The 69,973-nt window shown below is 40.1% G+C and overlaps 6 protein-coding genes and 1 long non-coding RNA gene across 11 annotated transcripts in view; 4 read left to right on the top strand and 3 right to left on the bottom strand.

Annotated features, from left to right (window-relative positions):
- Positions 1-367, top strand: part of LOC121971034 (NADH dehydrogenase [ubiquinone] 1 alpha subcomplex assembly factor 3-like) — a 2,121-nt gene extending 1,754 nt beyond the window's left edge. Inside the window, exon 6 of the mRNA XM_042522105.1 lies at positions 62-367. Coding sequence (XP_042378039.1) covers positions 62-145 — 84 coding nt within the window. The 3' untranslated portion in view covers positions 146-367. The remainder of the gene's footprint in view (positions 1-61) is intronic.
- Positions 368-538: 171 nt separating this feature from the next.
- LOC121971033 (scarecrow-like protein 8) lies at positions 539-2,542 on the bottom strand. The gene has a single exon (XM_042522104.1). The coding sequence runs from the start codon at positions 2,395-2,397 to the stop codon at positions 658-660; it is 1,740 nt and encodes a 579-aa protein (XP_042378038.1). The 5' UTR covers positions 2,398-2,542; the 3' UTR covers positions 539-657.
- A 30,779-nt stretch (positions 2,543-33,321) lies between these two features.
- On the top strand, positions 33,322-37,137 carry LOC121971032 (1-acyl-sn-glycerol-3-phosphate acyltransferase LPAT1, chloroplastic-like). 2 transcript variants are annotated; one of them, XM_042522102.1, is made up of 6 exons: positions 33,322-33,506; positions 33,615-33,776; positions 34,831-35,237; positions 35,626-35,727; positions 35,823-36,112; positions 36,896-37,137. In XM_042522102.1, exons 1-5 carry the CDS (start codon positions 33,404-33,406, stop codon positions 36,048-36,050), a joined length of 1,002 nt encoding a protein of 333 aa, XP_042378036.1. In that variant the 5' UTR covers positions 33,322-33,403; the 3' UTR covers positions 36,051-36,112; positions 36,896-37,137. The 2 variants fall into 2 exon arrangements, with proteins under 2 accessions (XP_042378036.1, XP_042378035.1); XM_042522101.1 differs by having other exon boundaries at positions 33,325-33,506; positions 33,606-33,776.
- Positions 37,138-37,610: 473 nt separating this feature from the next.
- On the bottom strand, positions 37,611-41,156 carry LOC121971031 (probable cinnamyl alcohol dehydrogenase 1). Of its 2 annotated transcripts, none has more exons than XM_042522100.1 (7): positions 41,037-41,156; positions 40,102-40,210; positions 39,613-39,726; positions 39,047-39,274; positions 38,553-38,838; positions 38,087-38,237; positions 37,611-37,986 (listed from the first exon to the last, which is right to left on the bottom strand). In XM_042522100.1, exons 2-7 carry the CDS (start codon positions 40,188-40,190, stop codon positions 37,790-37,792), a joined length of 1,065 nt encoding a protein of 354 aa, XP_042378034.1. In that variant the 5' UTR covers positions 40,191-40,210; positions 41,037-41,156; the 3' UTR covers positions 37,611-37,789. The 2 variants fall into 2 exon arrangements, with proteins under 2 accessions (XP_042378034.1, XP_042378033.1); XM_042522099.1 differs by lacking the exon at positions 41,037-41,156 and adding an exon at positions 40,780-40,951.
- Positions 41,157-45,519: 4,363 nt separating this feature from the next.
- LOC121971029 (cyclin-dependent kinase inhibitor 5-like) lies at positions 45,520-48,078 on the top strand. Its single transcript, XM_042522098.1, has 3 exons — positions 45,520-45,958; positions 47,300-47,476; positions 47,615-48,078. Exons 1-3 carry the CDS (start codon positions 45,579-45,581, stop codon positions 47,682-47,684), a joined length of 627 nt encoding a protein of 208 aa, XP_042378032.1. The 5' UTR covers positions 45,520-45,578; the 3' UTR covers positions 47,685-48,078.
- Positions 48,079-49,966: 1,888 nt separating this feature from the next.
- LOC121971030 lies at positions 49,967-54,999 on the bottom strand. Of its 2 annotated transcripts, XR_006109059.1 has the most exons (5): positions 54,836-54,999; positions 52,214-52,799; positions 51,510-51,637; positions 51,004-51,140; positions 49,967-50,251 (listed from the first exon to the last, which is right to left on the bottom strand). It is a non-coding gene; the product is annotated as an uncharacterized LOC121971030 (long non-coding RNA). The 2 variants fall into 2 exon arrangements; XR_006109060.1 differs by lacking the exon at positions 54,836-54,999 and having other exon boundaries at positions 51,004-51,230; positions 52,214-52,353.
- LOC121971028 (actin-related protein 2/3 complex subunit 2B-like) lies at positions 50,508-54,595 on the top strand. 2 transcript variants are annotated; one of them, XM_042522097.1, is made up of 11 exons: positions 50,508-50,585; positions 50,708-50,774; positions 51,063-51,267; positions 51,526-51,695; positions 52,050-52,127; positions 52,220-52,352; positions 52,569-52,663; positions 52,725-52,781; positions 53,623-53,674; positions 54,004-54,235; positions 54,333-54,595. In XM_042522097.1, the coding sequence occupies exons 1-10, from the start codon at positions 50,527-50,529 to the stop codon at positions 54,210-54,212; spliced, it is 1,125 nt and encodes a 374-aa protein (XP_042378031.1). In that variant the 5' UTR covers positions 50,508-50,526; the 3' UTR covers positions 54,213-54,235; positions 54,333-54,595. The 2 variants fall into 2 exon arrangements, with proteins under 2 accessions (XP_042378031.1, XP_042378029.1); XM_042522095.1 differs by having other exon boundaries at positions 54,004-54,595.
- Positions 55,000-69,973: the final 14,974 nt, after the last annotated feature.

Here is a 69,973-nt window from a genome sequence, read left to right as displayed (position 1 = left end):
GTTTAAGTAGTTCATGTTCTAAAGATCAAAAGGAATTTGAACCTTTGCTTTTGTCTGACAGAGGAACGCCACTTCAACTTACAATATATTGGTCGAAGAAGGAAGGGCGACGGCTGCTGCTCTTCTACCCTACGGAGTTGAATAATCGTCCCGACTTCTCTACAAGAATCCATGTAGGAGAACGGCGATATGGACAGAAAAAGTTTGGGACTCCCCTTGTTTCCCTTGCTAGATTACATAGATGCATTTTTAAGCTCCGAATGATCATCAAACTAGACTGGATGAGACACCATTTGTCATCGTCGATCTGTATCTTTGATGCACACTTTGTCAGTTTGATGAGAAGAGTGATAGCCATTCTCCTCCAGCCTGACAATTATCTTAACTAGAAGCCAATCGATTTTAAAACAAAAAAGCACACAAGCACTAGCACTGCCATTACACACCATCCCCATCACCCTTTTTTATTGCCCCAACGAAAAGAAACGTCCACAAGTCATTCAATTTATTTAATTATAAATAAATAAATAAGATAATGTAGAGCAATAAATAGCTTACTTCCATTAATATCCATTACATTCCATAGCCAACAATTAGGGTCTGTTGGGTCCATTTCCAACTCGCATAATTGATTCGGTTAATTCTCTCCGTCCTGGCCTACCGCCACGTGGAGGTCACCGTCAGCACGCGTCCCTTCCAACCGAATCCGAGCCGGCCCGGCGCTTCCTCGACCGTGAAACCGGGGTTCGGTCGGATAGCGTCGAGCCGGGTTTTGACGGCGTCGACCGCTGCCGGGCCGAGTTGGGCCGACTCGAATCCGGCCATCCCCATCCGCGCCCTCCACTTGCCGAACACCTCGCACCGCTCCAACCGGTCGCCGCCCTCCCTCGCCACGGCGTTCACCGCGCGCCGCACGAGGCCGGCCTCGACGCGCGCTCGGTCGCCGCTGTCGAGGCTGGCGGTGGCGGCCAGCGACTCCAGGAAGGCGCCGTAGTGGGCGCATGCGGCGGCGAAGCGGCCGGCGAAGGCGGCGGTGTTGGTGTTGATCTCCTGCTCGACCAGCGTGACCACGCGCGGGCGGAGGGCGCGGACGCGGCGGAGAAGCTCGTCGCGGGGGTTGGCGGGGGAGACGCTCTCGTCAGGGACTCGCGCGAGGGCGAAGGCCAGATTGACGGCTAGGGTTTCGTCGGGTTCGCAGCCCAGCGAAGCGGCGTCCAGCTCGGCCGCGCGGAGGTGGACGACGTCGAAGCGGACGTGGAGGCAGTGGCGCTGGGCGAGCTTCTCGATGCGGTCACCGACGGCCCTAATGGTTCCGCCAGTCTCGTTGTTGGTGATTGGAGAGGCGGGGTCGGCGACGGCGGTGATCCGGAGTGCAGGGGTACGCACAGCGGGGCGGAGGCGGTGGCGATCGGCGAGGGCGTGGAGAAGGGCGACGTACTGGCCGCCGTGACCGATCTCGAAATCGAGGATGTGAATTTTGGGGCGGTCCTTGGTGGCCTCCAAGATCGCCAAATTGGCGGCCGTGAGGCCGAGCTTGAAGCAAGGGGAGACCTCGTAGAGCATCTGCGAGGCTGCGAAGTGTTCTGCTCCACTGATTTCAGCGAGTGGGGGAGAAGACCCCGCCGGCGGCGCCGGATTCAACCGGGCGAAGAGCACGGTGACCATCACGGCCGTAAGCCTTTGCTCCGCGTCGCCTCTGTAATTCGCAGCGCGCTTCAGGACGGAAAGGTTCCCGGTGGCCGTCTCGAGTTTCCCATCGGCAATAGCGGCTGCGGTATCGAGAAGCATCTGCCGCAAGGCAGCTCCTGCAGGAACAGCAAAGGACGAGGGAGGCGAGCTCGAGGCGGAGGACGACACAGTGGAGGAGGATGAGTCGGTAGGCGACGGCGAGAGATGGTTAGGTCCTTGCACAGCCGGCAGAGACACCGGCGCAGCGACGATCTGCCGCATCGCCTCGCTCCACTCCTCTGTTGTAACGGCGGACGCGGAAGCGCTGACCGATTCCTCCTCCTCGTCGTCGTCCAACAAAAGCCGCCGCTCGAGTTCCTGAAGCCCGTCACGGAGCGCGGCGGAGGGCCTCGTCTCCATCGACGACATCTCCGGTCGGCCAAGGAACCTGGAATCCATCAAATTCGACGAAGCCAAAGACGCCAACGATCCCAAAATGTGATCTTGAGGCGCAGGCGCGGAGAGATGCGAAGAAACCGAGGAACCGAGAAGCCTCCTCTGCTTCACCGACCGAAGGAACAGCGCATGCTGCAACTGCTGCTGCTGCTGCTGCAGCAGCAGCCTCTCCATCTCCGAGATCGGCCGCTTTAGCAGGCGCCCGCTCCCGGCCTCCGGCAGCGGCCCATGCAGGCCAAATCCAAGTTCACGGCCAGGAAAACCAGTCGCCATGCTCCTCTAGAGAAAAGACATACAGAAGAAGCAGAAGAGGAATGGAAATCCAGAGAGAGAGAAAGAGAGGGGCTCATATCAACATGACAGAGCTCGTTGCAAGCAAGCAAGCAACAGAGAATTCGCCGTCTGGCCCTGTAAATAATAATAAAAGCAAGGAGAGAAAGCGAAGACAAGTACGTTGTTTTTTTGCCCGATTCATATTACAATTAGTAATTAATTAATTAATTGGTAGGGCAGAGAGAGATGACGGCGACGGCGACGGCGATGGCGATGATGAGGCATCAGCATCACTTATTCTCCAATCACGAAATCTAACCGCTTTAGTAATTATGCGGGCGCCGCAGCAGCCGGATATCTCGCCGGCGTCGGCGACGGGGTTCGCCTGAGCGAGCCGATGCGCGGGCGGAGGAACCGAGCCAGCCGCTGGCTAAGGCACCTGCCAACCGGCTAATTTTAAAATAAGAAATTTGTTATTTATATATTTTATTATTATTATTCATCTTCCATTATAAAATAATTTTGTAGGGTCTTGATTTAGGTCTCGATTGGTTGATGTCGCATGGTAAGTCAAATAAAATCAATTAAAAAAAGACACAAAGCCCGATAAAATTTAGAAAAAGGAAAAGAGTGGCCGAAGTCTTTTTGATTCATTTATGTCGTGTCCTTCTCGGCTCCTACCAATTTAATTACTTTTATTCCACTAAGTTTCATCCACCTATTACTTTTATTAGTGCACACTTACACACTTTTAACATACTCATCTTCATCTTCTTATTTATTCTCCTAAATATTTTATCATCCCACTACATATTTGATAAGCTAAAAGTTTCTTTTAATTATTAAAAATACTCAATGTATTATTAGTAATAATCAATTCATATGTAGAATTTTATCACAATTTAATTTTGAGTAACTTTAGAGTTTGTTTACCATAAAATTAGAACTATAAAGATACCTCTTCTTCTTCTTCAGCTTCCAGCGATCACTTCAGTCAACTGATCTAGTGACACGAAGAATCTTTCAGCGTGGTCTAAGCAGTTGGATATTCAAATGTAATTCTCGTGCCAAAAGGCCAATTCGAATACAGGAGAGGGATGCCGTAAATTGATTGATTCGTGGATGAAAATAATGTTTGTGAAAGCCACCTTTATGACAAGTCTTGGCAAAGTAAAAAATGATTTGTATGATAAGAGTCTCGATCATAGACATTTGAAGGTTGCAAGCATCATGAACTCAATTGATCAACAACACTAAATCTTCCAACACCAAAATTTTGTTCCAATCAATAATTAGGAAAACAATTATAGTTTCAAACAATTTAGAGTATAGAATGCAGTCAAAATAAAATTTTAAAAAAAATAGAGATTAGTTTGTTTGCCTTTCAAGGCTAACTAGTTTTAGCAAAAAATTTAAGTCTATACTATTCGATAAAAAAAATTAAATGAAAAATTAATTATATTTCCAGATCTTGCTCCTTCTCGAAGTAACTTGGATGGGATCTTATTTAGGGTTGTCCACTTGTCCTAGGCTCTAGTCTAGCTTAAAATTTTTTTATTACATATTTAAATATTTTACTTGGCCCAGTAAACCCTTTCTCCACCCAAAACCCCAACCCTACTTCATTAAATTTAAGTCTTACTCTAATTCTTGAATTCATCCCTAATCTCGGTTAAAACTTACTAAGATCAACGAAGATTTGAATCAAACTTCCAAATTCAATTTTATTTTCTAACTTAAATGATTCAGGTAATTGGATTAGAAATTTTCACTAAAAAAACTTGTCACGGACAGTTTGAGAGATTGCACGAAACCCTAGCTCCCATGTTCTTTGGAAGGCTATTCCTGCCCTACACAATGAGACCATTGTTCCTGTATGAAAGAATGATATGGTGAGTCAGCGAAGATCAATTGTTGCGGAGAAGATTACAAGTGACATGATGGTGAGGGAGCCGTGCGAAGAGCCTACCGACATTGAGCAAAAGGTTAGAATGAGTGTCGAGGTTGGACTTGGCGTGACCACTGTGATACTCAAGTTAGCATAGGGAAAGGAGAAGATGAGCATGGCGGAGTAGTAGAGGAGACCATATAGTTGTGTGTGTGTGTACCTGCACTCACGGGAACAAACGACCTTTTATAGAGTTGTAGTTATACCTTCGTGTTCTCCAATTGTTCCAAGATGGACGCTTATGTTGCCTGCGTCGTTTAAGATAAACGGCTACGTTACCCAAATCTTTCAGGATAAACATCTACGTTGTCCACGCCCTTCGGGAGGCAATGGCTACTGTAGGCCCGTATAGAATGGCAAAAGGGGGATGAATTCCCTAACAAAAATAAATTCTTTCTCAATCTTTGGATTTGATTAGTTAAGAACATTAATTAAAATAAACAATAATATAAAAAGAAAAGAGACAATAGTATTTACTTGTTAGGGTCTAAATGTAGCTAGAGGGGGGTGGGGGTGAATAGCTCTTCACGGTCTTGTGCTTGTCGTCAATTGCTTCTTGTGATGATGTGCAGCGGAAAATACAAGAAACAACACATTACAACGCTAACACGTAGATTTACTTGGTATCCACCTCAAGAAGAGGTGACTAGTCCAATGATCCACACACTCACGCACCCTCTACTATAAAAACACTCCTTTACGGTAACTACCGAAGGTGGAGAAGCCTTACAAACTCACAATACAGCAATAAGAAAGAAGGATGCCAAATATAAATGAATCTTACAAGATTTTATACAATGAAACCCTAGCTTCTTATTCTTCTTGTCGTAACTCGCCTCTTGACTTGGACGTGCCTCCAAGAACCTTCAAGAACTGGCGGTGCAAGCTTGGGAGAAGTTGCCGTGGAGTCGCTGGATCGCTCGTGGAGAAGAATGGAAGATAGGCGCAGAAAAACACTCGCCAACGGCTTTATCCGCGCTAACGGTCGAATCCCAATCAATTGGGGAGGCTTTGGATCGATCGGTTGATTGATCCAGAGCACCTCTGTGCTCTTGGAAAACACTTGAATTGATTGCCCAATAGATTCAACGTGTCTCGCGTGATTTCCAGAGTTATCGCGTGATTTTCCAGCCTCCCAATCGATTGCCCGATAGATTGGAGGTTTCAATCGATCAACGGATCGATTCAGAAGCTCACTGTTCGCTCAAAAACTCTCCCAATCGATTGGGAAAGTTTCAATCGATTACTCAATCGATTCAGCCCATTTCTGCACGAATTTACGTCAACCAATCGATTAAACCCCCCAATCGATTGGCTAATCGATTGGAAAGCAGAAAAATAGATAGAGCTTGAAATTAGCTTCGTTTCGCATTCGAGATCACCTCATTCCGATATCCGAGTCAAAAGTTATGACTTTCGGAAGTTTATTACGTCCGAACTTCCTAGTTCCATGCCAAACCCCTATTGGACTTACGACCGCTAAGAATTCGGTCAACTTTTGACCCATCTGGACTTTCTCTTTGCTAGCTTCTCGTTGGACTTCTGATCACCAAGTATGGTCCTCCTTGACCCACTTAGATTTACCGTCTCATGCCAAGTGTCCAGTCCTCCTTAACCCACTTAGATTTAATGTCTCATGCCAAGTGTCCAGTCCTCCATGACCCACTTGGACTTTCACCAGATGTCCGATCACCCTTGACCCATCTGGATTTCTTCTTGCCTGACTTCACTCACCAGGTCTTCCCATCTGCCTGGCTTCATTCACCAGGACTTTCACTTCTGCCTAGATTCACTCACTAGGTCTTTCTCCTAGCTTCACTCACTAGGATTTTCCTTCTGCCTAACTTCACTTACTAGGTCTTTCACCTGACTTCACTCACCAGGATTTTTCAACTGCCTGGCTTCACTTACCAGGACTTCTCAGTCAAATATCCAATCAATCTTAATCTACTTGACTCTTCTTCACATCTACCTGATCAACCTTGACCAGAGGGAAATTGTATCAATAATCTCTCCAAATGAACGATTGCACCTGCAATCTCCATTTACTATCAGTTTCCATGTATTGTCAAATATTGAAACACAAACATCAAGACTTGAGCTTGAGCCAACTCAAGCTTAGTCAACCTGGTCAACCTTGACCCTAGGGAATATTGCACCAACAATCTCCCCCTTTTTGATGTTTGAAAATACCTTTAAGTTAGGCTAATCCCATAGCCTCAACTCTCCTTCATGCCAATGTAAGGATGATGGTTTCCTTCATTCTTCCCCTTTACTAGAGGGCAAACTCCCTCTTTAGGTAATGAAAGCCTAATTTAACCACACATTCTCCCCCTATTGGCATACATCAAAAACTCTCCCCCTGAAGAGTTACTCAACGTTGTTCACAACTCCATTATGAAGGTCTCATACTCTTCATTATCTTTAATGCTCATCCTTGAGCAATAACCAATCCAAACCGTGAAGGTCTCATACCCTTCATTATCCTTTAATGCTCGCCCTTGAGCATGAACAAACAAACAGTGAGGATATCCACTCCCCATTGTATTTAAAATGCTCAACCTTGAGCATTTACGCTAAAGAAGGTTAACCACCTTCCAAGATGTCTGAAAAAAAAAAAGATTTTCATGTCCTTAATGAGTAACTCCCCCTAAAGACATGCACGTTACTTCTGTCATTGTACTAACAATGACTTGGAATTCCTAAATCTTCAGGAAACCTAAATTTAGAAGTTTTGAGGTTCAAAAATTCAATATTGAAACCAAACCTAAACCTAAACTTCTACTTAGTCTTCCTTAACCAATCCATCCTTGTTTTCATCATGAAAACTCCTCCTAAATGTATACAAATGTGTTTTGAGACGTAAGGAATGGTTACATAGACTAAAAATGCTGAAATCTAGCTTACCCAGCCAAAATCAGCATTTCAATCAATTGGAGTTGGGTCCAATTGATTGAACCTATCTGAATCGATCCATTGATCGATTCAGGCTGCGTGGATCGATCGGTGGAGCGATCCAGCGAGCTTCTGCTTGCGAGAAATGCATTCTCAATCAATCATCCGATCAATTGAGGCACTCCAATCGATGGGGTGATCGATTGAAACTCTGAAAATGCTGAAATTCACTTTCAGTCAATTTCAGAGACTCCCCAAAAATTCTACAAAATTCAAAAAATCATGAAAATTCATGTAGACATTCCTTAGGGCATATACTATTAAGGAAAAATAGTTTTCTAGGAAAATACTTTCTGTTTTCAAAGATTGACACAAACTTGAAAACTTATAAAAACTTTAAAGTTTTCTTCCAAGTTTGTGCCTAACTATTCAATGATGATTACTATCAAAAGATAACTTTCATCAAGGTTTTCCAAAGTATATTTAAAACTATTTTCAAAACTAATATCCAACCATATTCTTTGGGCTCAATGCACATGACTTGTACATTAGCTTTCCCAATGATTGGAAAACACATAACTATGTGTTTTGATGAACTTAAAACTCAAAAGAATGCACTAAATCAACATCTTGAGTTTTGTTCATCATCCTAACATCTCACTTGTATTTAATGTGTATGAAACCACATACAAGTCACCTTATAGTCCTTAGTGAAATGTAAACTTTGGTTTTGCCCTAATCTAGGGATCATGCATCTATCTAGGCATTTTGAGGTTATGAACATCCACCAAGGATGTTGCTTGTTGATGAATATCATTTGTCCTTAGTTTGCAAGGAATTAAAATAATGCATGATGCGTTATGACATACATCAAAGATAAATAATTTTCAAAAGAAAATTTCCTATGACTACATGATGTATGTATGTCATGACATGATATTTTTGTATTTTTCATAATAAGGCATGAGTGCAAGAGTAAATATGATGTCATGACATATGATGAGCAAACAAAGCATGGTAAATTAGCATAAATAAAGTACTTAAACTATCAATCTAAGTATCCTTAAACCTTAGCTAACTTAAATTTAAAGCCTAGATTGCACATTACTTCCCAAGAAAATGCCAAAATCCAATTTTCTTTTGCTTTTATAAATTTTGTGCCAATTTAAAATTATATCCAATTTTTCAAATTATGACACATCTTACTCTTTCCAAAAGTAACTCATTTATCCTTTTCATTTTCAAAGGTTAACAATAACCTTGAAAATGCTCTCCGAGTGTCAACTTCATCAAAGTTGGGTTAACTACCTTTCTAATCAGATTTGACACTCTCTAACCCATCTAAGGGGTAGAAAAAATGTTCCTAGGAATCTAAAATCTATTCGTGCTCCTTGGATGCTCTAGGTATTCACTACGGATAACTTCCCTAGATACCTTCCTAGTGACCTTGTTAGACTTCTTAGAGTCCTTGATCATCTTTTCTAGGTCAACTCTAGGGATTGCTTCCCTTGTGACCTTCTTAGCGACTTTCTTAAACTTCTTAGAAGCCTTAGTCACGTTTGTTGTTGTAAAAATACTTCTAGGGATAACATCCCTTGTATTTTTGACTTGACCACTAGGCCTAGGGTTAGTTCCATAACTATATGGAACTCTATGGTAAGAAGACACATCCTTTTTGATTTTAGGTTTTTATCCCAAACCTCTATGACCCTTGGATGACCTTTTTTGTCCTAAACCTAGATTTTACTCATTTTTCCCTTTTAGGATATTTTCCATCCTTTTTAGGGTCTTTTCTAATTCATCAAGTCTTGACCTCAAGACTTGATTTTCTCTCATTAAATCCTTAGTTTTTGGTTTTTCATTTAATCCTTGAGCAATTTTATTTTTAGGCTTGTAACTAAAATCCTTAGAATTCTTGCCTAAATTTTTATCTACCTTGCTAGACCTGGTGTGGTCGTTTTAACATGAAGAGCTACATGTTTTTCCTTAATGCTATCATGCTTCCTATTTTTATGGTAAATAACATTAAAATGATATAAATTAGAACTAACATGCTTTTTATCATTATTTAAAGGGGTAGGCTCAACAAATGATACCTTACGTTTTACCTTGGAGGCTCCCCTTGAGTTATGCTTCCTCCTTGAGCCTTGACCGCTTTCTTCCCCTTGGGACATTGATTCCGATAGTGCCCCCTTTGATTGCAAGAAAAGCACACAATGTGCTCCTTGCTCTTCTTGTTCCGAGAGCGGTTTCTTTGGGCTTCTCCTTGCCCTTTGGTGCCACTTGACTCTTCTTCTTGACCAATTTAGGGCACTTACTCTTGTAATGCCCTTTTTCCCTACACTCAAAACAAATAATATGATCTTTATTATTAACAATTGAAATTGGTATACCTTTGCTTGTAGGGATGACTTCTTCTCCTTTTAATCCGGATGTAGAGGCTTCTTCTTGATCCGACAATGATGATCCACGCTCCCTCTCAATCTTAGAGGTGGAGGCTTCTACCTCTTCATCCTCGGACGTTGAGTATCTCTCAACTTCTGAATCCTCATGCTCATGAAATAAGGAGTATACTCCTTTGCTTGTATCTTCGTGCTCCATAGAGGATGTATCTTCTTCTTCTTCCTCCGGTGTTGAGCATCTCTTAACCTCGGAATTCTCCTCCTATTGGTCTTGATCCACTGAGTCGTCCTCTTTAGATTCTTCATTATTTTGTACAGTGGAGGGGATCTCATGAATCTTGGCCAACTTTCTCCATAATTCTTTCGCATTTTCAAATTCTCCAATTTTGCAAAGAATTGTGCTTGACAATAAGTTAAGGAATAATATGGTTACCTTGGCTGCCAGGATTCATAAACTCTAGTACTTATCCTGGAGGTCTAGAGTTCGAATCCTGGGGAAGGCAAAAATCCACTGGCCAGGGGTGGAAAGACCTTGTAAGTAATGACACACGCCCGAGGGTCGTCCATCGACGACATAAGGGGTCGTCAGTTGGGCCGCCCAAGGGACCGCCAAATGGGCCGCCCAAGGGACCGAGGGGTCGGGTCGTTACAATAAAAAGGCGCCTTTTATTGTAACGATCCGACCCATTTGGCCTCTTGGGCGGCCCTTGTGGCGGCCCAACTAACGACCCTTATGTCGTCGGCCCATTTGGCGACCTCTCATGTCGTCGACCGACGACCCTTTGGTCGTGCCGTTACTCACTAGGACTTTCCACCCCTGGCAGTGGATCTCACTTGGTTACCAGGATTTATAAACTATAATACTTAAGCTTGGAGGTTTAGAGTTCGAATCCTGGGGGAGGCAAAAATCCACTGCCAGGGGTGGAAAGTCCTAGTGAGTAACGGCACGACCAAAGGGTCGTCGGTCAACCACATGAGAGGTCGCCAAATGGGCCGACGACATAAGGGTCGTTAGTTGGGCCGCCACAAGGGTCGCCCAAGAGGCCAAATGGGTCGGGTCGTTACAATAATTCTTTCGCATCTTCAAATTCTCCAATTTTGCAAAGAATTGTGCTTGACAATAAGTTAAGCAATAATATGGTTACCTTGTAATTCGCTGAGCACCTTTGAATTTGTTCTTGACTCCATTTGCTTTTCTTGAGGATCTTTCCTTTTGAATTTTTTGGAGCTTCGAAGCTTTCCATGAGAGCAAACCATTGCTCTATCTCCATCATAAGAAAGTTTTCGATTCTAGATTTCTAAGAATCGAAACTCGTGGATACATATGGTGGAGGCACCCTCGTGTCGAATCTGAATCTATCTCCGAATTCCATTTGAAGTTGAGCTTGATGATGAAGTCTTTGACTTGATAGAATTTGCTCCAACTTCTACACCCTCTAGCCTTGTTGCCCCTTCCGGCGATGATTCCGGTGAAGAGCAACCTCGCTCTGATATCACTTGTTAGGGTCGAAATGTATCTAGAGGAGGGGTGAATAGCTCTTCACGATCTTGTGCTTGTTGTCACTTGCTTCTTGTGATGATGTGCAGCGGAAAATACAAGAAACAACACACTACAACGCTAACACGTAGATTTACTTGGTATCCACCTCAAGAAGAGGTGATTAGTCCAAGGATCCACACACTTACACACACTCCACTATAAAAACACTCATTTACGGTAACTACCGAAGGCGGAGAAGCATTATAAGCTCACAATACAACAATAAGAAAGAAGGAAGCCAAATATAAATGAATCTTACAAAATTTTATACAATGTAACCCTAGCTTCTTATTCTTCTTGTCGTAACTCGCCTCTTGACTTGGACGTGCCTCCAAGAACCTTAAAAAACTGGCGGTGCAAGCTTGGGAGAAGTTGCTATGGAGTCGCTGGATCGCTCGTGGAGAAGAATGGAAGTTATGCGCAGAAAATCGCTCGCCAACGGCTTTATCCGCGCTAACGGTCGAATCCCAATCGATTGGATTGCTCCAAATCGATTGGGGAGGCTTTGGATCGATCGGTTGATCGATCCAGAGCGCCGCTGTGCTCTTGGAAAACACTTGAATCGATTGCCCAATCGATTCAATGTGTCTTGCACGATTTCCAGAGCTATCGCGTGATTTTCCAGACCAATCGATTGGCGAAGTTTCAAATGATTACCCAATCGATTCAGCCCATTTCTGCACGAATTCGCGTCAACCAATCGATTGACCAATCAATTGAACCCCCCAATCGATTGGCCAATTGATTGGAAAGCAGAAAACTGGATAGAGCTTAAAATTAGCTTCGTTTCGCATCCGAGATCACCTCATTCCGATATCCGAGTCAAAAGTTATGGCTTTCGGAAGTTTACTACGTCCGAACTTCCTAGTTCCATGCCAAACCCCTATTGGACTTACGACCGCTAAAAATTCGATCAACTTTTGACCCATCTGGACTTTCTCTTTGCCAGCTTCTTGTTGGACTTCTGATCATCAAGTATGGTCATCCTTGACTCACTTAGATTAACCGTCTCATGCCAAGTGTCCGGTCCTCCATGACCCACTTGGACTTTCACCAGATGTCCGGTCACCCTTGACCCATCTGGATTTCTTCTTGCCTGGCTTCAGTCACCAGGTCTTCCCATCTGCTTGACTTCACTTACCAAGACTTTCACTTCTATCTAGCTTCACTCACTAGGTCTTTCACCTGACTTCACTCACCAAGATTTTTCTTCTGCCTAGCTTCACTCACTATGTCTTTCACCTGACTTCACTCACCAGGATTTTCCAACTGTCCGGCTTCATTTACCAGGACTTCTCAGTTAAATATCCAATCAATCTTGATCTACTTGACTCTTCTTCACATCTACCTGGTCAACCTTGACCAGAGGGAAATTGTACCAACAATCTTCCCAAATGAACGATTGCACCTGCAATCTCCATTTACTATCAGTTTCCATGTATTGTCAAACATTGAAACACAAACATCAAGACTTGAGCTTGAGCCAACTCAAGCTTAGTCAAACTGGTCAACCTTGACCCTAGGAAATATTGCACCAACAACTTGGTTACAACCTAAGTGGTTGTAAGTTCAAGGTGCTGAAAAAACTTCACTAGAAATCTTTTTGTTGAAGGTGGAGAAGCCTCTTATACTCTTTGAAAGCTCAGAAAAAGATTACAATGAGTTACAGAAGTTGTTGTTTAGTTGTTATTTAATTCCTAATTCCAGGGGACTTTTTATAGCCTCCTGAGATGAAGTTATCGTTGGCTGACTGGCTTGGAGGCACCTCTAAGGTCATCCGAGACGCCCTTAATTGGATAAACTTTTATTCACGTAATAACGATCACTTAACGACTCTGTCGAGTTAGAGGCACCTTCGGCACTGTTCACTGCGGCACCCTCAAGCACACTAGAGGCGCCTCTGGTCCCGTATATAGTAGCTTCGTTGCTGAAGCTTGAGGCGCCTTCAAAGCCATTGGAGTGCATAGAACACTGTTCATTCGAATAGACTTTTCTCCATGCTCGCTTGGGTGATACTCCGGTTGTCTAGAATTGAACTCATTCGAATCCAACTCCAGTCTTCTTCTCAAGCAGGCTTCCTCTTCAGCTTTTTGTCCCTCGAACGTCGCGTACGTCCTTCTGTCCACCGATGTACTCTTTCACAGCTTCTCATCCCTTAAATGTATCAAGCCCGTTGACTCGCTTCCTGTGTCATCCTTCTCGCTAGTTATGTTTTCCGCTCGACTTCTTATGTTCCTAAGCTCCAGCACACTTAGACAAAAGGATTAAACATAACATGACCTAACTTTACCTGGTTGACCATATCAACACTAACCCAGGATACTTACAATCTTTTTTTTTTTTATGTATATCTAAGTTATGGTTAAATCAAAATAAAATAATTAGTACTAAATAAATGAAATTGTAATTATAACAAGAAGTTTGCAATTGAGTACAAAAAAAAAAAAAACCTCCTCCTTAAATTACTCTTTATTTATGTTGGGATTGTAAGGTTGCAAAGATAGTCCCATATTAAAGATACATGGGAAAGATCATGGATTTATAAGAGAAAATATATCTTCATTAGTATGAGGCCTTTTGGGGAGAGTCCAAAAGCAAAGTCATTAGGGCTTAGGCCCAAAGTGGACAATATCATGTCATTGTGGAAATATATAAATTATTTTCGATCCAACAATTGGTATCAGAGCCCGGACTGCCAGAAGGTTTAACCGTCAACTGTGCACAAGAGTTATGGTCTGATTGAGCCATGTGGGTACAATATTAACTTCGAACAAAGAAAGTGGGGGCTCCTATGTTTGGATCAAGAGGACCAGACACCAGGCAGGAAGTCCTAGTTGCCGCTAGGCAAGGAAGTCTTAGTAGGTCGGGTGGACCGAGGGGCAGGAAGACCTGGTGGGCCGAGGATCGGACGTGGGAAGCCTGTGGTACTTTGTTTGGGGGGATTGTTGGGGTTGCAAGGTTGCAAACATAGTCCCACATTAAAAATACATGGGAAAGATCATGAAAGATATCTCCATTGACATGAGGCCTTTTGGGGAGAGCCCAAGAGCAAAGTCATGAGGACTTAGGCCCAAAGTGGACAATATCATGCTATTGTGGAGATATCTAAATTCTTTTCGATCCAATAATTTTTCCCCATATGATCACATAAAAAAAAAAAATAGTTATAAAAACTTTGAAAAAGTTTCTGGGAGTTTGTAAACAAAATTAACAGTAAACTAATATTTTTCAAAAAAAAAAAAATAATTTCAAAAGCAATCCAATTTTACTAATTAATTTTTTATTTTGAAAAAACAATTTTAAAATTTATTTTAGATTTTGAAAAATCTTAAAATATTTTGTCAAAGTCAAATAAAAGTAGTTAGATTAATACAAAATTTTTCACCAAAATTATTTTTTATTTTGATAGAATAAATAGTTTAATAATTTTCAAATTTAAATGTGTTAAAAATAGATTTTAAATTAAAAAAAATTGGTTATTTTTCTCAACGTTCAAAATACAAAAGTAATATGTAGAAAAATTAATATTTTCAAAATTTACCTACAAATAAATTTTAAAATTTAAATTACATTTTTATTAAAAATTCATTAGAAATTGGATAATTATCAAAGAATTTCAAAAAAATTAATCTAACAAAAAATGAATTTTATTATCACATAGAAATTAAAATTTTCAAAAATATATTTTTTAAATAATTAATCTAAAAAATTTATAAAAAATAATATTAATGTCAAAAAAAATTTTAAAAAATTTCTATTAACATATAATTACTTCATTTTTCATAGAAACAAATTTAACACAAAAATATTAACAGAAGACATGCGAGATAATTACTTTTTTAAAAAATTAAGGCACGCATAGAAAATAATTAAATCAAACTAAACATGACTTAAGCACCCAATATAAGTTTCTTCTACTGAATTTATCCAGCCTCATTAATCTTTTTTTCAATTGGATTTATCAAATAATTTTTAGAAACATAATTTTTGGCCACTTTTATAATTTGGCCAATGTGGTTTTGTAAATACCAGTTGATCCGGCAGTAAGAATGGGGGACCCCATTTAGTAGAGTCAACGCCGCGAGGAGGGCCAAAGGCCTTGGCCGAGCGGATAAGGAGGGCGAAGACCAGCTGAGGCTTCCGAGCGGAAGCAATATACCCCGTCGGAGGCGGGGTTCCGACGCTCATAATGAACAGTAGGAAAGGCCGAGCAGAGGGCCTGCTCGGCCGAAAGAATAAAACACCAACGCTGCGAACAGTCCAGAGCACATGACCCGGAAGCTCCCGCGCGGATCAGAACATCCGATCGGCCGGACGCGAGGAAACGGCCGACCGGTCGGACGATTGACGGGGAGTAAGAAAAGGCAAGGATAGGAACATCTTCTGACAGCAGATGATATGCAGGATCCTAGGACATGGGCTCACTGTCCCATCAAAGACATGCTCACTGTCCCATCAAAGACGTGCTCGTACTGTAGCAGTAAGGAGTCAGGCAAGCTCCTCTGACAAGCCCATACTGGGTATGGGTTGAGGACACGTGTGTGTGCCTCGGTATATGTACATCAGCCTCCTCAGAAGTCTATATAAGGCCTCCACTTCTTCAACCGGAGGTACACGAGTCTTCATCTTGGAGCCACTTCCTTCATCTATTCCCTCGCCTGACTTGAGCGTCGGAGGGCCGTCGCCGGGACACCCCTCCCGGCTCGGTTTTGTTGCAGGTTCGCCGGAGCACTCGAGGATTCAGCAGGGAGTGCCACGTCCCCAGCGTTCGTTGACCCCTGGTTCGGACAGGATCAAATTGGCGCCGTCTGTGGGAACGCTCCTGCATCCGAACGGGAACGATGGACGAGGCTGGAAGAATACATACCGTGGCACTCTCACAAGAAGAGTTGGACGCTCTGGTCGAGATAAGGGTCGCCAAACTTGTGGAGCAAAAACAAAAAGCATCAGCCGAGCGGCCAGAGCAACAAGCAACATCTGCGTCGGGTGGCCGAGCGGGAGCACCTCAAGCCACCGTCGCATTCCCTCAGGCACTCTTCCGTACTCCCCTAGAAATCGCGCCCGCTCACGGGGAGCAAGGATCTTCATCTGATGAGCCTCCCGTTCGGGATCATAGAAAGGGCAAAACCCTCCGAGCCGACGCTTCTCCCGAGCGGAAGCACCGACTGCCACAGTTCCATTTCCCTCAAAAGCAGATACTTCATCTCCCGAATTCGACTTATAGCAAGCCCCTCCTTCTGGAACCTCAAGAACGGGAGTTTGATGTCAGGCGATGAATCGACCGCATACGAGGAAGTTGGGTGGACGAGCCGCCGAGCGGATGAAGAGGGATTGTCACTTGGATCCACCATGAAGCACAAATTATCTCTAGCCTGTCCGGGGCAGGGCAAGAGGTGCACTAATAGAATATGTGTTGTATATTTTCCGTTTGGTTGTATATTTAAAATGTAGAAGGCAAAATGTTATAATGTGCGCAATTGGAATTATTGGCCTAGCGACCTATCTTCATGGTGTATAAGATACGAGCCAAGCGCTCTTGGATTGATGAAGAAGGCCTCGAGCCGTTCGGCTGGAGGTATAGTATCCGAGCCAGGCGCTCGCTGACGAAGGCTCATGGAGCAATGGGAGCAGAAGGCTCAAGTAAAAGGATAAAGCAGCAGGACGCCTCCACCTCTGGTAGGCCGAACGGCCATGTAGGACCGACCGGGAAGTTTCGCCATCCTCCTGGCCTTGGATGAATTTCGACGAAGTACATTGTATCCACCTCACTCCACGGGTATTCGGGAGTTGAGAAATTGCGTTAGATCTTATGCTGATTGGCAGGCCAAGGTCGCTCGACCTGGTAAGGAGTTAGCCTTGAAGGCCGTCTAGCCCAGACGTTAAATCGTAGAGCCGCGCCGACCGGCTATAAATATCCGCGCCGACGAGCTACGTCGTTAAATATCGAGAGACGAGCCGGCGTCTATAAACCCTCCGAGCGGGAAACCGTCTAGCCCAGACGTTAAACCGTAGAGCCGCGCCGACCGGCTATAAATATCCGCGCCGACGAGCTCCGTCATTAAATATCGAGAGACGAGCTGGCGTCTATAAACCCCCCGAGCGGAAGATCGACGAGCCCCGTCGTTAAATATCGAGAGACGAGCCGGCGTCTATAAACCCTCCGAGCGGGAGACCGTCTAGCCTAGACGTTAAACCGTAGAGTCGCGTCGACCGACAATAAATATCCGCGCCAACGAGCTCCGTCGTTAAATATCGAGAGACGAGCCGGCGTCTATAAACCCCCCGAGCGGAAGATCGACGAGCCCCGTCGTTAAATATCGAGAGACGAGCCGGCGTCTATAAACCCTCCGAGCGGGAGACCGTCTAGCCCAGACGTTAAACCGTAGAGCCGCGGCGACCGACTATAAATATCCGCGCCGACGAGCTCCGTCGTTAAATATCGAGAGACGAGCCGGCGTCTATAAACCCTCCGAGCGGGAGACCGTCTAGCCCAGACGTTAAACCGTAGAGCCGCGCCGACCGGCTATAAATATCCGCGCCGACGAGCTCCGTCGTTAAATATCGAGAGACGAGCCGGCGTCTATAAACCCTCCGAGCGGGAGACCGTCTAGCCCAGACGTTAAACCGTAGAGCCGCGCCGACCGGCTATAAATATCCGCGCCGACGAGCTCCGTCGTTAAATATCAAGACGAGCCGGCGTCTATAAACCCTCCGAGCGGGAGACCGACGAGCCCCGTCGTTAAACATCGAGAGCCGCGCCGACCGGCTATAAATATCCGCGCCGACGAGCCCCGTCGTTAAACATCGAGAGCCGCGCCGACCGGCTATAAATATCCGCGCCGACGAGCTCCGTCGTTAAAGATCGAGAGACGAGCCGGCGTCTATAAACCCTCCGAGCGGGAGACCGACGAGCCCCGTCGTTAAACATCGAGAGCCGCGCCGACCGGCTATAAATATCCGCGCCGACGAGCTCCGTCGTTAAAGATCGAGAGACGAGCCGGCGTCTATAAACCCTCCGAGCGGGAGACCGACGAGCCCCGTCGTTAAACATCGAGAGCCGCGCCGATCGGCTATAAATATCCGCGCCGACGAGCTCCGTCAAAGATCCGAGAGACGAGCCAGCGTCTATAAACCTTCCGAGCGGGAGACCGACGAGCTCCGTCGTTAAAAATCGAGAACCGCGCCGATTGTCTATAAACATCCGCGCAATGAGCATTCGCAAAAACTAAATTGTATAAGTCCGATCGGCCGTCGGTTTGTAATACTTCGCATTCACTGAATGCAAACAGTATAGCCAAGCGCTAAACGATTCCGAGGAAAACGAGTTAATTGATTAACCTGATCGGTTGTCTAGTGGGAGACACGTATAGCTTAACTGACTCTACAAATGAGCATCAAACAGACAGAAGAGGGCAATAAAGGACCGACAAAAATGGAAGCAAAGGAATACAATTAGGCCGAACGGCACGTACAAAAATTTTACATCCGCCGAGCGGATGAAATACAGTAAGTACTTGGAAGAACTCGCCTCACTCCGGGTCCTCAAAATTGAAAAAGGCATCCGGGATATCGTCAATCATGGCCGCCAGGTCGGAGGCGGGAATGTGCATTCCTGCAGGAAGGTGGCCACCCTTCTTCAAGTACGCCACGGTGACCTTGACCGCCTCGGCGAAGGTTGATGAGACGTTGCCGCCGAATTTTACGCCGAATTATTCCGAGCGGAGGTAGTCTTGGCGCACTGCTACTAGGCGGCTCGGCTCTCCCTCCTTATATTTTCTGAGTACCGCCCGGGAAGCAGTTAAGGAATCTTGGACTGCCTTCAAGTCCATTTCAGCCTTTGTGCGTTCTGCCGAACGGTCTTCCCGTTCGGCGTTCAGCTGGGCCTCCAGATCCTTGGATCGCTGATCTAGCGCACGGACATCTACTTTCATCTTGTCCAGATCAGCTATCGCTCGCTTCTTCCGGGCAGTAGCGCGTTTGGCATCCGCTTCGCGCTTCTTGATTTGGCCCTCTAGCCGAGCCACCTCTGTAGACAGGTCGGCGACCTTCTTCTGTTCGGCCTCGCGGGCTTGTTTCTCCCGCTCGGCCGATGGACCCCCCGACACTTGGAGTTTCTCCAGGAGATCCTCCAGCTCGGCTAGCCGATGGCTAGTGGCGATTTGCTCATCCCAGCGTTGTAAGGAAAATAATAAAATGAGGAACCGGACAGTAGCATGGCACAGAAAGAAAAATGAATTCACCTGAGTGGCCTGCTGCATGTTGTTATCGCCGAGCTGCTTAGGCGTCATGAGGGCCACTTGAATCTGGGCATCCTCGAAGAGCTTGGCGAGCGGACCCGTCAGGGTTATTTCATGTACAGGGCTTGATGGCCGATCGGCGGACAGCAAATATTCCTCCGATGGAAATCGGAGGGTAGTCTTGATGGTCGAATGGTCGGATGGTCGGACGGCGTCTCCTCGGCCGCACTCGCCTTGCCCGAGGACTCCCCTATGGTATAGGTTTCGCCCAACCGTCGTAAGCGACGGCGAGTTCGTGGAGGAGAACCAGAGGGCTGTGCGGTGGGCGAGGCCACTGGAGTCCCGATCTGCGATGGCGTGCGATCTGGCGAAGCTACCCCGATCGGCACCTGTGGTCCGCCCTCTTGGGTCGGCGGAAGGCTGGAGTCTCTTTGACGTTTTCGCCGAACTTCCAGTGGGGGATCCCCGACCTGGGGGACCCCCAGCTCGGCTGGGGCAGAGGAAACAGGGTCCACCTCAACTTCCGTTGAAGCGGATGGGGTAACTTCTGTTTCAGGGGCGGACTGCGTCCCGCTCGGCGAGTTCTTTTTTAGTCGCCGCCTCAATTTCCACGGCCTTCAACTTCAGATGATCGGTGGCCTTGGAGCGCCACATGACTTCAGCTGCAATGGAAGAAATTAAAATCAGTTAGACAAAAAAGGTAAAGTGAGTAAAAAGTCCTTACTCATGCGGTAGGGGAGATTTGCCCGAACGGGAGATAATCCGAAAATGTATAACACCCCCTTGAGAAGCAACTGGTCGATTTTGTACTGCTGACCAGACAACTAGTTAGCCGCATGAAGGTAGGCCGGATTGCTTCTGAATTTGCCGAGCTCCGGCTGGGTCGGCACAGCGGTCTGCCATTTGGTTCTGAATGCTGGCCGCTCGGGAAGTCGGATATAGAAGAAAAACTCCTTCCAGTGCTTGTTGGAAGTCGGCATATTATCAAAAAATTTAAAGCCTATTCTACTTTGGAAAATGAAAGTGCCTAGCTCGGATTGTTTGGGGTAGAAGAAGAAGTGGAATATTTTGGGGTCAAGTGGGATACTGTGCAGCTTAAAGAGGACAACCATCCCGCTCAGCAACCTAAAGGAGTTCGGCATAAATTGGCCGAGCGGGATGCGGAAATAATTACAAACCTCCAAAATAAAGGGATGGGTAGGAAATCTAAGGCCGCTCTGAAATTGGTCCAGAAAAAAGCAAATGGTACCGATCGGCAGGTTATGGGGCCGATCGGCAGGTTATGGGGCCGATCGGCCGGGTCGGCTATAATTATTTCATAGTCATCAGGGATCCCATACGTCCGAGCAAGACGCCGAGCCCCCTCTTCATCAAACCGACTCTCCATGGTCATATACCAAGGGCCATGAACATCCACAGTGGGTATGGAAGTACTTGCCATGACTGAAGTATCAAGAAAAAGAAAGAAGGAAGCCGAAGGAAACTCGGAAACGGAGGACAGACAAGAGTTCGCAAGCAGGGGAACGAAAGGAGTTCCACGCGAAAAGGAAAGGCCGAACGAAAGGAAGGGAGAAGCTTACTGAGGAAAGGTGAACAAAGAAGATCACCAGAAAGCCGAAAACCACCAAGAGGCGAAAGCTAGGACAACCGGAATGAAGCAGCCGCGGGCACCTTCGACGGGGGACGAGCGATGAAACAGAGAAATGCGGCGTAAGGGTGGAGACGAAGGCTTTATGCGAACGAGGCTGATCGACCTCGTCCGTCGGATGCAGGTCACGAGAGACGAGGTTATCATCTAACCGTCCATTTCAAAGTAATCGCGTCCCATCGTACGGATCATCACCGCCACGCGAGAAGAGCCACGTGGCACTCTGTCACCAGGCGCAATTAATGCGTCCATACCGCGCATGCTTCGACTTAATGGAAAAGATTTGCGCGATTTTCGAGAAGATTTAGACAAGCAAACATCCACGCTGGAGGCCCAGACATTCAGAACGAAGAGCCGAGCGGATGATGAGTTATGAGGGCCGAACGACTCTAGGTATATCATAAGCGGCGGTAAGATGACGACCGCCCGTTCGGACACATAGTCCAGTCAGTCGGACTCACTGCCTCCTTCGACTAGACTTGAAGAGGAGGCAAGTGATCCGGCAGTAAGAATGGGGGACCCCATTTAGCAGAGTCAACGCCGCGAGGAGGGCCAAAGGCCTTGGCCGAGCGGATAAGGAGGGCGACGACCAGCTGAGGCTTCCGAGCGGAAGCAATATACCCCGTCGGAGGCGGGGTTCCGACGCTCATAATGAACAGTAGGAAAGGCCGAGCAGAGGGCCTGCTCGGCCGAAGGAATAAAACACCAACGCTGCGAACAGTAAACGGCCGACCGGTCAGACGATTGACAGGGTGTAAGAAAAGGCAAGGATAGGAACATCTTCTGACAGCAGATGATATGCTGGATCCTAGGACATGGGCTCACTATCCCATCAAGGACATGGGCTCACTGTCCCATCAAAGACATGGTCACTGCCCCATCAAAGACGTGCTCGTACTGTAGCAGTAAGGAGTCAGGCAAGCTCCTCTGACAAGTCCATACTGGGTATGGGTTGAGGACACGTGTGTGTGCCTCGGTATATGTACATCAGCCTCCTCAGAAGTCTATATAAGGCTTCCACTTCTTCAACCGGAGGTACACGAGTCTTCATCTTGGAGCCACTTCCTTCATCTATTCCCTCGCCTGACTTGAGCGTCGGAGGGCCGTCGCCGGACACCCCTCCCGGCTCGGTTTTGTTGCAGGTTCGCCGGAGCACTCGAGGATTCAGCAGGGAGTGCCACGTCCCCAGCGTTCGTTGACCCCTGGTTCGGACAGGATCACCAGTTAAGCCCACCATTATATCTAACATTTGAATTTCGACAAATATTTGTATTTAAGCATGCATAGTCATTTTTTTATTTTTCTATTTATGCTTTCAATTTTTCAATTTTGATTTTCAAATTATCAAAATCTTCTAGTCTACACGTATTTGCTAAGGTTAATTTTAACTTTATATTTTTTTCTAATTTAATCATATTTCTAGCAAGTATTTTAATAAACTCAAATAACTCTTTAGGAGATCGGGAACGTACCTTACGTATCGTGACGATTTCGTTATCTGATGCTCTCCCTTGGTTGATACTCATTTCTGAGATACTTTCTTCGTCTCTCTGATGGTCTGTCATTAGTGTTGGTCCGGCATAGGCTTCAATCTCAGATTCGGAGGATGACGATTTCATCCTATGTGGCTTTTAAGTTCTTGTGCTTCGTTTGTCTTGACCCTTTATCTTTTTCTTTCTCCTTTAGTTTAGGACAGTTGTCCTTGATGTGCCCTTTTCTTGGTAATTAAAGCATCGTACCTTCCTTTTACTCTGCACGTGTTTCCTAGTATGCAACTTGCTGAATTTGTTAGACTTAATATATGTTACACACAAACAATCTGCCGGAGATTTTAGAGGTATTAGCTGAATTCAAATAGCACTGATTTAAATTCAACTTACAGTAGAGATGACCTGAGCGGATAATCTCAGGCTGCCAGCAGGGGCTGGTTTCTGCTCCGAGCCGAAGAATTACCGAGCAAGAAGATCGGCTGAGTCACTAGTCTGTGTTGCCGAGCGGGCGGATCAGCCGAGCAGAGGGCAAATAGGCCAGGCAGATCGGTCGAGATATGATGAGGTCGGTCGGTCGGTCAGTCGGTCGGTCGGCCGGGTCGGTGGGTCGGTCGGTCGGTCGGTTGGGTCGGCGTGCAGCAGAACATGTCTTGACAGAAAGGAAGACCAGGTCTGTTTAGAGTAGAATGACCAGGTCTATTCAGAGCAGATCTGCAGAACAGAAGACCAGGTCTGCAGAGTAGTCTCGACAGAGTAGTAAGGTCGGGCAAAATCCCGACCGGATAAGCTGACCGAGGCCTGCAAGTAGCAGTTTCCTTGAAACAGATTCACCCCCACCTCCGGCTGTGCTTCGAGGCTTATTTGGGAGGTCTGTTTCCCAGGATACAACGACCTGACCGCGAACTCCACCAAGCACCGGTGGTCACGGCGAACTGAGTGGTACCCGAAAGCTACCGCGGGCAATCTGTCGAGCAGGAGTTGCACGACAGAGAAGGGGAATGAGGAGGAGAGCTTCTGCTTGCTTTCGCTGTGTTATCTGCGTAACCTTTTTGCCTTGGTTGTTCCGCTTGGGCAAATTTTTGCCCCGACCGGTCCGGCATTTGTGTGCGCAGGTCACGCTTGCACACGAGTCAACTTGATTCAATGCAATCCGGGCCCTGGATTTGCACCCCCCCCTGCGCACCCACGCGTGAGAGAGAATTTCTCCCCATGCATTTGTTCATATCCTCAATGCATGTGAATCAATATAAATCAACAAACTTGCCTTGAAACTTCCAATGTGGGACTAAAGTCCCATTCACAATAAAGCTTCTTCTCTTCCACCTCTTCTCCATTCACACTTATTCAACAAGATATTTACTAAAGTTTCTTACCATTAACGCCGCTTCATCTTCATCGATAGAGGATTCGGAGTTTAGTTCGTTCATTTTTGCCCTTAGGGTAATGTTCTGATTTGATTCTTTTCTTAGTTCCGCACATATAGATTCGTGAAATTCTAAAGTAGAAAATAAACTTTTTAATGAACTCACCTCTAAATCCTTAGAAATATAATATGAATCGATTATTGAGGACCATTCGGGTGTTCTCATAAGAGCATTCAATGCTTACTTTTGTGAATCTAAGACAAACTCAACGGGGAGATATCAAACATTGAGTTTGATTATCAATTTATTGAAACATCTTCTTTGACTAAATAACCAACCAAATCTTCTAGAGCAATGACCACTAGTATGATCAACAATACGAAAGATATGATATTGTTATGAACTTTTGCCTTTGATGAAAGAGGACGACTACTAGAAGAAGGAGAAAAGAAGCTACTGTTTGAATTTGAGAATCTAATCTGTCACTGCATAAAGAGCTACAGAGAAAGAAGGCTACAATTTTGGTGACTAAAATTTGGTGGAGCAGAGGAACGATGATTCGATTGATGAGAAAATATAGTCACGGGTCGTGAACGGTGATATAGTTAGTATCCATATGGATGTTTATTGCATTAGTTGACATTCATAAAAAAATATCTAATGAATCATGAGTTCAATAAATTCTATTTAGTAGAAAGACGGATATTTCTTACTCATTATCAAACAATCAATTATTCACAAACCTCATATGAGGCTAATAATTTTCATTTCCCATCTTACAGAAAAAACCCTTCTCGCTCTGTTTAGCCCTATCCCCTTCTAAGGGTATTTTAGTGATAGACTTTATAGGAACTGGACGATCCTATTTGGTCAAATACCAACAACAAACTCCCATGTTCCTTTCATTATGATATTTCCGAATAATTTCCTGTATTCATAGTAGAAGCTTGAAGTTTTTTTTTATTGATGATAGTGATAATGACGATAGTGATTATCGTGACTATATCAATATTAATAATAGTCTCGATATTGATGATGATCTTAATTTTGATACAGAGTTACCAGATATGATGAATATGCTAACTATGGATATGCCATTGAGTATATACGAATTGATATCACCTTTCAATTCACATTAGTAAGAGCAATGTCTCCTTACATAATATGAATTCCAAATATTCATGATCTATATGTGATTATAGATCCTTTAGTCTATTACAGAATTCTCTCTGCAAAGATTGTGAAATATATTCTACTATAAATATTCTTTATACTGGTTAGACTCATATTCTCCAAAAATTGGATCCCACTCTAATAGTTCTAAATAAATTAAATACGTGCCTTAAGATACGAAGACTTCTTGATCAACAAAAACACTTTTTCATTCTTTCACTTGGAAAATAAAATATTGCACCTTGTTAGACCTTTGGCGACCGGCTGGAGGGGGGGGGGGGGGTTAATAGCCCTACAAAATAAAAAATAAATCTTTTTCGAACTTTACAGTTTAATAAAATCATACACTTGCATAAAAGAAATAAGAGACTAATTAAAGAAAAAGATGCACAATATTTTACTTGATTTGTAATCAGATGATTGCTAATCCAAGGCAGTTGAAGCTTACTATCAAAGTCTCCTTCAGGTGGAGAAGCATCTTATAGTGTTGATGACTCACAAATCAATAGTAGAACAAAAGATAATCATTTACAAGTGTTGTTTTGACCTTCTGGGATCAAAGTTGTATTTATAACCCTGGTCGGGGTGCCTGGAAGAGTTTCAGGTGCTTAGAGGGGGATAAACTCTTATCCTCGTCGCAACGGAATGTGCCACGTCGAGTTTGGATAAAATTTCTGGCCCGGGTACCAGGACAAAAAAAGGTCAACATTTTGTTGACTTTTGGTCCCAGTCTTCTGCTTCGGTTTCACTCGTATTGGTCTGAGTCTTCCGCTCCGGCTTCTCTCGCTTGGGTGATTTCGGCCATCCGGAATAGGGTTCACCCAAACCCCTTTTCCGATCTTCGAGCAGTCTTCCGCTCTGGCTTCTCGTCCCTCGGAAACGTTGCGCGCCTCCTTCTTGTCCGCTAGCATACTCTTCTGCAGCACCTCATCCCTTGGATGCACTGAGCCCGTCGGCTCTCTCCCGTGCCGTCCTTCTCGCTAACTGCGTCTTTCGCTCGACTTCCTGCGCTCCTAAGTCCCTGCACACTTAGACACAGGGGTTAAATACCAACATAACCTAACTTGACTTGGTTGATCACATTAAAACTATCTTGGGGTACTAATAATCTATCATTTTTTATGTGAGCAACTCCAAGTTAAGTTAGGGTAAATCATAAACAAATAATAGTTATAATTTTTGCTAGTACAAAAAAAAATTTACAAGTACAAAAAAAGCTAACTACTCTCCCCTAGATTTAATATCGAATTCTCTTCCTTTAATCACATTAAAAATAAAGTACTCTAAAGTGCTTTTGAAAATAAATGTAAACCAAAGTCTAAGGGATAATTATTATCCAAAAAATTATTAAGTTGAAATTTTGAAAATCTGAATTTTTCTTTGTAAGTTATAAACCATTTTTGGAAAAGAAAAAAATTAGTTTTAATTGGTAAAAAATTCTAACAATTTTTGACAGCAGTAAGGCAAATATAATCAAAGCCATTTTTTTTTACTAAATTATCAAGTTGATTTAAGCAAAAATAAATTATTTTCTTAAAAAAATCCTAAAAATAGTTTTTGAACAAAAAGATTTGTGAGATTTTCTGAGTATGTATTATGACAATTAGAAAAAAAAAAGATTTCAAAAGAAATTATTGTTCAAGGATTTTTATAAAAAATTTGCAGTTAGATAATTTATAAAAAATTTATCAACAGAAATTTTTTTTCATTGATTGATAATATGATAATAATTCATAAAAAATAAGATTTGTAAAAAAATTGTACTGTACGGTATAATAAAAAATGATTCAAAGATAAAAGAAAAAATATTTTTAAGTTTTTCTTATTGATAGATGTTGAATTCCTTTTTTTCAGAAGAATTTAGATTGAATTAATTTCAAATAGAAATTATATGAAATAATTTTTTAAAAAATTGACAATTCTAAACAAGAAAATTAAATCAATGCAAGAAGAATTTAAGTATGAATGATATTTTTTCACTTTAAAATTGGTTTTGGAATCTAATATAAGTTCCTATTTACTAGTTCTTATGGTATTTAAAATATCAGTTAAATGTTTATAATTTCTTTCTGGAACATGCGCAAAGTTTGAATATGAATTTTCCTTTTCTAACATTTCTATTTTATCTTTTAATTTTGTATTTTTCATCTATTAATTTCTGAAATTCTTCTTTTAAGCATGCATATTCTTTCTTTGATTTTACATACTGTGTTCTTTTTCTATATAATGATTTATTTAACATTTACATAATTTTAAATAATTACTCTGGAGGAAGCTTATTTACTTGACTTACCATATATTCATCGGTAGATGCTCCCCCTTCATTGACGATTTCTTCTACAATGTCTCCTCTTTCATCAATGCTCTCGATGCTCATTTCCGAGGTGCTTTCGTCGTTTTCGCATAGGTATTCGACAATTAGTGATGTTCCGGTAATCTCCTAGGATCCGAATGCCTTTGTAGCCGAGTCGGTATCCGTAGCATAATCAGATTCTTCTTTCGTTGATTGATCATAGAGGTCCAAGAACTTTTCCCAAAATTCTTTTGCGCATTGGTAGTTGCCTATTTTGTCGAGTTCTTGAGTTGGAAGAACACTCAGTAGGTGGAGCTTGACCTTACCATTTGCTATGAATTTGTCACACTACGTCTGAGTCCAAAGATGTTCCTCGAGTTCTTTTCCATCTTTTCTTTTGGGGATATCAAAACCAAATTTCATAGAAAACATTATATCAAAATTAGTTCAAAAAATACCTCCATTTTATGATTCCAGAATAAGAATTCCCCCTCAAACATTGGCGGGTAGATGCTAGCTCTGGCAGTTAGTCCTCCTGAAGCGTCCTAGCTCTGATACTACTTGTTGGACCCTTGGCGGCCGGCTAGAGGGGGATGAATAGCCTTGCAAAAGAAAAAGCAAACCTTTTTCGAACTTTACAACTTAATTAAATCATACACTTGCATAAAATAAATAAGAGACTAATTAAAAAAAAAAGAGGCATAGATTTTTTACTTGGTTTGTAATTAGATGATTACTAATCCAAGGTAGTAGTTGAAGCTCACTATCAAATTCTCCTTCTGGTGGAGAAGACTCTTACAGTATTGATGACTCACAAACCAGTAGTAGAACAAAAGATAAGCATTTACAAGTGTTGTTCTGATCTTCTGGGACCAGAACTGTATTTATAACTCTGGTTGGGGCGCTTGGAAGGATTCCAGACACCTGGAGGGGGATTACTTTTATCCTTGTCACAATGGGAAGCGCAATGTCGAATTTGGATAAAATTCTTGGTCCAAGTGCCCAAACCAAGAAAGTCAACATTTTGTTGACTTTCGGTCCCGGTCTTCTATTCCGATTTCGCTCACATTGGTCCGGGTCTTCCGCTTCGGCTCCGCTCGCTTGGGTGATTTTGGCCATCCGGAATAAGGCTCACCCGAACTCCTTTTTTGATTTTCGAGCAATCTTTCGCTCTAGCTTCTCGTCCCTCGGAAACGCTGCACGCCTTCTTCTCGTCTGCTAATGTATTCTTCCACAGCACCTCGTCCCTCGAATGCACTGAACCCGTCGGCTCTTTCCCGTGTCACCCTTCTCGCTAGCTACGTCTTTCGCTCGACTTCCTGTGCTCCTAAGTTCCTGCACACTTAGACACATGAGTTAAATATCAACAGAACCTAACCTGACTTGGTTGATCATATCAAAACTACTTTGGGGTACTAACATATCCTAACAAATTTGGGTCCATAATTATGGATTCCAATGCACAAGATCTTGCAACACTTATAATGAGACCCTATCTATTTGTATTATATAAAAGAAATCAATTATAGAAATTAATACAGTTAGATCATCTCTTTATAGACAACTTGAGATTTACAATTCCAATTAATATCGGTTCAGGATCATAGGATCGTTTTCTATCAAATAGGAAGGGATTTTGCACAAAATATACTCTTAAGTAATTGCCCCGTGTATTTTATATCTATCTATATGAAGAAGAAATCATGTAAAGAAGGAGGTTTTTATTTGTATAAATGGTACTTTGAGCTTGGAACGAGCATGAAGAAATTAATGATACCTTTTTTATCTTTTGAATTGTTCTGCTGGATTGATCGCTTAAGATATTTAGTCTTCACTTGGATTTGATGAAAATAATTGGATCAATTTTTATAGATTCATTGAGAATGATTCTTATTTATTCATGGTATATTAGAACTAGAAGACACTCTGTTAGGAACATCATAGATAGAAAAAGATTGTAGTCGACTTGATAATATTCGAGTGATATTACTTCTTCAATCCAAACCTAGAAAACAGTTAGATATGATTCAAAACTATGAAAAATATGAATCAGAGATTGAAGAAGAGGAAGAGGACATCTACTTGCAACAAAGGGAGGAGGATTTATTCAATCACATAGTTTAGGCTTTTAGAATATGGCGCCCATAAATCAATCTATTTGATTGTATTGAAAGCCCACTAATTGGGATCTCCCTATTGGGTTGGATCAATTTGGAACAAGCGGAGCATTTATAACGAAGAGGATGAACTTCAAGAGCATGAGAAGGAGTTCTTGCAAAGGGAAACCATGCAGACACCAAATAGAATTTTCAAAGAACAAGCATTTTTTTACAATAAATCAATTCATTTGGGACCCTACAAATCTATTCTTTTTCCTACTCAAAGATCAATCCTTTGTCTCCTTGTTTTCATGTCGAGAACTTTTTTATATATGAAGAGATGTCAAAGATGTTTATTACTTCCCAAACATATTCTCTCACATCTATATATACATACTGGCTCATCGAGAATACACCAGAAAAATACTATGAATTGTTGACTATCACCATAAATGGTTTAAAAGTAAGAGTTTATTATGTAATGGATCTTTCTATTCTAATATTATATCCGAAAGTTATTAGTCTTTATCAAATATCTTTCTTCCTAAGGAAATGATATTTGTATCAAATGAAAAACATAGTGTTGAGAAGGGGATGACTTTTCAATATTTGATTCATGTAACATGCATGAGAAATATTTCTCATTCCTTAGCCGCTATGAAAAAAGGATTAAGTGAATAAGATTGGCAGGGTGGTAGTGTTAGGGGTTTGGCGAACAAAAGCTCTCACTTGCTAAAAATGATACAAGACAAGGGATTGCTTGAAGAGAATCCTCCTTTGAAGTTAGGGACTACGGCTCGGGTAGTGTTGATGCAAGTTGCACCAGAATCAAAACTAAGTTTTGATGTTGTCAAAGGTTCAAGTTAAGTCTTGTTGTGATCTAACAAGTTTACTGAGTGTGCAGAATGTTTACTCAACCGGGAAAGACCTAGTTGAAGGCTAGGCAGGAGAAATCTTAGCAGATCGTGTAACCCAGGTGAAAGTCCAAGAAGGTCGAGGGGAGACGAAGCTTGGCAGTGTGATCAAGAGGTCTGAAGGACCGAAGATCAAAGGAAAAGTCCTGGGGAGCCGATCAAGGCTGAGTGAGAAGTCCAAACTAGATCTGGAGGATCAAAATTTGACAGGTAGGTTGAGGTAAGCAAACTGGAGGAGCGACAGTGAGGTCGAGTTCCCGGAGGGAACAACCTTAGGTCGCTGATCCAACTGAAGAAACCGGGAAGGTTTCCAAGTTGAGATCAAGAACAGTTCTACTGTTCTTTTATTACTCATGCATTATTATACTGTTATGCTAACATCTGTGTTGTACGGTGTTTTTTGTTCTAACACTGTTTTGCAGGTCTAGGCGGATCGGTCGACCGAACCAGAGGACCGGTCGACCGAACCAAGTAAGATCAGCACAGAAGTCAGTCCAGATCAGAACTGAGTCATAGTCCGGTCAAAGCTTGATCGGTCGACCGAACCATAGTGACTCAGCACAGGACAGATCATCAGCACCGATCAGCAGCAAAGGAAATAGAAGCTGATCGGTCGACCGAACCATTGAAGGCCAGTTAATGCAGAATTTACGAGCCAACGTCAGACTCCAGCTGTGGGTGAGCGGAGCTGGTTCAGTCGACCGAACAGAGGGATCGGTCGACCGAACTTCAGTTCACCTATAAATTCAGACTCGAAGACAGAGGCCAAAGTAAAACTTTCTGATCACAAGTTACTACTCTGCAAGCGAGTCATCTTCAGTGCAAAGTTACGTCATTTGGAAGAACCGACCTACGCTACATCTTCGATTCATTTGTCGGTATATTTATTTTTTGTTTTATACTTAATTGCTAATAAGATAGTAGGTTTGTTACTATCTTATTCTATTGTACTTGTACGATCTGCTTCTCTCCGAGGGATTCGGAGAGAAGGGTTTTAGTGCTTTGCCCATCGGTGCGGTCAAGGACCGCGGGCTTTCGAGTAGGAGTCGAGCTAGGCTCCGAACGAAGTAAACCATTGTGTCTCTATTTATTTTTCGCTGCACGATTCTGACTTAAAAAGAAAAAAATAATTTTAAAAAGAAGTGATATTCACTTTTCCTCTATAGCGCTACTCGATCCTATCAGATAGCCAATGACGGCTGCAAAGAAATACACGAGGGAAGAAAGAAAGGAAAAAAAAACGTGGACAAGAGGCGGTTATCCCGAGGTGACGACATCAACGTCAGTGGCTAACCCGGATCGATGATGTTGGCATCAATCCTCATGGCCCACAGATAAGTAGATCAACCGAACCAACTCAGTCATTGTTTGAGGGGTTAGAGATAATAGACCATAAACTTAATTATGATGCGGCAAAATTCAGAAGCTCTCAGCCGGAAATGATGGTAGAATGCTCCACGTCAACGTAAGTAATAGTTACTTGTAAAAATTACACCCGATCCTTACCTTACCTTTTTGTTTTACTTGTATAATTAGGAGGGGTCCACTTATTATCTAATCAGGACGCAGGTGATTGTGCGTGTTAGCATTCTGGAAGCGGATGTCGTGACATGCGGCCGCACACTGGAAGTTTCAAGAATCATGCTCGGTAACTGCCCCCGTTTCTTTCTTTTTTAAAATAACGATCGTTCTACCGAATCCAATGCGTCAGCCGATTGTTAAAGCGGAGCCGCATCCTGCGATTTGTGCCAAATCAGCTGTGATCAGTTTCCCGCACTTTTCGCCATCGATCTCGGGGAGCTGAGGAGGGAGGAGCTGATTTAGGGTTTCCTTGTGTGGAGCTCGCGGGCCCTACCGACCGACCGAGAAGGAAGCGAGATGATGCTCGTGGCCGAGATGGCGGAGCTGCTGGAGGAGTACACGGCGGCGGTGGCCGGCGTGCTGGAGCACTTGCTGCTCCGAGCTCCCATCCCTTGGCGAGTCCGCACGCTCATCCTCCGCTGCGTCCCCTTCGCTGCCCCGCCGCCGCCGCTTCCGCCGCCTCCGTACGCCCTGCCGTTCCGCACCCGCCTCCGCCTGGCGACGCCCTCTGCTTCGGGCGCGTAGAAAGCTGCTTCCTTCGTTCTACATGTAGAAATTCCGGCTTCGCCTACCAAGTTCAAGTTTTTCTTTGAGATTGCAAGTAGTTTCTTGAGTTTGAACAAAAAAATTGAATCTTTTTTTTTTTAATTTGGAAGATAATGATTAACGTTTGCGAGCTCTTTCACCTACCTGTGGATAAGCAGAGTCTTGTCGTTTCTTAATAAATTGTCAGTTTATGCTGTTTTATTTCTGACGATAAAAATTTGTTTTTGCGAAGAAAAAAACTACCACAAAATTTTAAATCTGTATGTAAAAAACAAATAAATTAATCAGCTCCTCGTCGCCAAATTACTCCGTCGTCGTGAAGTGGAGCTGCCGGCCGGTAGCTGTCCAGAACTCCGCCTTCTTCCCGCTACGCCGCCCCTCCTTCAGCACCTTGTTCCGGCCAACGTGCCGAGTCACCGTCGCCTTCTCCACGCCCAATGATCTCATGACTTTTGACGCAGAGAGAGATTCGAGAGCCAAAATTGAACCATTAAACTAGTGATCTTCCCGGTTTCTCGCGGCGATTCAGAGGAAGTGTTAGGGTTTCGGAACTCCTTGACCGACCGACGTCGCAGCAGAGGACCGAGACGGCGAGACGCGACGGTGGACGGCGAGGGAAGAGAGGGGATTTTAGCGTGAGAAGAGAGGTGTTACCGTGGGAGACAAATATGATAAAATTGTAAGGTGGAAATTTAAAAAAAATTAATCAGCTTTGAGATGCGCGTTTTAACACGTGTCGTGCATGGAGGCCTCCTTGACCAGATCTTTCGCTTTGTCCGTCACCGCCCTCTTCGCCAACACCATCGCCAAGCTTTTTAAGGCTTCGTCTCGAGTGGAGGAGATCTCGCTCGAGGGAAGAAGGGAGGGTAGCGCGTAATGGCGACCGGATCGCTCTTGTGGCTCAGACACAGTGGTTTCTTCCTGGCGGTCGCGCCCCTCAAGTGCTCGCCAGCTCCGAGAACTGCCGTTTCTCCTCCTGGTACGCAATTTTCGTGTTTTTCTTTTATGCTTTTGGTTCTTGATTAATCTCGGGTTCCGTTTATTTTTTTTCTTATTGATCTGATTTGATGTTTTTTAGTCGTCGTAGTTTCGGGACACCGGAACCACCAGTTCCACTGTAGCGTCAGGTTTCTCTGCCCCAAATCGGTGATTCCGATTAAAAAGGAGGCGACGGTGCGGCGAGACACCATAGCGAGGTCGGAGGTCTCTGCTGTTGGTCCCGTTGGTGACTCGTCAAGCTCCGCGTCAGGTTCGGCTGAACGAGAAATCAATTTAGCTTTTTGTCATTTGATGTTTTCTTCTGCGATTCGCGTGTTCTTGGGATCAATCGGAAGTAGCGTACCTGATTTTAAGGTTTTTTTTTTTTGTTTTTTACAAATCGAAATGCGAAACTGATCATGGATTGACTTTTTAGTTTGGTTTGTTTTATCGCATCACATGATTCACCTTGATCACATTTTGCCTGTAAAAATTTGCAAAAATTAGTGAAAAATTGAAATTCTGAACTTTAGAGAAATCAATCATGGTTCTAGTTGCTAGGAAAAAAAAACATATATGAATTAGCATTTCAATTCCACACCTTATAGTGGATGGTTATGCTGGAATTAAAAATTGCGAGTGATAATTCTGATGTGTAAATCAATTTGGTGGTATTTTTAATTCCATCCACTTATTTTGCAACATTAGTTGTATGTCCAACAGAAATCCAGTTCTTAACATACTCGAGAAATACAAGGGGAATTTAGTTAAGTAATTTGTGAAATGATGCTCCACATTATGTTCATTCTGATACAATAATTGGCATATTATTCTTGAAAATTCATTTTTCTTTATGGAGTTAGAACTCTTTTATTATGAGAATTGGTTCCAAACCAGTTGAATGGACATCTTTTGACAATAGAAGAGCCACTTTTGCTAGAATACTGATCGAAGAAGAAAATAATATTTAGACAGTAGGATGCAACCAGGATAAAGGAATTCCATTATCCTGATTATAGAACATATATCATGAAAATCATACTGGCAAAATAAGGGGGCGATTGGTTTGCATTTTTCATGTTGTTTTCTATTTTCATTTTCTGAGAAAATGGAAAACGCATTTGGTTTGCATTTTCCACCTTCATTTTCAAGAAAAAGAGAGAGCATTTTCTAAGAAAACGAAAAACGCAGAAAACTCATTTTCTGAAAAATGAAAAAAAATGCAGTTTTCTGGAAAATGAAATGAAAATGCAAACAAATCAAACACACCCTAAAGTTTTCAAAAATATGAAGTCTCACTCAGAAATGAATTTGTTATTGAGCAGAATTTCAATTGGTTTCACAAGCCAGGGGGGTTTTGTTTTACTCTGTTACGGCTGTGGCTGCAATTTTTCTATTTGCTACTATGGCGGTGGTGCACCCATTAGTCCTCCTATTTGATCGGCATCAACGCAGATTTCATCACTGGATCGCGAAGATCTGGGCAACACTGACTATAATTCCTTTTTATAAGTTTGAATTTGAGGGGATAGAGAACTTACCTCTTCAAGATGCTCCAACTGTGTATGTTTCCAATCATCAGAGCTTCTTGGATATATACACCCTTCTGACCATTGGGAGGAGCTTCAAATTTATAAGCAAAAGAAGCATTTTTCTTTTCCCAATTATTGGATGGGCGATGTATCTCATTGGTGTAATTCCTATTGCCAGAACTGATAGCAGGAGCCAGCTGGTATTTTGTTTTCTTTTTTGAGTTTAAATACATTGGTCATCTTTTAGAAATGATTTCTTTTTTTGTTGGATGAGGAAAATCAATCTTTGCTTATATATGAATGATTAAGACTTCAAATTGATAGATATAATCTGACATTTTAAGTTGTATGATAATTAATGCTGGGCTTATGTAATTTTTCCTGACTGTTCAAAATTGGTGATGCCTTTTCACCTTTATGATACCCTTCTTGATCATTTTATTAATCGTACTAATATGGATGTTTGTATTGTATTTGAACCTTGAAGCTTTGGTTAATCAGTCCTAGAGGATTTTTGTAGAAAGACTTTGCAAGTTGTTTGTTCTCCAATATTCCAGTTGTTAAATTTATTATTCTGCTTGCTTACAGGATTGTCTTAAGCGGTGTATGGATTTCATTAAGAAGGGGGCATCTGTTTTTTTCTTCCCGGAGGGAACCAGGAGTAAAGATGGAAAGCTAGGCACTTTCAAGGTGATTTTGTGTTGTTCTACTTGATTGTATGTAGTTAAACACAATGTTGAAAATAGAATTTTGGAAATAAGTTGACTTAATTGGTGTTCTTGTAGAAAGGAGCGTTTAGTGTTGCTACGAAGACTGGTGTTCCTGTTTTGCCTATAACAATTATGGGGACAGGTAAGATTATGCCTCCAGGAAGGGAAGGTATAATAAATTCAGGAGCTGTGAAAGTCGTGATACACAAGCCTCTAGATGGAAAAGATGCAGAGAAGCTTTGTAGTGAATCTAGAGACATAATTGCTCAAACACTCTTGCTTCATGGTTATGGTGTACATTAAATTAACTGGACACTGCAATTTTGGGCATCTCATAGTATGTTTTGACCTGTGAAGTTCTTCAGGTATATTTCTCTTTTCTTAGATATGTGTACGGGACATGTGGGTGAATTCCACGATTTGATTTTTTGGCACCTTTTTATAAGTAATATGTTATCTAAGCTACTAACTACTAACCTTCACTCTGAAGCCTGATTACTATATCTGAATACTGTTTGTGGGATGCCATCTTTAGTTTGCTGATTCTAGCACGCTTACACCTAATGCATTGCGTAAACTTATAGTTGTCAACGATGTTTGTAGAATTCATGCTTTTGGGGTTGCAATTACGGCTGTCTGTGTCAGGGTTAAACAAATGTGATTACTTTGGACGTGTTTCTTTTAGACTAACGTATCATCTAGCTTAATGCAGTTATCCATCGCAATTTCATTGCCATTTTGATTTCTATTCTTGTAACTGCCAATTACTTGGTTTTGCATATTTATTCGCCACTAGCACAGCGCAGATTACAGTTGCATTCAGTAATCTTTGACAGTCTGAACACTAGCTTGTTGTCATGCCATTATAAGTTGAATCTTGCATTAGGATTCTCAATATATCCAAGCTGAAATTTTTGAAACAAATAGATTAGTCCCAGATATACCAAAATAATATGACTGGTCTAGTCTCTAATATTTGTCAGACATAATAACAGTGTCGATATACTGGCTTTTATACATCAAAAACATTAGTATTTCTGATGTAAGTCAGGGGAAATAACATTTCCATTGAATATTTGAAGTTGATCTCCTGTTTGATCTTTACTGTATCTTTTATAGCGCTTGTCATTGCTTTCTATACATTGCAGGAGCAGACTTTTCTAACTTGATACAAGGGGAAGATGAGGAGATAACAACCTGTTATTGCGTAGAAGACTACCGGTTTACGAGAGAGTGACTAGCAGATAAGTTGAACCAGAAAGTTGAAGTAAAAATTGTTTGTTTTTTTTTTTTAACTCTCTTCTGGAAATAAAGATTTGGAAAGCTGTATGAAATTGATATTTCTAACGTCAAGAGCCAAGCAATAATAAAGTATTTATTTTCTTGCTGATTCCAGCTTCTATGCCGAACTATAAGCAATTATGCTGAGGTTTCCAATTTTCTGTCAGCTAAGTTTGCTTAAAAACATGGAAAGGGAAAAGGGAATCAAAGAGAAGACCAAATGGATTCTTTTTTTTTAATCTCTTGTTTGAATGTATTACTTTGAAAAAGGGTAAAATAGTTTGATTAGAACAATTGAAGTATAATCATCAGCCAAGATTTTGAGCAATCCTTGCTCTGTTGATAGTTGTATCAAGTTAAATGATTTTCTTTTCATTTAATTTTTTTTATGCGGGTACAATTGGAACTCAATTCTTCTGCATTCTTATTTTAAGGATTTAGATCATTAGATTTTGATGTTGATTGAAATGAGCGATCGATAAAAAAAAACCTGATGTTTCACATTTGGCTCTTTTAGTTCAGGTTTTATATTGTCTGAGTTGTCAGGTTTTATAAAAAATGAGCAATGTCTTCAGTTTCAAATAAAGAAAAATAAACAATCACTTGTATAAGAGTAACTCATATTGTTGACAGAATTATCGAAATAGATAGAGGATTATTGTTTTCATGCCAACAACAGTTTCTAAAGAGAGAAGAAGAAAAAGATGCATCGCAACTCAAAACCACATAATCACACGCAATTCACTAGTTCAATCTGACATCTAATTGAGAGAGTTTCCCACATCAATCACAAACCGATATTTGACATCCCTGTCAATGAGTCTTTGAAGAGCCTCGTTGACGTAAGAAATGCTAATAACTTCAATCTCAGGGTATACTTTGTTTGCCGCACAAAAGTGGAGCATTTCTTGTGTCTCTTTTGTGCCTCCTGTTATGCTCCCAGCTATACTTCTCGCGCCTACATTGAATTGAATAGAAGGAAGCATCAGAACCAATTCAACATTATATTGAAGTGTTTTCTAGGATAATAGAGCAACATGATAAGAACAGAACAATACCGAGGTTTAGGCTTCTAGGAGATAATTTGATCTCACTCGGGAAGCCTACGAGGATCAAAACACCCTCTACCTTCAATAGGTCCATGTAAGGATCAAACGGATGATCGCCGGAGGCAGTGTCAACGATGAAATCCAATGATTGTGTCAAGGACTGAGCAAAAAAAGTATAGAAGATACATTAAATACACTAACAGAATACACCAATCACACATATAGGTTTGTTTCATATTTTTCTTCTCTCTTCTTTCCTAGAGAAATTATATGTTTCATGTTGTAAATACTTGCATGTTTGCAGTCTAGTTTTTATATAGCTTGCATAAACTTAAATGACAATTACAAAGAAACTCCTAAACGGATAAAGACTCCATTTAAGATAAGCAATTGTAGAGAAAGATTTAAGATATGCTGAACTAAATACTTAGAAGCAGTATAATCGAGCACAAACATGATGGAAGTGACATTATACCATCATCTGTTGCTTGTCTGATGAAAGCACAAATTTGTCAGCTTTTAGGATATTCAGGGCTTCCTCCTTCTTGGACTCACTAGTACTGAATACTGTTACTTTCAAACCGAATGCTTTACCGAACTTCACAGCCATATGACCGAGGCCACCGAGCCCTATAACTCCCAGTGACTTACCAGGTTGGTTCATCTTATGGCGCATCATGGGACTGTAAACTGTGATGCCTGCACATAGCAAAGGTGCAGCCTTATCCAAAGGGTAGCCATCAGGTATCTTGTAGCAGAACCTGTTCGAAGGACAACAATGAAAGGATGCCACTCAAGTATCAATTGAAGTGTTGAACTAAACAAGTGCAGCGTGAAATTGTAAATCCCATTCAGATCATAATTGTTTGTCTGCTCTTCATATTATCTAGAAATAATTGCTAAGATTCTAAAATTTAGAAAAGATTATGGTTAAGATTGACAAGCTCACAGTCACAGAACAGGACTCACCTTTGATGAACAACAATATAGCTGGAGTATCCCCCTTTCGTCACTGTACCATCTGAATCGATTGAATTGAAGGTATATGCTGACTTGGGGCAAAAGATCTCTCGGAGGTCATTGCAATGCTGGCATTCCATACAAGAATTTACAAATGTCCCTACACCAACATGATCACCAACTTTGAATCCTCCAGCATTGGGACCAGTTGTTGTAACCACTCCAACAATTTCATGCCTGAAACATTTATTTTAATAAGAATTTAAAAAAAAAGGGGGAAAATTTAACATGGATAGGTTTTTCACTTTTTCCAGATAGAAATTCTTAAAGTCAATAAGTTTATATGAACCAATTTTACCTGATTAGTATTTGCATTTCCTTTGTTAATTTCTTTTAGACCAGATGGAACTTGCTTTGGTATACATTATACAAAAAACTAATAAACCACCACAAAGTTCTAGAGTTGATACATATACGAGCACATCAACTAGTGATATTTAAGCACATCTTTATGCAGAAGCATTTTCACAGTGAAAGTAGAAACGATCAATCTATAAGAACTGGAAATAGCATACCCTGGGACTACTGGGTACATCGAGTCACCATGCAAGTTCTTGGTCCAAACAACATCAGCATAACAAACTCCACAGTATTTTATCTTTATAGAAACATCATCTGCTCCAACAGATCTGGAAAAAAATAACAAGTTAGACGAAGCTCCTCAGTGAAGTATGAAATAACAAATGCTTCACAAAAAGCCATTTCATGTGAAAAAATTCTGAAGCATTTGCTGATGCCTAAAAGCCATTTCCAAACTCAGATCCTCTTCATACTTTTAGTTTATTATCCCTTAAAACAATACTTCAGCAAAACAAATAACCAGGTGTCAGTTGTCCAAATAAGTTAACAGTTCAGACATTTTGAAAGAATGCATTGGTCCCAATTTACTTAGTCCCGGCCACTCAAAGATTTCTTCTTCATTTGTTTTTAGATCCAAAGAATCCAGCCAATATAGAATTATCAGGAACATATGCAACTGAAATTTTGCCTTATTTTAAGCACACCTGCGATCAAACCTATAAGGTGATAGGATTCCAGACACATCTCTTGCAGCCCAAGCGAGACAATTTCCCATGCCAACTTCAGCTTCCATTGTTCAGTTAGCCACTAACTCTACAAAAGATTAGAATGTTAAATGATGCAAAGCTTATGAAAAAAACCTTCCTGCATTAGATTTTACATGTCCACTTAGAGAAGACAACAGAAACACAGGAAATCAGCATGTTGAATAAAATGGCAAACTTTTTTTTATAGAAAAGGAAATTGGTTGAACATAACATATAAATCAACAACGAGTACGTATGAGGTTTACTCCATTCAAAGTAGTTGCTGTCTGTCTATTTCTTGAAATTAAATATTTTCCCCACTAAAAAAATCACAAACTGCGTATCTGCAACTAGATTGGCTGAGACAAATAAACATCACGACAATCCTTAATTTTCATCTGAATAAGTCATCATGATACACTCATTATTTTTACTTGTCCGCCTTAAAATATTAGATCTTTTGAAGGTTAGTCGCGTTATTTTCAATCACGTTGCTCTCCATTAAATAAGCCATGATGCAAAGGCTTTCAAACAGAAAAGAAAAGTAAACTCATACTAAAAAGGCTCACTCGTCAGATTTTTGGAATTCTTTCCAAAACCTATACAACTCAAGAAAAACCTAATCTTTAAGCATACCCTTCTCTCTAAAATCTATGAGATCGAAGAAGCTCAAACCACAACCGATCGTAAATCAAGGCCATAAATCCTCCATACACAATCCTGCAAATCTCTTAACAAGAGGAGTACAAACAAACACGGACGTAATATTGGGGATATGCCAAGCTCAAACAAAGCAGGCTAAATACATGACAAAACCATCAGCGGATAGTAAAATTTCCGGAGGAACACAAAGGACAAGAACAGAAAAGCAAGAACTGTGCGTTCAATTTTACCTTGATTAAAAATAGCGTTGGATTGGTTTAGTTCTAGAAACAGCGAGCTCTCACATCCGATGCGTTGCTAACTTTCACTGGCTGCGCTTCCTTCTTCAGCCTTCCTATTTTATAGCAGACTCTCGCCCTACTTTTTTTTCATATGCCCTCCTCAAGTTATAGATTACCAAAGTTATCCTCAGAATTCTAGAAATGTCATCATTCTTTCCCCATAGAACATTCACATGAGCTACCTTAACCAAATATCTATCATAAATTTTAGATAGGTAGCTAAAAAATTTTTATATCAATTATCCTATTCATTTTCTAAACTTAGATTTGATGAATAGTGATTATTTAAATTTATGGAATAAAATTTCTATCCTAAAAATAAAATAATATTTTTTTAATCTCTCTCCTTTCACTCCATCTTTTTAATCTCTCTTTCCACTCATTTCATAAATATAATAATAAAAAATAAAAGAAAAATAAAAAAATAATAATAAATTAAGAATGATAGAAATTTTAGGATAGTGAATATAGTGTGTAGTAAAAAATAATTATCTAAATTTAATAAAGTGAGTCATTTATCCTAAATTTTAGATATAATAATAGAGAAATTGATATAGATGTTCTTATAATTCTTGCTCCCCTTAAAGGATCCATATTAGTTTGTACTAGCTTAAACATTAATATATATCATTTTTTCAAAAAACATATGATCCCCCGTCCAATCAAACTCGAGCTTCAAGTTTATTTCAAATTGAACTCGAGCCAAAATTAGATATATATATATTTTTAGCTTTAATCAAATCCAAAGATCTCATATATTTTTCGAGATAAACATAAATATCAATATTTTTATATTATTTATTCGTTTACGGAAATTTTGAGGATGATTAATGCATTTGGAAGAATGAAATAATTTCTAGAAATAGATATTATTTATAGAGGAATTTTTAAAAATTTATTTGAATGACAGTTATACATTGGAATTTATCATTTTCTAGATTTTTTTTTTTTATATAAAATCTGATGTCCAACTCATTTTTTGAATTTTTTTTATAAAATATGCTCATTAAATGCGTTAGGTAGGTGTTATAAGACTCATCCAATTATAAAGTTATTAAATTTACATATTAAAATAAATGTGGATATGGAGGGTAAAATAGTGGCTTTCTATATTATGAGGAGTATTTTTAAGAGCTGTATACTACAAGGGGTTGAATTTGATTACATGACATGACGTGTGGGATGACGATTTTTGAATTACCGACCCCACAGTTAAAATCTAACTAGTTAACAGTTGAGGCATAAAATATAACCGCATCACATGACGTGTGGGATGACGATTTAGAAATGTTTAGCATGTCTAGATATTGATATGATGATATCCAATTTTCCATTGAAGAATCGAAAGAGCGTGGTTGTCTAAATAGATCCAGTCTTTCAATGTGGAACAAGGAATAACAAAGTGCATAAGAATAGATGATGAATAATAGAAATTACAACCATAATAGATAAATCTGAAGGATCATCAACAAAGTTCTTTCTTTTCCTAGAAAGAAATCGGCCACCGCTGTCGGAGGGTGCTGATGATGGACAAACTGTGGCAAATGGGACACTAGGACACGGGGATTCCGGGACAGAAGATCCCGTCTCATAAACAAAATGTTAGGGATGAAATGGAAATGACATTTAAATTTATTTTAAGGAAAATGGCCTCAAATCTAACTCAAATACAATGTATTATGGATATATTTTGTAGGAAAAAAAATAGTGATTGGGTTAAAATGAAAGTAGTTTAAAATTTTGGATGGTATTTTTGAAGAGTATTTGTACTAAAAAGGTTTAATTTTGTGTCTAAAAAAAATGTTTTTTGGGCTGCTTGGGCCAACGAGTAAACTGCTCGAGAACCGGGCCGTGGGCCCAGACGCGGCAAGCGGGCGGCGCGGAGGTTTGCCAAGGGATCCGCGCCGTATTTAATTAATTCTGCATCGCCAATTGCTACGCGCCGCGTGTACCACCCTAGATCGCTGTCGGTTCTACCCATGGCGGCGGTGCGGTGCCACGTGGCCTAAATTTCCGCCAGGAAAATTTTGGCGGGAAGCAGAGGGAGGGCGGGAAACAACACCATTTCAACCGATTCCATTAAAAGATTTTTTATTCATTGCGCCGATTCTTATTTTGTTTGATACGGAAAAAGTCATACTTTTCAAAGAACATTGTGATTTTAGAATTCATTTATACATAAATTTTAAATTATTATTTTATTTTTTTAAGATTTTATGTTTTTTCTCATTAGGTGTTATTGTTTCATTTTAAAATATATTTTTCTATCAGAGCAAAAATAAAATGGGCGTCTTAACAGACTCTCTGGGATAATCTCGTTATGTTAAAAAGACGAATACGTTTGTCCCTATCATCTTTATCAATTCGTCTCAGGATCAACACGGAGGTGGTAAATCATAGGCGACTACTAACCTTTGGAATAGTGACTAGTACATAAAGAAAGTATTTATCTCGGTTTTACTGAGATTCGAATCTCAAATCTCATTGTAAGGACACCTCATACGCTAGTCACTAGACCCATCCAAAAGGACAAAACTGTATGGATAAACTTTTTATAGTGACCGACATCACCATCGAAACGACCCCTTATCAGAAATCTTCGAAGAGATTTTTGGATGAACAGTACCACTTAATTGATAAGAGCCTGCGCACCTCAGTCAAAGAGTACAACGTCATAACCAGAGCACCCCTGATTCGATTGTAAACTGTATGGGTAAACTTTTTATAGTGACCTACACCACCGCCGAAATGACCCCTTATCAGAAATCCCCGAAGAAATTTTTGGGTAAACGGTATCATTTAATTGATAAAAGTCTACGCAGGAGGATGTTCAAACCTGACACCTCAATTAAAAGGTACAACGTCATAATCAGAACACCCTTGATTCGGTTATCTCTAACATAATCTCATGCTCTTATAAAAGATTAAATTATAGAGGATATTTATATTATATAATAGATATCTAGTGAAATATTTTATATTGATTGAAAGTTAATTTTAAAATTTATTAAAATAATCATCTATATAAATATGTGGAGCTAAAATCTATTTTCTTAAAATCTAGTATAGATAACTCAATTCAAGTTATATGCGGAAAAAGCATAGAAATGAATTAAAAATTCAGTTACTCACGTGTATTTTTTTATTTATTTTAGTGGATGGTAAAAATTTTTTATGGAATAAAATTGATAATCTAAAAATAGACAAATAAACAATAAGAACCTATCAGAGGTAAACATGTTCTTCAAACTTGAGGAATAATAATCATGAGAATAGTCGTAGTTGGCATCCCATGAAATGCATGCGTGTATAAAATTCATATATGCATAAATATATATAGTGAAGAACATAGGATTCTCATTGAAAAGATTCGTGATGACGCATGCAAATCCAACACTTTCTCTGAGAAATATTAAATATATAAATAAACAAGCATAGATTTTAACAATGATAATGATGCGTGAAAGTGTTGATGGAATGATTAATAGAGTAAAGAATGTGTGGGAGTTGCACGGATGGGTTAATAGTTTTATGAAAGATTTAGATAAAGGGTGGATCTTGGAAATTGGGATTGCAAAGTGGAGAACAGATTAGGGTTCTTGGATACCTTTGTTTTTGCTAAAAAGAAGGAAAAAGAGGGGAATAGCCGAATAGGTTTCTTGACTTTACATGATTTGTTCATTTAATTAATTGGCAAAAAGAGAAGACATGTTATGATTGTTTATTTGGAATAAGACTTTGATGGATAAGAATGATAGGAAACCATAGTAAACTATGTCAGAATATTTGTCTTTCTTGTAGTATTTATTAGGATAAGAATGATAAGAACAAAGCAAATAATCCCTTTGTTTAATTGGAAGGAAGATTAAGTCTAAGAAAGAGGAAACTTAATTCCTCCTAAATTATCTTTTTCTTTCCCCTCAAAGTTCTAGAAATGAGAGAAAAAGTCCGGTAGTTGAGTTAGTACTCGGGTGAAAAGATGTCACAATAAATCTCAGATTCAAATTGCAAAGTTTATCTCATCATAAACCCCCTCATCTCCCTTACTTAGGAGGCTACTTGGCTGACCAAAATGACTATTAAGTCTTAGAAGGGCTCTAGAGAGATAATTATCATCTTTTATCATACTAAAATGAAAAAGAAAAACATTTTGAACTTCTATTATTAATAAAAAAAATATAATTTTCTTTTTTTTCCAAATTTGTTCAAACAGTACCACGGACTTGCTATTCAATCATGCCACTACTTTCCCTCTCAAATAAAGATACAATGTTTCCTATTTATTCTTTTTATTTTTCAATAATTTGATATTTTTAGATCAAGTAATATTTTTTAAAAAAATATATATATTTTTAAATTTTGTAATATTTATTTATTTCTCTACCTACAAAAAAAAACTCCAACCTTAATTATTTTTTTTTCTCCTCTATATTACTTCCCAAAAGTCGCTCCTTTTCCACCTTCCCTTCCTTCTTCGTCTCGTCGTCGCCGATGGGCAAGTACATGAGGAAGGACAAGCACGCCGGCGAGGTCGCCGTCGTGGAGGTCTCCACCCACCAGCCCTCCCTCGGCGTCCGAACCCGCGCCCGAACCCTCCTCGCCGCCGCCGCTGCGCAGGACACCTCTCCTGCCTACCTCGAGCTCCGTAGCCGCCGCCTCGAGAAGGCGCTTTCCCCACCTCACGCCTCCAAGCCCAAGGCGACGATCCAGAAGAACTCCCCTGCGCCGATCGCTAGCCCTAGGATCAGCTTGCAAAAATTCGGCACGCCGAGTTCCGGGCCGGCTAGCTCCGCTAGGTCTTCGAACGAGCGATCGCCGGATGTGGAGGTCTCGTGCGACGAGAACGTTCTGGAGCCTGATTCGAGAGAAAGGTGGGATTTCGTTCTACTCCTTAGGGTTTTGAAACCGTGGCTTGTTTTCTCTTAAAACTAAGAAGGGAAAGGAAGGGAAAAAAAGATTTTTTTTTTTTTTTTTGTATTTCCCTGTTCGTTTCTACCACACTCAGAAGCTTAGCACAGATTTATACCTTCATTTATAGCTTCTTTCTCAAGAACAGAACTGTCTAAAGTTCACACTTTTGCTAGATTCCTTGATTTTGTTTGCTTTTCTCCTACTGTACTCATTTGAGAATCGCCTCATGTTTTAGCTTCAAGCATCACAAGCAGAGTAGCAGAGTAGCCCCCTCATCTGTGCTTCCTTTTACAATAAACTCACCATGATAAATGGAACTCCTTTGTCTGCCCTCTATTCTTTAGGGGGGACCTTCTTTGTGTGTCCCAAGCCAAGTTATGCCTCATCTTGGATTCGCCACACCTGACATCCCCTAAACTGTTGTTTTCTTGCTTCATTGGTACTTACAATATGTTTCAGGCTGCTAAATGCCAAGCAATCCTTTGTTTCACTCACACTTCCTAACAATTTCTTCTTGATCAAGTTTTTCCTGAAAATATATATCTGTATATATCACATGCTTCAGTAATGTTTTCTTCTTTTCTGATTCCATGCTTTTCCCCAAAAAGTTTCTGAATGTCAGCATTTATTTGTGAGTTTCACTGAACAAGACAATACTACTGTGTGTATGCTGGTTTTCACTTATTTTTATTATTTCTACATTAGTTGAGTTTTTCCCTGTTGATTCTGTGGTTGGGCCACTGGCTGCATTAAAGAAAAGTGGAGATGGACAACCATTAGAGAGAGCAAGTGAATGAAAGAATGAAAAGAAAAGAAGAAAAAAAAAGGATAGTGAGATATCCAAGTTAATGCTGAGGTTGCCAGCACATTCCTCCACAAAGTATCCTAGTAGATGACAACTATGTGATCGTGTCCATATCTCAATTATCCTCACCTGTTGCAAATGTACTGGTCATGCATTGAGATTTTTCAATAAATGTTCAAGCAATTGTTTGATTTGATTTGAATTTTTGAGACAAATGTCCTTCTGACATGTTGAGTACTATTATTAACTTGACTGTATCCTTTGTCAGGATGATGCCATTATGTTGGGTGTTCTAGGTGGGTTCATGACTTCATGTTGCACCTTTAGTGTTCTTTTGTGACCTTGTAGATATCATCAGCCACTAGTGTTTTTTCTAGCTTACTTCATGTTTGTCAATGTTTGCTAATCTTTGATCATTCATGTTTACATGCATTGCTCGACTCTAATTCTAACTTGGTGTGGTTCTGATGCCATTTTCTGGTTACTGCATTATCAGGGAGGTGAGGGACGTTGAGACAATAGGCACTCGGGGTTCTACAACAAAATCCACATATTCAATTGTCAGTAAGCAGAGAAAACAAAATGCTTTCAGCCAGTACATCCCTTCGAATCAGGAAATGGAAGAGTTTTTTGCCGGGATAGAGAAACTTCAGCAAGAACAATTTATCGAAAAGTAAGCATTTCATGATTTACTTGCACTTTAGTAGCAACTCACAAAGTAGTATATCTTGATGAATTCCACAGCCATGTCTTTAAACCCTGAAACTTTTTTATGCATTTATCTTATCCTAATGCATGTACCTTGTTACAGGTACAACTTTGATCCTGTAAACGAATGCCCGCTACCAGGCCGGTTCGAATGGGAAAAACTGGATTCCTAGAAAATCTTTCACTCTCCTCTGTTTCATCCAACTTATCTCGCTGAGGATTCTGAGGGCGAGAACCGTCCATCATCACCTCATATTCTTTGTGTTGTAAAAATCCGCTAATGTAAGTCTAGTTGTTTCAGTCTAGTCTAGTGATGTAGGATCAATGGTTAGAGCTGATAAGAATCACTTAGACTGAGAAGGAGAAAACATGTTGAAGCTGTATTGTAACTCCTAACAGATCAATTCCATGTGATCACTGGATTCAATTACCTATATTTGTAGTTCATGGCTTGAAAGACCTAATGTGACCCTTTTTTTTTGTCTGTCCTTTGGAGTTGAACAGGGATGCACCAGACCTAGTTATGGTAGTACAAGTACATGCAATGAATTTTAATGGTCCAGAATAGCTCTCATTAGTCACTGCCATGTCAAGAATATGGAGAACATATTGCTCCTCTTTGGCACTATGTTTGCATTGTTTCAAATGTCACTCAGAAAAATATCACCTGTGTACAGATGACATATTTCAATGGCAGGCAAAAACTGAAAAGGTTCTGATGAGTAGCTGTTGGTGAGCATGAATTTTGATGTAGAAATGGATAGAGTTCCGCCATTTCCCAGTGCTCATTCACAATGTTAATGACTAAAGTTCTAAGATTTTGTGTACTTGAAACAATTTAGAAGCTATGAGAAGACAAAATGAAAATTTACAATGCCTTTTCTTTATCATCTTGTTTGGCTTTGAGAGACTTTCAGTTTGTATTATGTTTGGGCTTGGACTTGGAAGTATGAGGAGCAGGACCCTAAACATCATGGTAAAAAAAACTCTGAGAAAGAGACAAGCGGCAGAGCAGTGAAAATGATTTAAAAGAAAGCACTCTTTTTTCTGTACAAAAGGCATCATCATCTTACTTCAGTGAGTTAAATCTAGCACTTGTACCAGCCTTTCAGAGTTGATGTCAGATATGAAATTAAGCCTTATTTTACTCTGACACAACTTTGTCAGGTAAACTAAAAATAATATAACAAAATAAATTTTGATTTCTGCTGAGTGCTTCAGTGGGGCTAGTCTTCTGAAAATTAATCTGAGTTCAATTTGTTTCCCATGTTTTTGTTAACGATTGCAAATGGAAAGATAATTTTTTTTTTCACACAACTGACAACTTTATAAGAAAAAAAAAATCTAAAAATAAGAAAAAGAAGAAATTCTAAAAATAAGAGACATACAAACAACTAACACTTGAACTGAGTATTCTTTTAGCAAACAGTGCATGAACTTTAGATGGTGCATAAGCATGTTTTTGCAGTACCTTTATTCTCCTAAAGCGTTTCATTCTCAAAAGCTTTGTAAGTTGGCATGGAAAGGTTTTGGTGGGATTTAGAGATGGCGTGGGGATTGTTCTTGCCAGACATGGTCATGTTGGATTGGCAGGTCCATGCCACCAGCCAAGGAAACTGCAGGTAATTCATATAATTTTTGCTGTGTAACCTTATCTCGAGAAGTAAGAGAGAGACAAAAAAAAAACAAAAAAATAGAAGAAAACATACTCAATATAAGGATATTTACAAGCACAATTTGATAGTATAAGTTGAAGAAGACTAAGAGAGTGTTTGGTAGAACTTCTATTAAGTGTTTTTTAGATTTTAATTACACGGAAGTATTTTTTTGTGTTTGTGAATATTAACTTCTGTTTCAGCTTCTCTAACTTTTACTCAAAAGCTGGAAAAAGAATTTGATGTTTTTTCTTGTTTCTATTTTTTTTATTTATGGTCTAAAATTAAAAGTTGACATTTATGTCATTAATAAATTTATTATTTTATATAGTTGCCACCACATTTTTTACCTTAATAAATTTCATTTTATATAATTGTTACCACACTTCTGCAATATTTATTTTTTAAATAATATTTTATATTATTATATAATTTGTATTTCTAGAATTTTTTTATACATATTTTGTGTATTTATATAAATTTTGTCATTTTTTATATTTTTATTTTTATTTTTATTAAATTTATATATTTTTTTCATTATAAAAATAATTTTGACACCATCTTTAAAATATAATAACAATTATATAAACAAATAGTGTATCAAAATTATATTTAGATAATTAAAAAAGGTTAATTTATATAGTTTAAGGATATTGTTGTCATTTAACTAAAAATTAATCTTGGAAGCAATTTTTCATCAAACACTCCAACTTTACCTTGTATTAGCTATTGACTTATATTTCCAAACACTCCATACTTTAGCTTCTCACTAACTTCAAAATAATCTCTATAAGAATCACTTTTAAATAAGTAAAAACTCTCCCAAATACTCCTAAAGTTGCTATAACAAAGGACTGATGACCATCACAACTGTTCTCTCAAGTTCCTATTTTTTCCTTGGAAGTTCTCAAGTAATCTATCAATCAACCATCAATTCAACAGGAAACAGGTGCATAGTTACAATGCACAAACCTCCTTGCTAATCCACATCTGCAGCATACATTGTGCCTAGAACTGGCTTCATTATTTCACCAACCACAACAGTTAACTCTTGGTGGCATAGTTGAAGGGTGCCTTTCTCAGTCCTGTTAAATTTTACAAATGAGCATCATGAATCACATTACATGCTTAGAGGACATACATATCATTGTAGAGTGCTTTTTAATCAAAGCAAGGAATGATAGAAAAAAAATACTATAGACAAAGAATACATCATTCATATTTGTAAAGAAGTCTCTCTCACTTGTTTCCTCATCAGTTTACTCTTCAAATGAAGACTTGCATAGCAAGCAATAAACCACTAACCAATGGATATTTATGTTATAGTCACTAGAAAACTTTAAGACCGAGATAAAACAGGATGGCATTATTCGGCAAGGCATCACCCGCAGTGGTGGAAATTCTGAACAAGTTACAGAGGTATGCAATACCTAAACTCGTAGATTTGTTTTATGAATTCCAAATCTATGGAGCATCTCTTCACCCATGAAAACACTCATTAACTTAGTTTCAATTTCTCAACGTCCTCTTCTCTTTTGTAGGGCTGAAATACCAACAAATTTTGATCACAACCTATATGAGTATGGGTCTGTTCGCTACAACATCCAGGTAAAAGTGTTGACAGCAATTGTATCATATTATCTCGATAAAACACAGGTTTCCTTTTCACAGCATGATTTATCACACTAGTCTTTAATATTTTTTTTGGATCAACGATGTATAAAAACATTTGATAAGAAATAAACACATGTCATCCAACCCGCAACACCAAACGGGCATAATTTAGTTTAAGACTAAACCAAATAATTAGCATTTAATAGCTAAAGAAAATTGAAACCTTTGGCAGTAAGTTGCACCATTCAGGTTCTTTTTGATAAATTCAGTACCTATGGGCAGGCATCAGAATCAAGTCCTCAAATTGTTAACCTGTCGATATGGATGCCACCAATATATCTTGAAACTGCTTCAGATTGTCTACCAAATTGTACCATTCAAGACATCAGAAATTTATATCTTGGTGCTGCAGAACTAGTAGAGCCTCCAAAGCAAGGTTTCATGATTACTCTGAGAATAAATTTCTCACAATTCCCAAAAAGAAAAGGTGTGGAATTTTCATATACTTAGAACAAACAAAGAATAATAATAATGCCAGAAACATTATGGTAATTTATCAGTCAAGTTAATGCTATCATAAATCCATGTCATCTGCCATGAATGCTCACATCTTCTTAGATACAGACCCCTTTGTTAGTACGCTATTGTTTTGCAAAGATATATATAACTGTGTTGATTACTTAACTATTGTGTGAAGTAGCTAGATTCTACTTGAAAAAATATGCTAACCTCCAATCTCTTTCAGAAGCTCGTATGATGACTATCACTGAGATTTCCTCAATACAATCAGTCATACTGAGTTTGCAACTGAAAGATATGTTGTGTAGCCTCAAACTGAAGGACGTGGGCAGTGGGATCTGCAGACCAGTTAAAATTGTTTATCAGCCCAGAGAGCCTTTCTTTGTCATCAAAATGGTAACTGAAGAATAGTACTATTATATAATAGAACTCCCTAGCAAAATTGTTTGTTTCTCTAAGTTGTGGATCAATATTTTGTGTTTGTTCACAAGATGGTCCAAATAACTATCTTCTAATTTTTTGACTTTTTTTTTTCTTTTCAAATTCTAATGCTTTATAACAATGTTTCTCTTCCTGGAATCATAAATTTAGAATATACTGTATTATCTGTATCAGTATGAAACCCCTAAATCAACTTTATATTGGATCCAGCAAAGAAAGTTGACATGATAACAAAGATAAATGATATGCAATCCAATAAATGCGAAACTAGTGAGAATATGAAGCAATAATGTAATATTTGTGATGCAGCCAGAAAAGGTCACTGTGATATATCCCATGCGCTTCAAAGATGATTCAGATGTTGTTCTAGCAACATCATTCTTTCAGGTAAGTATTAGAGATGACTCATCATTCATCAAACTGATAAACTATCTCAAAAAATATTTGATTACTCTTAAAGCAGAGGTACTGACCTGCAGGAGCTTGTAGATGTTAGCAACTCAGCAGAATTCTCCAAAGCGCCACGATGTACCTGGTCGCCAATCCCTCCTCCTGAGTTGAGACGAGAATCTTTCCAAAATCTAACAACAAATGGAGGATTCGTCTCCTTTGGTATGTTTACACCTCATTTGGCCTCCCCTTCTTAAGAAAACTTAGCAACAACTATATTCATAATGAATACGAACTTTCTAAATGCTATTTTTCTTATGAAAATTATGGGCTTAAATGATTTTATTGTGCACCACCAACTTAAATCTATGAACATAGTTAAAAGATAATGCCTACAGTCCGGCTGGAATAAAACGTTTTTTCATGTTAACTCTACAGAAATTTTCTCACAACAAATCAAAGTCGGTGCAAAAGGAGAAAATACTGTCAGAAATTTGCTGACTTTTATTGCCTATGTTAAGTATCATGTAAAGGTAAAATGTATTTATGCTGACTAGCTAATGAATCAGTAACCTCATAGAGTTTTTTCAGCAGTGTACCAGAAGCTTTATTCAAAGAAAGATGAGGCAGCGTCAGGAAAGCCTAAGTGAGGTGACTCCTACTCAGTACCTAAACACGTCACCAATACTATTAAAAAGCTTTATATTTTTTAGATTATCAGATTTAAATGACATACAAAATTGGTGTCAAGGTTCCAATGGTTCAGTATATGCACGTGCATGTGATAGCTATTTCATACAAGTAAAAACAGTGATTTCCTGTAACTAGGATCCTATTACCATAGTTCAACATGGACTTGACCTGTAACTATCACTGGCAACTTACTGGATCAAGAGATAGATCACCAATCTCAGATGAGTTGCCCATGAATCCATTTATTGCTTTTGACAGGTGATTGACGCTTATGAATCTACGTTGATATTCGTTAGCAGACTGCTATATGTGCCAATTTGTTCGTCTTGTTCTTCCTAGAAGTATTTCCCCCATAATATCTAATGCAATTATTATTTCAATAAGTAGATTGATATAAAAAAAATATATTGTTCATGTAATTTAATAAGATGAAAATGATGCAACCATGAGTCTTCTAGCACTGTGGTTGATAAAATGTGCTTGTTATTCAGTAAATTTTGAATGGGGACAAGTAATCTGCCTTTTGCATGTAGAGGCTGGATCCAGGGTTAATACTCATGCTTATCCATTCGGATAGCTATAGGCATCTTATGGTATTGAACGTTAATAGATCATACATCTGATCCTATGCTTTACAAGGAACACTTGACTGACAAAATGTTACCATTCATGAAACAGCCAAAACCTCAATGAACTTGAAAATCATTCATGTTATTTTTTTTTGTTGTAGAAAATACTATCAGATGTGGTAATTTTATGACTCTTAACTGATAGTACAATACCTTCTTACTAATTGCAGATCATAAGAAATGCAAGGATAGGAGGGTACGAGGACAACAAAAAAGACCAAGGTGATAAATCACAAAGTTGGGTTCCTATATTTGAGGAAAATTTCAACCAGTAATTTGACTCCTCAAATAATCTTATAACAATGAAGAATAGTAAGGCACATAATCTACAAAATATGGCTTCACATGCCATTTACTTCTAGTTAGAAATATATGTGCATATCAAGATAAGAAAAAAAAAGTTTTAATATATATATATATATATATATATATATATATATATATATATATATATAATAGAAAATGGTTAGAATTGACTCCTTGTCTTAAAAATTATAAGACTGAATAATCATATACTAGTTTCTCATGCTCATCTTTGCATGCGAATGCAGGTCTTAAACATGCTAAGAAATGGAAGAATTTCTCAAAATCAACCATATTCAAAGGGAGGTATGGCATGATAACAAACCAAATCAAGAAATTCAATTCTGGGATCAGAATAAAATTGCTACTTCGCTTGCGACGGCAATGGCTCAAGATCCCACTATTGAGGAAACATAGAAAATCAGACTCATCATCATCTATCTCTCATGTTCACTAATAGAAGTGCAACAAATACTACATGTAAGCCTATCATAGTATTCCATTGGCATAATATCACATAGTTTGAATTTTAACCAAAACTATGTCTTCTCATTGTTCTATGCTTTTGTTCTCTTAGGGTAGGAAGGAAAACTCCATATCAAGATTCAGTATGCCAGCTCAAAGTGCATGAGAATATGTGAGATATACATTGTCTTAAACACAGTTAACTGCTTACTTTAGTGGGCATGCTACTGCACGCAGCCCCTTCTATGGCAGTCGCTTCTCAAATAAGGGGTTTATCATTAATCAATATCAACGCTGCTCTCAATATATCATCCTCCAGTTACGCCACAAAGTAGGGTTTGTCAGATCATAGCTAAAATGAATTATCTTATAAAGTAGGGAAAAACCGTAAACAAGGATGTGAGTCTTAACAATAGCTAACTTTATCAGTATGATTCTATCAATATCAAACTTCCAATTTCAAAATGCATTACGAAGAAGTGTTAATAGCAATCACAATTCACAAGGTCTCTCTTTTTCCCTTAAGAAATGCTGAAAAAAAAAGACTTTTTTCTAATTTTTTAAAAGTAAAAAAAAACAAAAATTCGATCAACTGGATCACGGAGAAGGTATTACCAATGAACCGATGAATCAGCAACAAGGGCTCCCTTCCGAACCCTAATTGAACCATTACTAGAGAGCTTTGTCTGCACTAATGATGGCAAATCTGAAAAAGTAACGGCGGCGATTGGGCTCCGATCGCAAACCGGAGACAACGACGTCGATGCCCTTCTTCCTTCAAAAATGAAAATTTAAATAAATCTTCTCCCTTTATTTCGTACCCGAACCGGTTCGGTTCGTTATTTTTAGCAAGCCAGCACAAGCTCAGCGGCTATTTCGGCCCGGTCCTTTTTCAATTCTCACCCTCTCATTCGCACGAAAACGCACACAAACAACTCGATAGGCTAATTTGGACCCACCTGGGACCGCTAGTGGCGGGTACGTTCTTGTCACGTGAAAACATTAGGTTCATTTAACTCGTCCCCGATGGAGACGCATTCGTTTCCCCTGCCCGCCTTCTTCATCGCCTTCCTCTTTCTCTTTCCCCTGCACTCGCGCAGCTTACAGATTTCTCCAATTCTCCGGAGGATCTGTAGAGATTTACTGGAGTCATCGCCTCCATTGGATGTTTCGGAGTTCAATAGGATCGGCAAGCCAAATTTTTCGATTTTTTGGTGGCGTTGTTGAACATCAAACTTTGCGTTTCTATTCACGGTACCTAAAAACTCCTCTTTTTTTGTTTTTTTTTTGTTTTTGTGAATCCGAGTATTTTTTGCAGTTCTTCGCTATCTGATTCTCGTCGTCTGTTTTATAGCAGTCAATGAGATTTGTGGCATCGAGATTTAGATTGGATTTGGGAGAATTAGGTTTCCTCGGTTCTGATGAATGAAGCATGGATTTGGGAGTCCACAAGCTTAAGGTTTGCAATAGGAATGGAGCCGCTATTGCGGTAAATGACGTGAACGGGAAGGAGGCAACGGAAGCCGAGAAGGAGTCCCTCTTGGACTCGGAAGAAAAAGGGGTGGCAGTGGTAGCCGATAGGAAGAAGCGAGTGGCAAGGAAAGTCCAGTGGAATGATCGGAAAGGGAACGATCTGGTGGAAATTTTGGAATTCGAACCAAGGTAAGCCCTAAATCTCTTGATCATGTTTTTCGCTTGTAGAACAATTTCTTCCGTTTTCAAATCTTAATTCGAACCAACCCTAATCTCTCAGATCATGTTCTTGGCTTCTAGAACAATTTGCCTCCATTTTCGAATCTTTATTTTTCATATTGTCTATTTTCAAATCCTCGAAGACAATTACCGCAACAGATGATGAACTCTAAATCTCTTGATCATATTCTTCGCATGTAGAATAATTTGCGTTCATTTTCAAATCTTTATTCTAACCCACCCTAGTCCATTTTCAAATCTGTATTCTTCATATATCTATTCGACCCGAAGTCAACCATAAATATTTTGATCAAATTCTTCGCTTGTAGAACAATATGTGTCCATTTTCAAATCCTTGAAGACAATTTCAACACACAGATGATGTCAATCTTGATCTGATCCGAGATTTTCAAGTATTTAGAAATGCATTAGGTTTCGAAAATGGCTGAATACACGATCTTCACGTCAAAAGACACTAAATTTTTCGTTCAGATCTGTTCTCCGGTAACTGATCATGAAATTCTCAGGATTTAACAAAGTTTTTTTTTTTTTAACTTACTTTCATATTTATATATAGAACAATTTACATCAGCTCTTGACATTTTGTTTTGTTTATTTGCAGTGATTCGAGTGATTCGGAGGATGAGTACTTGGACTCTTGTCTCTGCACCATCATGTAATTTCTTTGCTGCTGGTTTCATACATAGAACTGATTGATGTTGTCGTATTAGAAGAAGATCGAGTATTAACATCTTTTGGCCCTATTTTGGCAAAAATCAAAACCATTTCCCTAATTATCATAATCTTTAAAACAACAAACTTTGCTTTTAAAAAGTTTGCCCTCGGTGCAGCATCTTCGGCTAATTAATTTCTCTTAATAGACAATTGATCTAAGAACATTAAACTAACGAGCCATTCATTGGCAACATTTTTTGATTTATTGGCCGGTGGAAAATTGGGTAAGCTAAGATAGATAATGCCAATTAAAAAAGAAGTTAAAATAAGATATTAATATATTTGTTTTTTATCTAGGCATACTTTTGTTTTAAATTTAGACCGTTTTATATATTAAAAAATTCTTTATTAATTTTATTTAAAATTAATTAAAAATCATTTAAATATATTTTAAAATTATTTAAAAATTATGGATCAAAATCAAAAGGTGTCCTTTTTATGGAAATTATGGAGGGGCTATCTTTTTTTTTATTTGTTATTTTTTCCTAAATTACTTTTATTTTTAGTGCTAGCGGCTAATGAACTGCTTCATAGCATTATTTTATTTCTGGTCAATAATGAATAACATTGTATTATAACAATTACTGATCATAACTCTACTCTTGTAATATAGATATTTCGTCTTTAGTCAATACTATTAATATCATGTAATAGTAACTATGAGATTATAACTACTATAACTATGTGTAGATTATGAAATTAACTATTATAATTCTATAGTAATTATGAGATCATAGCAGTTGTAATTATATAGTCATTATAATTATAATCATGTAAAAAATAAAGGATAATTTTAGATATATAGATGAAGTATGATGCGTTTTTAATAGTAAATTAAAAAAAAATGTATATTTTATAATTTCAATAAAATGAAATGCACTTTTTAAATTTTATTCAAATATTATTATAGTAGTCAATATGACAATCATTTAATAACTGTTATTTAGGGTGATATAATTGTAAGAAAACAAATCGATGATAGTAAGTGAATTATTTTCTTTAATTAAATTTTATCCTCGTTATGTTTATGGTTGAGTTTAATTATAAATTCCTCTAGAATATTCAAAATAAAGATAGAATTTATAAATAACAAATGTATAAATTATCCTAATCTCGTCTGAAATGAAAGTTGGGTCATCGATGAGATGACTTTGAAATTGACTCCAAGAAGGTCTTAAAGGAGAAAAAGGATCTTAAAGGGATAAAAATCTTGAAAGGAGATGACCTGTAAGATCACAAGGTGGAAGAGAAAGAAGAAGCATTAACAAGCAAACTAGGGGTTCTTGGTACAATCATTTTGATACTCAAGTCAGTGAGGTGGAGAAAATGTGGAAGATGGATAGTATTAGAAGAATGTGAGATGTATGAAAAGCAAAAGATGTACTTATACTTGTGGGGTGGGACTCTTTTATAACACCTTTGTAATTCTCATATTAATTAATGTCATATCAACATAAGGGATATGTCAAATCCGTATATTCCCGCTGTAGTGTGTAGTCCCATAGCCCATACATTACTGGTATCCTATATTTTGTACAAAGATATGGTTCTATATGCATTTGAGAATCCTAAACGCAGCATTAATTATGGAATAGTCTCATGAGTTGAAAGGCTAATTGGGCTCTCTAGGCTTGAACCAAATTGGGATAATGGGTTAGTGAAAAAGGGGAGCTCAATCTATGATCATTGGCTGACGGGTCTTCTTATATGCCTGCTCATCTTATAGGGAGTTGAGGGGTATGAGTCGGAGATCCGATCAGGAGCCTAGTGGGAGGATATAGGGGAAATAGGGAGCGGGGCTCCATAATCCTTTATGTCAATCGGGAGCATGTAAAGGATATAACCAATTGAGAGGATGTAGGGGATATAGGGGAGCGGGGCTCCATGATCCTGTGAGTCGATTAAGATAATATAGGGGAGTAGAGCTCCACGAGTCTGTAAGCTGATAGAGAGGATGTAGGGGAGTAGAGCCCCGTTATCCTATGTGTCGATCGAGAAGATATAGGGGAGCAAAGGCCGGTAGTCCTATGCGTTGAGCGGGAGGATATAGGGGAGCAAAGCCCCGTGTTCCTGTGAGTTGATCGACAGGATATGGGGAGCAGAGCCTCTTGATCATATGGGCCGATCAGGAGGATGTAGGGGAGTAGAACCCCGTGTTCCTACGAGCCGATCGGGAGGATATAGAGGAGCATAGCCTTGTGATCCTATGCATCGATTGAGAGTATGTAGTGTTGAGATATGTTTGATATGGTGTGTGTGTGTTAAAAACATGTTTCGTAAATATACACGGCATAAAATTTAACGATAAATAAACTAATTTATTACATCACATACACCACATGCATGTAAGATATAATCGCACAGACAAGATTATAAAATAAAATGAAATTTGAAAACATCGTAAAAGGATATTAACCTTTTACGATGTTATCAAATTTTACCTCTATTCGTATCCATGTTGAGCTCTTCAAGACAACTCCAAGGGAACAAACTTTACCTTCGGAAGGTATAACCACGAGTGAAGGAGAAGGATGAAGAAGAGAAAGAAGAAGTAAAAGGAAGATCTTCTTCTTTAGATAGCTTACGACAATAAGAGGAGAACCTCTTATTGTGGTCGGTGGCAAGAGAGAGGGAGAGAGATGGATTGGGTTTAGATTTCCAAAACATAATTTGAGCCAATAATGAATTATATATTAATTCTCTCTTAACTATATCAATATATAGTCTTCTTTAATAAATTGGATTAGAATGCTCAAATCCAACCCATTATGTCTTAACTAAAAATTAGCCCATTGCCCCCTTAATTTGATTCATAGCTAAATCAAGTTGGTTTATGGCTAAACCAACTTGGTTCATGACTATATCAAATAGGGTCCAACTCTTTCATAAGAGATGTGGCTCATCCGCACTTCCATTCCGATAAATATTTCTATATTTGTCTTATGGTCAAACCAAATATTTATCTCTTGATCTGAGAATCTTATCCTCTAACTTGTTTTACGTCTTTTAAACTCGTAGTGTGTGTGACCTAATATGTTTCTGGTTTATCTTGGTTGTCCATAATTAACTACTTAATTATGAAACGATCATGAGTGATACATAGTAGTGCATCATGATCCCCGATTAACCTAAAAATTATAGTTGATTTCTAATCCTGTCCGAAAGTTGATGAGATGGAAAGCTGGGAATGTGCTGCTCCCGCTGACTGCCTGTACACTCCGCTTCGACCTGTCACACAGATTACGTCAGTGCTGAGCCAGGGAAGGGGTCCACGGTGTTGGCCCTTCGACGCTCAAGTCAATCACAGACAATGAAGTAGAAGGTGGAGCAACAACAAGAATGAACAGTAGCACGAATAGTGTTTATTGCATACCTCTGTCGATGCTTGGACGCCCCCTTTATATATAGCTCCTATAGCGCGTGTGCATGCTCCTCAAGGCGAGCACGCTTTCCAAAATTTCCCCTAAAAAGACTTGTCAGTAAAGTGTCCCTGACACAATACCTTAACAGGCCGAGCATATACCTAAAGTGATAGTGGAAGCTTCCGCCATACGATCTTCTGATTGTCCATGCTCGGTGTCAACCGTACTAACTCCCAAAAGGATGTCGATGGATAACAGAGAGAGTATGCTGCTAGGCCTAGCGGGTTGGCTGCTCGGCCGGAACTTCGTTACTCCAGTGCATGTGTCCACTCGGTCGTAACTCCGTTGTTCTTGTGTCTCATCCGGCCGGCCGGAGCTCCACTGTGCTAATACCAAGTCCTATCGCAAGGCCGAGCGGGGTAGCTGCTCGGCCCGGCTTCTGCATATCGTCTCCTCTTCCGTTCTGCGTCCACTACTCCCTTGAGCGTCGGTCATTTAACACTTCCCTGTGTCAAAGGTCGGATCGGATCGGAACCTTCTCTGACTAGCAAACTGGATCAGATTGGAACCCGGTTATAACGTAAAATTAAAAACTGAAAAAAAAATTTAAAAAAAAAATTCACCCCCTGTCTGTCTGGTGGTTGCACCAAATCAGAGCAGTATCTGCTCTGATACCACTTGTTGTATCGAGTAATTCGCTAAAAAGGGGGGGGGTGAATAGCAATTTAAAAATTCAAACAAGAAGATCGAGTACGCAGCGGAAAAATAAAAAATAGAACAATGATAACACAAGTAATTTTTTACTTGGTTCGGAGCCTTCGTCGACTCCTACTCCAAGGCCCGCACTCGTTGAGTGCTTTCGTTAGGCAATCCACTAGCAATTCGAAAGAGTAGTTACAGAATGAAAGTACAGGAATGCTAAAAGAAATGAAGTACCGACAATAATTAAGAAATAAAAAAAGACAGCACATTTGTCGGAGAAGCTTCAGCGTCGCAGGAGCACAGCACGACAGAGTAAGCGTTGAAAGGCTTTGTTGTTTGTTGATTTTTTACTCCAGGGTGAATCCTCCTTATATAGGAGGTTCCGGGTGCCCGGATCCCTTCCGGGCCCCTGGAGTGTGACATAGCTTGGCCAATCATGAAGTTCCACGTGACGACGCATCGAGGGGATAAAGTTTGTATTCCGAGCGCTCGGACCTCTATTTCCAACAACTGGCAAGAAAACGTTAGTCCAAGGTAAAATGCAAAACTACCCTGCAAAACAAAGTGTTAGCATAGTACAGTTATAATAATAAAAAAACAGTAATTAGATTTCGTGCTCACCAAGACCGGAATCTAGTCAAGATCTCAACTTAGAGTTCCGAAATGGTTCTAAGTTGGATCGGCGCCTAAGTTCCCTTCCCGGGAACGCGTCCTCACAATCACTCCCCTCCAGTGACTTACCTCAACTTATCTGCCAGACGTCCGGTCAGCCTGTTGACCCGTCTGGACTTCGTGCCAGACATCCGGTCAGCCCGTCGACCTGTCTGGAGTTCGTGCCAGCTATCTAGTCAGCCCATCGACTTAGGTGGGCTTCGTGCCAGACATCCGGTCAGCCCGTCAACTTGTCTGAACTTTGTATCAGCTATCCGATCAGCCCGTCGATATAGTTGGGCTTCTTCTGTATGTTGGACCCCGTGGTAGTTTTGATGTGATCAACCAAGTTGGTTAGGTCCTGCTGTGTTTGATCCCTGTGTCTGAGTGTGCAGGAGCTTAGGAGCACAGGAAGTCGAGCGGAAGACGCAGCTAGCGAGAAAGACGACACGGGAAGGGAGTCGACGGGCTCGGTTCGTCCGAAGGACGAGAGAGCTGCGGAAGAGTACTCTGGTGGGCGTGAAGAGCGTGCGCGACGTTCGAGGGACGTTAAGCCGGGACGGAAGGCTGCTCGAGGAGAAGGCCGGGAATTGGGTTCGGGTGAGCCCTATTCCGGTTGGCCGCAATCACCCAAAAGATCGGAGTGTCGGAAGTCAAAGTGGAGCAAAGAAACAAAATGTTGAGCTGCCAGCTTGGAGGCGCCTCCATCAGGCTTGGAGGCGCCTCCAGCTTGAAGGCGCCTCCAGCCTTGATGAAGGCGCCTCCAAGGGCGCCTTCAGGCTTGATGAAGGCGCCTTCAACAGTCTGTTTTGATCGTTTGCGCTGCGAATAAAGTTTTATCCGCTGACCGAGCTGGAGACGCCTTAAACCTTGTTGGAGGCGCCTTGGACCCTCGGGATATACTTTCCAGGAGCTATAAAAAGGCCCCTGGAGCTAGGAATTCAACAACAACTCAAGCATTCAATCTGTAGTGTTTCCTAGCAATAGTTCTGAGCTTTTGAAAGTGTAAAAGGCTTCTCCGCCTTCAGCAAATGAGAGTTTCTTTTAGTGCGCTTCTACTGCCCTGGATTAACAACCTCCTTGGTTGTAACTATAGGATCGAAAAGAATATAGATATCTCCACAATGGTATGATATTGTCCACTTTGGGCCTAAGCCCTCATGGTTTTGCTCTTGGGCTCTACTCAAAAGGCCTCATACTAATGGAGATATCTTTCTCTTATAAACCCATGATCTTTTCCATGTGTTTTCAATATGGGACTATGTTTGCAACCTTGCAACCCCAACAATCCCCCCCTCAAACAAAGGACCATGGGCTTCCCACGTCCGATCCTTGACCCACCAGGTCTTCCTGCCCCTCGGTCTACCTGACCTACTAGGACTTCCTTGCCTAGCCGCAACTAGGACTTCCTGCCCCTCGATGTACCCGACCTACTAGGACTTCCTTGCCTAGCCGCAACTAGGACTTCCTGCCCCTCGGTCCACCCGACCTACTAGGACTTCCTTGCCTGGTGTCTGGTCCTCTTGATCCGAACATAGGAGCCCGCCCCTCGGTCCACCCGACCTACTAGGACTTCCTGCCTGGTGTCTGGTCCTCTTGATCCGAACATAGGAGCCCCCACTTTCTTTGTTCGAGGTCAATATTGTACTCACATGGTTCAATCAGACCATAGCTCTTGTGCACAGTCGGCGGTTAAACCTTCTGGCAGTCCGGGCTCTGATACCAATTGTAGGATCGAAAAAAATATAGATATCTCCACAATGGTATGATATTGTCCACTTTGGGCCTAAGCCCTCATGGTTTTGCTCTTGGGCTCTACCCAAAAGGCCTCATACCAATGGAGATATCTTTCTCTTATAAACCCATGATCTTTTCCATGTGTTTTCAATATGGGACTATATTTGCAACCTTGCAACCCCAACAGTAACCAGGTTAATTCTTCTGTGTCTTTCTTTTACTATTTTATTATTTTATTAACTATTGCACTAACTGAGTTGAAAGTACGAGGAGGGTATAGTTACTTTTTGTTTTCAGCAATTCACCCCCCTCTTGCCGGCCTCCGCTGCACCGACAAGTGGTATCAGAGCCTGATCGCCTCAGAAGGACTAACCGCCAACTGAAGCACTACGATCAAGACGATGGCCGGAGCGAACATCCATCCCCCGAAGTTTGACGGAGACTTCGCCACCTGGAAGCGCAAAATGGAGGTATTTTTTAAAATGAATTTTGATATTCTTATTACAATGAAATATGATTTTGCAGCGCCGAAAGACAAAGAAGAAAACACATGGAGCAAGAAGGAGCAAGCCGATTTCGTCGCCAACGGAAAGGCAGAGTTCCACCTGCTCAGTGTGCTGCCGCCGCAGGAGGTAAATCGGATCGGAAGCTACGACTCAGCGAAAGATCTCTGGGAGAAATTCCTGGAGCTTCACGAAGGTACTTCCGAAGCGAAGCTAGCGAAGCGCGACATCCTCCGGAACCAGTTAACAAACCTCCGGATGAACCAAGGCGAGAAGGTAGCGCAACTCCAAGCGAGAATCAAGGAGCTGATAACGCAACTAACGAACCTTGGAGAAGAGGTAACCAACCGGGACTCTATCCGGTACGCGCTCAACGCCTTCCCTAGAACTCCAAAGTGGGCTTCCTTAGTAGATGTGTATTACATCTCTAAGGACCTCGAGGTAAGTACTTTAGAACAATTATTTTCCACTTTTGAACTTCACGAATCTCGAGTTTCAGAACCCAACGGAGCAGAGAAGACAAGTCAGAACATTGCCCTAAAGGCAAAGATAAACAGTTCTGACTCCGAAGCCTCAGTCGACGAATCCGAAGCGGCACTACTGGTAAGACGCTTCAATAAGGTTTTTAGTACTAATAAATTTAAATCGCAGAGGCATCATCGAAAGAAGAGGACGGTTCGCTGCTACAACTGCAACGAAGAGGGGCACATCAAAGATGACTGCCCAAAGCTAAAGAGAAAGGAGAAAGAAAGGGAAAAGCCAAAATACAAGAAGCCAGAACCCTCCAAACACAAGAACCTAAAGGCAACGTGGGATGATTCGTCATCCTCCGAATCGGAAGTCGAAGAATTCTCGGGACTAGCACTGATGGCCAACCATCAGAAAGAAGAAACGTCCAGCTCAGAGATGAGCATCGATGAAGGGGGAGGAACATCAGAAGAAGAAAGCAGCAGTGAAGGGGGAGCGTCACCAGACCAGGTAAGTAAGGTACGCAATCTAACCCCAACTCAATCTTTCAAATTTATCAAGTCTCTTTCTAAAGAGTTAGATCAATTAGAAAAAGAGAATGCTGAACTAAAATTGAACTTAGCAAGGGCATGCCCGTTAGAAATGTATGATCATCTAAAATCAGAAAATGAAAATTTAAAATTAGAAATTGAAAAATTGAAAAATGATGCATGCTTAAAGAAATTTCCAAAGTCAAAAATTAGAACTTATGGTAAATTAAATTGGTATATAAGGAAGCATCAAGGTCAACTTAGAAAAATACCAAGAAACTATGTACCCCCTAGATTTTTGAATAATCCTGTAGGTAGGAACCTCTATTGGGTTCCAAAATCTTTGCTTAATTAATTTTTCAAAAAATTAAAAGCTTACAGTGAGAAAATTAAATATTGAAATTCTTTATGGAAGCTTTGTCTAAGGAAGTGGTTGTTGCTCCAATAACCAAGAAGGTCTAGTGCCTCACCACGACCTGGAAGCTAAAATATTGAAAGAAAATGTTTAATTAACTTTCTGAAAAAGCATTAAACTAGAATTAAATAATGCTTTAAAAGTTTTTAAATCTTTTTAAATTCTAAAAAGTCAGTGAAAATTCAAAATTTTAAATTTGACTTAGAAAATTTTTTTTGACTTAGAATTTTTTTTAAATTCAAAAATTTGACTTAGAATTTTTTTTTGGAAAAATTCATTTTGACTTAGAAATTTTTTGAAAAATTCATATTAACTTAGAAAAAATTTTCTGAAAATTCAAAAATTTGACTTAGAATTTTTTTTTTGTTTAAAAAAAAAATCGTTTTGACTTAGAATTTTTTTTTAAAAAAAAAAAATCATATTGACTTAGAAATTTTCTTTAAAAATTCAAGAATTTAACTTAGATTTTTTTTTAAAATTCTATACATTTCACTTAACTTAAGTCATTTGTTTCTTAACCCCATTTTTGCTGTGATCAAAGGGGGAGAGAAAAGTACAAGTTTAGGGGGAGTTAGAAAATTTTAAAATTTCTGTTATTATAAAAAGTGTTACAATTTTACGAATTGCAAAAATTGTGCTTAACTTGTTAGTTTAGTAATTTTTTCTTTGAAATTACTGATAATGTCTATTTTTAACCCTAACTTGAACTTGGGTTGATGCACATCAAAAAGGGGGAGATTGTTGGACCCCGTGGTAGTTTTGATGTGATCAACCAAGTTGGTTAGGTCATGCTGTGTTTGATCCCTGTGTCTGAGTGTGCAGGAGCTTAGGAGCACAAGAAGTCGAGCGGAAGACGCAGCTAGCGAGAAGGACGGCACGGGAAGGGAGTCGACGGGCTCGGTGCGTCCGAAGGACAAGAGAGCTGCGGAAGAGTACTCCGGTGGGCGTGAAGAGCGTGCGCGACGTTCGAGGGCTCGAGGAGAAGGCCGGGAATTGGGTTCAGGTGAGCTCTATTCCGGTTGGCCGCAATCACCCAAAAGATCGGAGCGTCGGAAGTCAAAGTGGAGCAAAGAAACAAGCTGGAATGTTGAGCTGCCAGCTTGGAGGCGCCTCCATCAGGCTTGGAGGCGCCTCCAGCTTGAAGGCGCCTCCAGCCTTGATGAAGGCGCCTCCAAGGGCGCCTTCAGGCTTGATGAAGGCGCCTTCAACAGTCTGTTTTGACCGTTTGCGCTGCGGATAAAGTTTTATCCGCTGACCGAGCTGGAGGCGCCTTGGACCCTCGGGATAGACTTTCCAGGAGCTATAAAAAGGCCCATGGAGCTAGGAATTCAACAACAACTCAAGCATTCAATCTGTAGTGTTTCCTAGCAATAGTTCTGAGCTTTTGAAAGTGTAAAAGGCTTCTCCGCCTTCAGCAAAGGAGAGTTTCTTTTAGTGCACTTCTACTGCCCTGGATTAACAACCTCCTTGGTTGTAACTAGGTTAATTCTTCTGTGTCTTTCTTTTACTATTTTATTATTTTGTTAACTATTGCACTAACTGAGTTGAAAGTACGAGGAGGGTATAGTTACTTTTTGTTTTCAGCAATTCACCCCCCTCTTGCCGGCCTCCGCTGCACCGACACTGTATACTTGATTACAGTATTAGATTACAATGAAACTAACTTAACTTACTTTATCATTCATCAAAACTTGAGTTAGACCATTAGTGCTAACCGCACTAACAGATGACTTCCACATTAGCTTTCCTCATAATTGGACTTCACATAATCTATATATTTGAATGAAACTAAGACTTAAATAGATGCATTAAATCAATATCTTGAGTTTTATTCATCCTCTCAATATCTCACTTGTATCTAATGTACCTTAATACACATACAAGTTAACTCTATGGTCTTTGTGAGATGTAAAATGAATTTTTCCTAAAACTAAGGAATCACACATCTTTATTTAGACATTTTAACTTTGATCATGCTACCTAGGATGTCAATTAATGCTATTGTCCTTAATTTTAATAAATTAGGAATTTATGCTTGTAAATGAATATGACATGCATAAAATGAGCTTTTTCGAAGGAAAAACTATTATAGCTTAAAAATGTATATATGATATGACATATAGTATTTTCATATAAATATGAATGTATATGACATCATGGCATATGATATCACATATAATCATGGTAGTTGAAGCACAAAATATGATAGGACATATAATCATGGTAGTTGAAACACAAAATAATTTCCTAAATTTTCTATCTAAGTATGATCAACTAATCGCTATGTCAAAATAAACATAAGTTGTCCTAGCTCGTTAGAAAGTACCAAAGTCCCAACTTGGTATACTCTTAAACTCTATCCTATTTGTGCCAATTTAATTAAGCTCAAACCTTTAAAGTTTACTATTAACACATTTTAAACTCCTTAATAGTAAAAAACAACTTCTCATTTTCAAGGAATCACAATACCTTAGAAATGCCTAAAGTGTCAACTTCGTCATAGTTGGATTAACTACCCTTCTAATTAGTGTTGACACACTTTAAACTCATTTAGTGTGATGAGAACACACTATTATGAACCCAATACCTATTAGTACTCCTTAGGTGTGCTAAGTATTTACTAGGGATAACTTCCCTTGATACCTTCCTAGGCTTCTTAGAAGTCTTAGTCACACTAGTTTCCTCAAAGTCAACTCTAGGGATAACTTCTGTTGTAACATTGACTTGACTTCTAAACCTACATTAGTTCCATAATTATGTGGAATTTTATGGTATGAGGGCACATTTTTCTTGGACTTAGTTTTATATCATAAACCTCTTTTGCCCTTAGATGTCTCTTGTTTATTTTTCCCTTGGTTTTGCTTCTTTAACTCTTTGACATGATTTGTCATTTTCTCTAGGGTCCTTTCCAATTTCTCAAGTCATGACCTCAAGACTTGATTTTCTATCCATAAATCCTCAAATTTGGATTTTCATGATTTCCTTGAGCATTTTTGCTTTTAAGCATATATCTAATTACATCGTTAGAATTCTTGCCTAAATTATTTCCTACCTTCCTATCCTTAGGTAGGATTGTTCTAGTATGATATGACTTAAAATTCTCCTTAGGATTATCATGCTTCCTATTTTCATGTTAACATGCTCTAAAATCATAAAAGTTATTTCTAGCATGCATTCTATCATGAATTAAATAAATACCATTAACTAATGATACCTTGGTTTTACCCTTGGATGATCTCCCTTGACTTGAGCTTTCTCCTTTGTTCTTGATCGGATTCCTCCCCCTTGGACATTAGTTCCATTAATGTCTCTTTTTGATTGCATGTGAAGTACACAAAGTGCACCTTGATGGTGGAGGTGCTCGGGTGTCATACCCAAATCCGTGTTGGGGTTCCATTGTGAAGTTAAGCTCTTTCAATGGTCAGTCTTTTGACTTGTTGCAATTTAGGGCTTCAAGATTTCACCTTCTTCTTCTTCTTCATGTAGCTCTTTTCACTTTTCGGCGATTAGTCCAAAGAAGAGCGATCTCACTCTGATACCACTTATTAAGACATGTAGAGAGCTAAAGGAGGGAGGATGAATAGCTCACTTCGCTTCTTCAAACTTAATGCTAGGGGTGGGCATAAACTGACCGAACCGAAAAAATTGATCAAATCGAAAAAATCGAATAGGCCAAACAAACCAAAGAAACTTTCTTTTTGATTTTTTCGATCAGGTTTTCCAATAATATTTTCACTCTTTTTGAAATATTGAATATATATTTATATTTTTAATAATTAACTCATATTTTATAAACTATAAACCATACATTTGAGCCTTTAATTTTTTTTATATTTAATAGTAATAAGTTATCTTATTTAATTATTAAAATTACTTCTTTGATATTGGAACAATTATGTTTTATTGTCGTTGAGTGACTTGAGTCTATATTTTGTATTGCATTAATCAAATGATATATCATATTAATATTAGTTCGTAATAAAATTTTAAGAGCATTCACATCAGTTTCCCTATCAATGTCTCTAAAATTTAAGGTAAATCATCAACTTTATTAAATTTAGAGAATCTCTTTTCAATGCATGGTCCACAGCTACTCTATAATTTACCATATCTTTATTTATTTATTATTATTTCTCTCCCCTCTATACTCTTTTATTATTCATTTAATGTTTAGGGTAGTTGATTCGGTGATAAGGACGGGGGACCCTCATCCGCGGGAGGTCAGCAACACGTGGAGGTCAATGGTCAAGAGGGTCAATCCCAAGGTCGTGCCGAGCGGCCAGAGGTCGTGCCTAGCGGAGTGGCGGGCCGACCGAGCATCCGGCCGACCGGACATCTGGCCAAGGGTCTCTCGGACCGGACGAAAGATAGCCCGACCAGGGGTCGGGTTTCCGATGCTCAAGGTAAAAGGGTCTATGGGTCAAGCGGACAGGCCACTCAGCTTAGCCGCAGGACAATAAGGCGCAATTCCATTCGAGCACATGAGCAGGGTTTCCCGGAGGCCATGAGCGCCGAGCGACTGGTCCGCTCGGCCCGGGAACATGTAAGAACGCTAGGAGACAAAAAGGACAACTGGTAACTTCGTCCTCGAGACACCTGCCGCCGACAAACAGCATGGTCGGTGGCCGGAGCGGACAGAGTATCGTACGGTGGAAGCTTCCACCGTCACATCCGGGATATGCTCGGACGATTGCGGAATTACGTTAGGCATGCTTTTCTGACACGACCTACTGAGGTATGTTTGGGGAAGCGTGCACGCATCGAGAAGCGTGCCTGCGCCTCCCCGGGGTCCTATATAAAGACCCCCATACTTCGACGGAGGTATGCAATTCTCATCACTGTAGCCACAGTAACGTTGCCTTGTTCTTCTTCTTCTTCGCTGCCTGACTTGAGCGTCGGAGGGTTGTCGCCGGGAAACCCCTCCCGGCTCGGCTTCTTTGCAGGTCCGCCGGAGATCC

Source organism: Zingiber officinale, chromosome 4A (genome assembly GCF_018446385.1).
Source record: "Zingiber officinale cultivar Zhangliang chromosome 4A, Zo_v1.1, whole genome shotgun sequence".
Lineage (NCBI taxonomy): Eukaryota > Viridiplantae > Streptophyta > Magnoliopsida > Zingiberales > Zingiberaceae > Zingiber > Zingiber officinale.
Note: the sequence above shows the minus strand (reverse complement) of the source record. Positions and strands in the feature narration are given on the sequence as shown.

Bases quoted from the DNA above. Each gene is read 5' to 3' on its own strand.
- LOC121971033 (XM_042522104.1), bottom strand. From the start codon at position 2,397: ATGGCGACTGGTTTTCCTGGCCGTGAACTTGGATTTGGCCTGCATGGG.
- LOC121971032 (XM_042522101.1), top strand. From the start codon at position 33,404: ATGGCGACCGGATCGCTCTTGTGGCTCAGACACAGTGGTTTCTTCCTG. The intron at 33,507-33,605 runs GTACGCAATTTT...GATGTTTTTTAG, and splicing joins AACTGCCGTTTCTCCTCCTG to TCGTCGTAGTTTCGGGACAC. The intron at 35,728-35,822 runs GTGATTTTGTGT...GTGTTCTTGTAG, and splicing joins GAAAGCTAGGCACTTTCAAG to AAAGGAGCGTTTAGTGTTGC.
- LOC121971031 (XM_042522100.1), bottom strand. From the start codon at position 40,190: ATGGAAGCTGAAGTTGGCATGGGAAATTGTCTCGCTTGGGCTGCAAGA. The intron at 39,727-40,101 runs GTGTGCTTAAAA...ATTTTTTTCCAG, and splicing joins CCTTATAGGTTTGATCGCAG to ATCTGTTGGAGCAGATGATG. The intron at 37,987-38,086 runs GTATTGTTCTGT...AATTCAATGTAG, and splicing joins TCCTAGAAGCCTAAACCTCG to GCGCGAGAAGTATAGCTGGG.
- LOC121971029 (XM_042522098.1), top strand. From the start codon at position 45,579: ATGGGCAAGTACATGAGGAAGGACAAGCACGCCGGCGAGGTCGCCGTC. The intron at 45,959-47,299 runs GTGGGATTTCGT...CTGCATTATCAG, and splicing joins GAGCCTGATTCGAGAGAAAG to GGAGGTGAGGGACGTTGAGA. The intron at 47,477-47,614 runs GTAAGCATTTCA...ACCTTGTTACAG, and splicing joins CAAGAACAATTTATCGAAAA to GTACAACTTTGATCCTGTAA.
- LOC121971028 (XM_042522097.1), top strand. From the start codon at position 50,527: ATGGCATTATTCGGCAAGGCATCACCCGCAGTGGTGGAAATTCTGAAC. The intron at 51,268-51,525 runs GTGTGGAATTTT...AATCTCTTTCAG, and splicing joins ACAATTCCCAAAAAGAAAAG to AAGCTCGTATGATGACTATC. The intron at 52,128-52,219 runs GTAAGTATTAGA...ACTGACCTGCAG, and splicing joins TAGCAACATCATTCTTTCAG to GAGCTTGTAGATGTTAGCAA.